General features: G+C 31.4%; 4 protein-coding genes and 1 pseudogene across 9 annotated transcripts; all 5 read left to right on the forward strand.

The window, feature by feature from the left end:
• Positions 1 to 1,575: 1,575 nt before the first annotated feature.
• LOC142624521 (TMV resistance protein N-like) lies at positions 1,576 to 14,773 on the forward strand. 5 transcript variants are annotated; one of them, XM_075798111.1, is made up of 13 exons: positions 1,577 to 1,887; positions 2,903 to 3,293; positions 4,400 to 5,516; positions 5,693 to 5,965; positions 6,057 to 7,049; positions 7,161 to 7,909; positions 8,887 to 8,926; positions 9,059 to 9,164; positions 10,153 to 10,256; positions 10,359 to 10,404; positions 10,529 to 10,604; positions 12,030 to 12,085; positions 14,272 to 14,772. In XM_075798111.1, exons 1-6 carry the CDS (start codon positions 1,731 to 1,733, stop codon positions 7,833 to 7,835), a joined length of 3,606 nt encoding a protein of 1,201 aa, XP_075654226.1. In that variant the 5' UTR covers positions 1,577 to 1,730; the 3' UTR covers positions 7,836 to 7,909; positions 8,887 to 8,926; positions 9,059 to 9,164; positions 10,153 to 10,256; positions 10,359 to 10,404; positions 10,529 to 10,604; positions 12,030 to 12,085; positions 14,272 to 14,772. The 5 variants fall into 5 exon arrangements, with proteins under 5 accessions (XP_075654229.1, XP_075654227.1, XP_075654228.1 ...); XM_075798114.1 differs by lacking the exon at positions 8,887 to 8,926 and having other exon boundaries at positions 1,576 to 1,887; positions 14,272 to 14,773; XM_075798112.1 differs by lacking the exons at positions 10,153 to 10,256; positions 10,359 to 10,404; positions 10,529 to 10,604; positions 12,030 to 12,085; positions 14,272 to 14,772 and having other exon boundaries at positions 1,576 to 1,887; positions 8,863 to 8,926; positions 9,059 to 9,577.
• Positions 14,774 to 17,259: 2,486 nt separating this feature from the next.
• On the forward strand, positions 17,260 to 22,851 carry LOC142625536 (protein STRICTOSIDINE SYNTHASE-LIKE 7-like; annotated as a pseudogene).
• Positions 22,852 to 24,771: 1,920 nt separating this feature from the next.
• Positions 24,772 to 31,109, forward strand: LOC142624520 (TMV resistance protein N-like). Of its 2 annotated transcripts, none has more exons than XM_075798108.1 (5): positions 24,772 to 25,877; positions 27,006 to 28,122; positions 28,299 to 28,571; positions 28,701 to 30,308; positions 30,417 to 31,109. In XM_075798108.1, exons 2-5 carry the CDS (start codon positions 27,076 to 27,078, stop codon positions 31,107 to 31,109), a joined length of 3,621 nt encoding a protein of 1,206 aa, XP_075654223.1. In that variant the 5' UTR covers positions 24,772 to 25,877; positions 27,006 to 27,075. The 2 variants fall into 2 exon arrangements, with proteins under 2 accessions (XP_075654223.1, XP_075654224.1); XM_075798109.1 differs by having other exon boundaries at positions 24,837 to 25,877; positions 28,032 to 28,122.
• A 13,850-nt stretch (positions 31,110 to 44,959) lies between these two features.
• LOC142623483 (protein STRICTOSIDINE SYNTHASE-LIKE 5-like) lies at positions 44,960 to 50,766 on the forward strand. The gene is made up of 4 exons (XM_075796910.1): positions 44,960 to 45,574; positions 47,553 to 47,860; positions 48,227 to 48,359; positions 50,118 to 50,766. Exons 1-4 carry the CDS (start codon positions 45,116 to 45,118, stop codon positions 50,394 to 50,396), a joined length of 1,179 nt encoding a protein of 392 aa, XP_075653025.1. The 5' UTR covers positions 44,960 to 45,115; the 3' UTR covers positions 50,397 to 50,766.
• A 7,035-nt stretch (positions 50,767 to 57,801) lies between these two features.
• LOC142625537 (protein STRICTOSIDINE SYNTHASE-LIKE 5-like) lies at positions 57,802 to 61,717 on the forward strand. Its single transcript, XM_075799173.1, has 3 exons — positions 57,802 to 58,353; positions 60,463 to 60,470; positions 61,232 to 61,717. Exons 1-3 carry the CDS (start codon positions 57,827 to 57,829, stop codon positions 61,531 to 61,533), a joined length of 837 nt encoding a protein of 278 aa, XP_075655288.1. The 5' UTR covers positions 57,802 to 57,826; the 3' UTR covers positions 61,534 to 61,717.
• The last annotated feature ends 346 nt before the right edge of the window (positions 61,718 to 62,063 follow it).

The following is a 62,063-nucleotide window of genomic DNA, read 5'->3' on the forward strand; positions in this document are numbered from 1 at the left end:
AGAAATAAATTTAGGATTAAATCTTTTGTAAAAAATTCAATTCTCTATTAGTAGATTTGTTTTATCTTAAGGAAAGCTAGATCAAATCCTTTCTAGGTTTTTACCTTGAAACTGTTGGTTTTATTGGTTTTTCTGAGTCATCATATCGTTGCGTTTTTTACTTTTTTACTACTTTGCATGATATGATATATTATTGTTTAACTTAGATATGAATAATTAATCTAAGTAATTACTTAGCTAATGTATTTGGAGCAAAAACAATATATTCGTCTCTATATTTTCATGCGATTCCCACTTTGATCCCTATCTTTTATTTTCACCGCTTTTAGTTAGTGACTTAATGACAAAGTCCTACGTGGCAGATAGAACTATTAAAATAATAATAGTAAATTTTTTTTTTGGTATTAAAAAATGCCACTCCAATATCGAAATTTAAAAAATTAATTTATTAATTTTAATTATATAAAAAATTAAAAACAGAATTAAAAACTAAAAATCACATTAATTAAGATCTAGGTGTGTCTTAAACAAGAACAACAAGAACACAAGCTCAAAACGAAGAACAAAAAACCAGAAATTAATATAAAAAAAATTAAAAAAATTAAAAAGCTCAAAATCACCATTTTCTCAAACCCAGCAAAATAATCAAATCCTAAAACTCTAAAGTACCAAATCAATATAAAAATATACCACAACCAATCCAAACCAAAAAAACAAAAAAAAAATCACAAACTCAAAAAAAAACCTTCTCAAGAAAGTTGAACCCAGGCAAACCACCTCAAGCAAGTTGGATTTCAATTAAACAGAGCCTCACATCAAACCCACTTCGCTCAACTTCACTCGCATCCTCCACAGCCACTCCAAGCAAGACCTCAAATCCTACACTATCCACCCCCGCCACGAAAGCGCCGTCAAAGATCACGGCCTATCCATAGTCGAAGACATCATGGCCTTCGATTGGGTCGCCACCGATCTTCATCTGGCGGTCACACCCAAACCCAAACCCAAACCCGGGTCCACAATTCGAGTCAGCTTCTTCAAACTAAAGGAAGAAGAAGAGGGCAAAGATGTAAAAAAAATCAGAGATACTTGGGGTTTTACAAGAAACGAAGGATGGTTTGTTGTTGGGGCAGCAAAAACAAATTAGAAAGTTGAGAGAACACAGAAACACACGCTCAGAGAGAGAGAGAGAGAGAGGTCCTCGTGGTACCTCGGAGCCTTCACAGCGATTGAGGTTGGTGTTATTTTGCTACAACTCTAAAAACCCATTTTCAATTTCTTCTTAATTCTTCAATTTGTTTCCATTTCCGCCTTGATTTCCATGTTTTCAATCATAAAGCTTCAATCTTGGAATTCAAAGAGTTGAATTATTGGGTTTTTATTATCTCTTAATATTTTGAGGATTTCTTTTTTACTTTTGATATCTGGGTCTTGTTGGGGGCGTTAAGCCATGATATTAAGCGAGTTTGAGCTAGAAATTTTGTATAAATAAATTGGATTTGTTTTAATTATAGAATTGAAGTTGTCAAATTGAATGGTAAACTCAAAGGGTTCAGGTGATCTCTCAGGCAATGGTCTTAGCATTTGGTCCAAGCGGCTACTTAGAGCATCCACTGGTTCATGTAAAAGCTACAGTTTCCATTAAAACCAATGGCACCCACCCAATCATGAACCTTGGTGCTTGATATTTAATTATTTATCATCATTAACGTGTCGGAAAGAAGCACAAGATGGCACGCGCATTTTCAGAAAAGGAAGGAAATCGATGGATTCCCACTTTCTTGTCTTTATGGAAAATAAAAAACGTGTGGGACATCGTTGGAGAATTTGCATCGCAGAAACTTCGTGGAAAAGGGACGGACCTCTACTTTATTGATTTTAGCAAAGGTAAGTCATGACTCATGAGTGTGGTAGCACTTTTGACTCTATGACTCATGACTGCACCATTGTTCGGTGCTACTTTTGATATCTTAAATGACTATTTTAGAGCAGCAGTTATTTAAAATTTTATATTGTTTAGACAATAAATAATAATATTTTATTTTTACTTATTTATTTTTTAAAATACTCTTTTTAATAAATTTTTTATATTTTTATTTTATTTAAATATTTTTTATTTTATTTATTCTTTATTTTTTTAATATTTTTTCATTCATAACATTTTAATAAAATGTATTACGTTTTAAATATTTTAAAATATTTTCACAATAAATTATATGCAATAAGTTATTATTGATTTTAATTTGAACGAATCACTTAAATATTTTTTCTCATTAATATTAATTAGTAACAACTCAGATTTGTTGTAAAAATATTGTAGTAATATTACTCAATTTTAATTTCTTATTCTTTATTTTATTTTATTTTATTTTTTCTTTTTCATCCACGCATTTATTTTGTATTTTTCCCTCTTTTTTTTTTTCCTCCACACCTTTCCCTGGTCTCTATCTTCACTTTTCCTTTCTAGCACTTCGTCTGAGCTCTATCCTCACTTTTCTTTTTTCTTTTCTTCTCTATCACTTCGACTACTCCAAAGCATTCAAGAAGCTCTCCCTCTATCTCACACGATCAATTCCAAATTTCTAGTTCAATTCTATTCCAGCACACTTTCTTGAAAATCATCATTCTGTTAACCATTTCTCAATCACTTTCAAAACCTTTCAAATTGCACCGAATTCACTCATCTCTTATATATAATTCCCATTTCATTCCATCTTAATTTGATATTTCTTTCCTTCTTCTACTCCTCTTGTTAGATCTTTTTCAATCTTCAGTTAACAGATCATACTGATGGCTTTCCCAACTGAAGAAGAATTAACCTCCTCTTCTTCTTCCACTCGCCGATGGAGCTATGATATCTTTTTGAGTTTTCGAGGTGAAGACACGCGTTATGGTTTTACAGGCTATTTATACAACGCTTTGCGTGACAGAGGCTTGAACACCTTCATTGATAACAATCTTGAGAGGGGAGAAGAGATTTCAAAGGAACTTCTTAAAACCATCGAAATGTCAATGATTTCAATCGTTGTATTTTCTGAAAATTATGCATCTTCTACTTGGTGTTTGGATGAACTTGTCAAGATTTTTGAGTGTAAAACTACCGGACGGATCCGGATGGTTTATCCAATTTTCTACAAAGTGACTCCATCGGAAGTTGGAAAAAATGATGGAAAGTTTGGGATAGCACTAGATGACCATGAGAAAAAATTCAAAAACGACATGGAGAAGGTTAAGAGGTGGAGGGAGACTTTAACTAAAGTAGCCAACTTGTCTGGACATGAATACAAGAATGGGTATGTATTATTTAATTAATACCTACTCTTGTGTGGAGGGAGACTTTAACTTTTAAAGGTTTTGATATATTCTTTTGGGTAATCTTACTTCTCTTCTTCTGCATTTTTATTCTAAATTTATTAGTTATTTTCTTATCAATTATAGTTAAATTTTTTGTAAAGAAATTGTTATAAAAATTTAGCCTATTTCATTACTAATATAAATATAAACAAAAAGGAAGAGTGGTAATTTCTATAAACGTTAAGTGAAGGAGTCTTTTTTCCCTTCAGGTTTGGGATGAAGTCATTTCCCCAAATTTCAAGAGATGGAAGTGAAATTATCCCTATTATTTTTAGGACAAAGTTTGGTTATAAACTTGGTTGTAGCATAAGGCTACAAGTTTCATTAAAAAAATTAATATTATTATATATTTTGAAAATCTAATCGTTTTAGGTTGCACGTTTTTTATGCCTTAACATACCTATCAAATTTTGTGTCAATTGGTTGTTATTTACCATATGATTCATAAACTTATTTTTTATTACTAAAACTTGTAATTTAAACAATTGATTGATGACATAACCTTTCATGTTTAATTTTCTGAAAATTTTGCAAACATAAATGATGTAAAATGAAAATATAATCAAATGGGGAAGTTGTAGCTTTAAGCTGCAATCAAGTTTATAGCCAAACTTTATCCTTATTTTTATCTTCTTCTTTTTTTATTATTAAATGAAAGAAATAGAAGAATTTAATCGGATAATGTTAACAATTAAGAGTTTCTCCCATTTAATTCTTAGCAATTTTTTCCAAAATTTCTTAATCTCATTTTGTTAATTTATTGTAAGTGAGTTTCCAATAAGTTGGTTTCCTAACCTAATGGGAGTTTCTGTGCAATTTTTTGCTAAAAGCCTAATTCTAATTTCCTAACAAAAAAGAATAATAAACGTGTTAAAGTTGATGATAGTTATCAATCAGTCCTTTAAATTATATGCCATTTACTCCAATTAAAAGTATGTCAATTTTAATGCACAAAATAGAATATATTTAACTTAGTTGATCTGCATATTTATATTTATTGTGACTAAAACTCATTATTTGTTTTTAATGCTTTGTGATTTTGCAGTTGCAATGAATATGAATTTGAATTTATCCAAAGAATTGTTAAAGAGATATCAAGTATAAAATCAAATCACATGCAATTATCTGTTGCTAAATTTCTAGTTGGGGTAGATTCTCGAGCGAAAGCCATAGAATCTCTTTTAGATATGGAGTCCAATGGTGTTTGCATGGTAGGAATTCATGGTCTTGGTGGAGTGGGTAAGACTACAATCTCAATGGTTGTTTATAATAGAATTTTTGATCATTTTGAAGGAAGCTTCTTTCTAGAAGGTGTTAGAGAAAAATCAGAGACAATTGTTGGCATTACCCAATTACAAGAGACACTTCTTTCTAAGTTCTTACGAGGTAGAAATGATAGGGTGAATAGTGTACGCGAAGGAATCACTATGATAAAAGAAATCCTCCGCAATAAGAAAGTTCTTTTAATTCTTGATGATGTGGATCAATCAAAAGAGATAGAAAATTTGCTTGGAGATTGTAATTGGTTTGCTTCAGGAAGTAGAGTCATTATAACAACAAGAGACAAAAAAGTGCTAGACAATCTTGGAAAAGATCATCAAATAAGCATTTATAAGGTAGAAGAATTGAATTCATCTGAAGCTCGTGATCTTTTCAATATGCACGCCTTCCGAAAAAATGAACCTGAGCAAGAATATTCAAATCTTGCAGAGCAAATTATATCTTACGCCGATGGCCTTCCATTAGCTCTAGAAATAATGGGCTCTGATTTGTACAACAAAAGTAAAGATCAATGGACATGTGCATCTGAAAAGTATAAAAAGATTCCACATGGAAAAATTATAGATAAACTTAAGATAAGTTATGATGGATTGGAAAAAAGAGAAATGGATACTTTTCTTGATATAGCATGTTTTTTTAAGGGATTTGAAATGGACGAAGTTGTGAATATATTAGATGCTTGCAAATTATTTCCAAGATTGGATGTTAGTAGACTCATTGAAAAGTGTCTCATAACTGTTGACGAATGGGGCAAATTGCATATGCATGACTTGCTACAACAAATGGGTAGAGAAATCGTTGAACGAGAATCTGAAGATCTTGAAAATCGTAGCAGGATATGGTGTTATGAAGATGCTTATAAATTGCTTACTGAAAACATGGTATAAGTTCTTTTGCTCCACCTTTTTTTTCCCAAATATTTTTTATTGATTTTTTTTCCTGTTCAATATTGCAAAAAATATAATTTTACCTACATATGTTTCCTTTAAAGTTTTAAAAACATTATACTTTTGTCAAATTCTATTATGAAGTGAAACTAATTCTTTCTTCTATCTAGGGGTCGAATAAAATTCGAGGCATAATGTGGCATTCATCAAAACCAAGAACAGTGAACTTGAAAGCAAATACTTTCAAAAATATGAGAAATCTCAAATTTCTCTTAGTTGAGAATATACGAATTACTAAAGGGCTTAAATATCTCCCCAATGAGTTAAGATTGCTTCAGTGGCCAGAATATGATTTTCTCTTGCCGTTAAAATTTTACCCTCACAATCTTGTTGTGCTGAATATGCCGAATACTCAGAATAGATTGGGGAAACTATTAAAACAGGTATGAGTATTAGTATATATGAATTTTGATTTTTTTTTTCTTTTTGAAATGATGAATTTTGATTTCTTTTAATGTTTCTTTTTTCCTGTAGGACCGCGCGTTTGAAAATTTGAAAAATATCAAGCTCAGTCAGTGTAAATTCACTACAAAATTACCGTCCTTATTATGTGCCCCAAACTTAAAGAATTTGGACATGAGTGGCTGTGACAATTTAATAGAGGTTGATGAGTCGGTTGGATATCTTGATAAGCTTGAAACGTGGAACCTCGACAAATGCAGAAACCTTGAGATTCTTCCAAGCCTCCCCAAGCTGAAGTCCCTTAAAAGTTTTGTTCTACGGCACTGCGAAAGGCTTGAGAAGTTTCCTGCTATATGCGCCCCAAACTTAGTGTCATTGGACATTGCTTTTTGTGAAAACTTAATAGAGGTTCATAAGTCAGTTGGAGATCTTCATAAGCTTGAAAGGTGGAACCTCAAAAGCTGCAGAAAACTTGAGATTCTTCCAAGCTGCCTCCAGCTGAGATCCCTTATTCGCTTATATCTAAATCAATGCGAAAGGCTTGAGAAGTTTCCTGATATTCACCCAGAAATGAAATGTTTGCAGTATTTAGAATTGACTAATAGTGGTATTAGAGAATGGCCTTCATCATTAACGCATCTCAGCAAAGAGCTTATGTGGCTTACTTTATCTAACCCTAAAAACCTGGGGAATTTTCTGCATAAATTTAGCTCCAATAAATTGCAACTGCTTGAGGAAATAGATATTCCCACTGCCAATTCCTTTGATGGCTTTTCGGGATATGGGTTTCTGAGCCTGACACGACTGGAACTCAAATATTATGATGGAGATATAGCTGAATTAGATTGTCATTACTTCCCCCTATTGCGCAGTCTTGATATACATCATTGCAATATTATTAGTATTGGCCAAAGCATTAGCGGAATAGCTAGATTAGAAACTATTCATATACATAATTGTAAGCAGCTTCGGGAAATTCCAACTCTTCCAGTATCTGTAAGAGATGTGGAGGTATTCAAATGCCCGTCGTTGGATCTACAATCATCAAGCAGATTATTGATTCAGGTGAGGTCTCTCTCCCTCTCCCTTTATGTTTAGGTAATAAATAATCACTTTTTTTTTTTTTAATATTACTTTTCTAAACTTCAATTTCCTGTATTTGCTTAATGTAAACAGTTTGGAGAAATTCTAGGGATTTTACCGAATAGAGTCCATGAAGGTGCAAGAAGCCACATATCAATGGATGCCTTTCTTAAACTACCAGCAACAGAGATTCCAAAGTGCTTGAAATTCAACCATCAGAGTTTTGGAAATTCTGTATCCTTCTGGGTTGGTGAAAAAATTTCAAAATTAGTCATCTGTATTGCTTTTCAATCGGTGGAGGCACATACATGCCAACATTGTGACGTTCACATTTTCATCAATGGTTGTGAACTATATACAAAAAATCCCTATATTGAGGAGGGAGCTTCAGAGGAACTGTGCTTATTTTCTGTACCCCTTTGGCAATTGAATAAACTAGAACTATCTGAGCAGTATCACATTGAAGTTAAGGTTATACGTATAATCGGAGACACCCATAAAGTTTCTTGTGATATCGTAAAATGGATCGGGGTCAATGTAGAATGCACCTGCTATCCTCAGAATTCAGATGTTATTTGCTTGCCGCTTCCATGTGCTATGAATGGTTGTGGGTCTTCCTCGATTCCGAATGACACTGAGCTCCGACCTTTTCTACCTGTTTCCTCCACTTCTTCTACTTCAGATTCAGATCACAGGGTTCTTAACAATGGAAGAAATTACATACTTGCTGGAACAGGACTCCAAAAGCGAAGAAGAATTTGTCTCTGACAGCAAAGCCCAGCAGAGAGCGGAGCTCTAAACCTTCAATGTTTTGAAACAGCTCAAGACCTCTGTTGTTGACAGTAAGGCCTGATTTCTCACTTTTTTGATTTCATGTTATTCAATTTCGCTTTTGTTTTTTCATGTCCATTTTTTGTTGCTTTGGTGAATGCAATGCTTAAAATTTAAATGTACTGGATTCTATGATGGTTTTTATAATATGCATTTGCTATGTATGCTGAATCCGTATATTGTTACTTTTTGACCGAAAACCGAAATACTTGAGTTCAACTTGAATGAAGATACAAGATAATATTTTTTTTTTTTGATAAGTAACGAAAATTTTATTAAAAAATGAAGAACAGCCAACCCGAGTACATTGGGAATGTACTATGGGGGCATAAATCAATAACCAAGATTACAACGATCAAGTAAAACGGGAAGGGAAGAATAAGAAAAATGACAAAAAACCACACTCCAATCGAGGAGAGTGTGTAGGAAAAAAGACTTAATCTCTAGTAAAAAAGACTTAATTTCTAACGTTTTTTTACTCCTCTAATTTGGTGGTCGTTGGTGTTTTGCCTATTTGGAATTCATTGGGTTATGCCTCAGAAGGTTATTGAGTTGTTTGAGTCTTGGCAGGGTAAGTTTGGAAGACATAGAAATATTGAGTTGTGGAGAATTGTGCCTCATTACAAGATAATATTGAGCTTATATATAGAAGTTGGGTGAGCTCTAAGTCAACTTGAAGGTACAGACTTAATAAGATCTCTTACTATTTATCCAATCTTTATGTTTTGATATATGAATGTGGAGCGATGGTATAGAGAGTATCACTATATTATGATGCAAAGAAAGCTATCCTGATTTCATTTTTGGTATGGAGTTGTTTAATTTCCTTCAATGTTTGATTTAATTTAAGGTGCAGTTGCATTTTTCCTTCTAATTAAAGAATAATAGATAATGCTTTGAGCATGTTGTGAGTAGCACGTAGTGAGATTAAATCATATTTAGAAGAAATTGCTAAACTTTGTAGTTCTGTTCATCTGCTGTAAATCAGATTGGGAGTAAATATGGACCAAATTTCCTGAAGTGAAGAGGTAGAAACTGATCTGGAATTCATTTATTATTGCTAACTTTCCATTATTATTTTGTTGTCTTGCTTAGAGAACTAGATATTCCACATGAGGCTGTTAAAATGATGAAGGTGACATGTTATGCGTCTTCCGCAGGATCTACCTTGTGAGTAGGAATCATCACTTGTTTGTTGAGTTTGAGTATCCTTTCTCAAAGAGGCTTTGGGAGTAAGTTAAGTCATGGTGTCTAATAATATACCAGGTATATATTAGCATACATTAAGTGGTTTTGTAGGATACAGATAAGTTGAAGGTTCAAAATTTTATATGCATCATATGCAAACTTGCTTGGTCTATATTGGTTTATTATGTTTGGCTTCAAAGAAACGTCCTGTATTCAATGGCATTGTCAAATCTAATGAGATTATCCTCCTTATGCGAAGAGTCAAAATTTTCTTACTGAATAGTCTTATGTTAATTGGGAATTTCTGTATTTTTTATGATGGCCATAATTGTGGGCTTCTTGTCTGATTATTTGCAAGTTTAGATGCAGTTACTATTTCATTTGCTGCTGGCTCTATTTGTGTTGTTAGGTGTTGTAGCTTTTAGCTGCTAGTGTTGTGCTATTTGTATGGTTTGTTACTTAAATATAGTAATTCATTTGTAAAAAAGTAATCCTCATCTATAATTCTCCTTAAGTTTTTTTGCGTACTTATTTTCTATATCGCCAAACAAACTACAACAAATGTGTGCATTCAAACCTGAATTCACTTGTTTCCAAACCTGAATCTTCTAACTAAAGTACTTTTTTTTCTAATTAATTCTTTGCTCCTATGATGACTATTCTTCTCCATTTGCTTTTTTTTCTAATGTGGTTTTACCATTGAGAACATGTAGATTTGGATAGAAAGAGTAAGAAAATGTAAATTTTAAGAAATCTCCTGCAACAATTAAGAATCATATCCTTTATTAGTTAAAAGCCAGACGTAGATTGAGATTTCTATGTTCTGTGTAATTATATATTTTTTTTTCAAGTTATATATATATATATATATATATTTTTATGTATTCTGTTATAATGATTTTAAATTTAATGTTAAGTAGATTAGGTATTTCAGGTTCAACCCTTAGACACTAAAATGCTTTAGGTCTATGAAGGCAAGCTGAATCATGTAATGCTTATCGTAATAAAATCTTGAAAGGCCCTATTAGTCTAAAGGATTATTTCTGTTGCTTTTTTTTGGTTCAAGAGAGTTCCAAACCTCTGAGGAATCACTGTACAGAGGTTGTTTTGCTGATCCCGTGCTTTACTGTTGTTCTGGTGAATATTCAAGAATGGGAGGATCAGCTCAAAGTACATACTCTACTTTGAAAATCTCTTTAATTAATTTTTCCTTCCGTTTGATTGCATTTGATAGCTACAAAAATCCATTCTTTTTCCCTTTCTGTTGCCTAGGTCAACTTCATCACTTAAGGAGACATGTTGGATTGTACTGTGAAAAGTAAGCTCCTCTGCTATGGCATGAACTAAAATTTTATTATTCAGTCAATTATGATTTGGAAATTTAATTCCATTTGCAATAATTAATTGTTTCAAATCTTTATTTATTTATATGTTTGACTAAGAATGTGGAGCAACTGTTACAATGGACTATACCTATGTTCCGGTCATCAAGATAATTACACTTCTACGGCTATAAAGGTAGGTAACTTATTAATGTTATGTTCAGGATGGCATCTTTGGAAGTTCTTCTAGCTTTTGAAGTACTAAGAATATTTTCATGTTTTATAATTCAAATATTGAGACAATAATTTGATTCTTTTAGTCCAAAATGATATTTGGTCTGCTTGACTAGTGTCAACCAATCTTGTTAAGTTAAGATATTTTTCGATGTTCCATTATATTGGACAAGATAAATGAAATTCTTGAAACTTGTGAACCCTGCCTAATGAGCAAAATAGATTTAAAACATAAGGTAAGTGATATGCCTTGTACGTGTTATTTATCTTAATTTTCTTTGCCAAAAAAATTGAGATTGGTTTTTGTTGAGATTTTGGCTCTTCTAGTGATATTTCATTATTTTTGACATAATAAATCCATGCTAGGTCTTACTAGAAAAGAACGGACATAACAGATTTCATCATAAGACTACTCAATTGTTGGAAACTTGGGAGAGGTAGCCAAGGGAAGGTGATTTTCAGTTGAAAAGTATTGGGATTACTAAGTTTGTTCATAAGACTGAATGCATGGGATCTATTCTCATAGAAGCTTAATGGCTAGTGGGAATTGGGAACTCTATTCCTATCATCTTTTCCCTCACTCTTTGGCCTATTGGATCCATAGAAACAAAGTGGTGCTTGAAGCAATAAGTGTTAACGCTAGTAAAGTCCCAAGTCCCACTATTTAGTTGTTTGCTATTTCAAGGGATGCAGCAAACACATGGGAAGTGGGCACCTATTAAATTTCAACAATTTTATAATTTGTTATAATTGACAAGCACTAATTAAGATTGAAGTAATAGCAATTGAAATCAATTGAGAAGTGCTGCATTTCTTGTAGAGATAAAATTGGGAGACCTATTTTTTGAATTTTTTTGTCTCAATAATTTTATTATACCTGTAATGCACTCTACAACGCCACGGTTGTTTGTTTGGTAAGTGAAGCACTACTTTTATATATATATATAAAAGAGTGACGGGTGTGGTTGTCAATTTAAGATTATAGGTACATGTGCAATCATTATCTTTTTAAAAAATAAGAAATAAAAAATTATGTGGCACTTTCATTTGGTTGTATCTATTATAAGACCAAGTGCACATGTAAATTACTAATAAAGAAAATTATCTACAGATGTATTAGTTGAATTTTCACCAAATAGTTTTTTTTTTCTTATGAACCTATCAATAATGGGAATGCTTCAAATGCTGACACTTTCATTTTGGTGTATCTATTGCCTATATAAGTATAAGGTTGTGTTGATAATTAGTGCCAGTACATGTCATATTTTAGTGTAAGTTGTAAATATTGTTATTGGTATCCCTCTTCTTTATCCTCACTATTCTTTTTTTGGACTAGTTGCTATTAATCACTATACCAAGTTTTTTAATATATGTCTTTGTCTTGTAGCATTTTCCCACAACTTAAAGTTTCTTGGCAGTATAGCACATGAACATAAATTGAAGGTGTGAATCTCTCTCTCTCTCTCATAATATGTCTATACAATGATGTGAGACCTGTAGAGAATTCAGTAAATGTTATTATTGTTGGTGCTTCAAATGGTTGTGTATTACACGTGGTGTGAATGCTAACAGTAATTAAATCCATGAGATATTTTTTTTACTGACAACTCATGATTGGGGCATTTTCTTGAGTCAATATTTTTGGGGGAACAAGGTCAGTTTCTTGAGATTGTTTAAGAGCATTGGTCAAACGGTTGCATTTCCCTCATTGTTCAATTTGTTGCCACCACTTTGTGGTTGTTTTTTATTTAAAAAAAATTAATGTCAAAAGACTACATTTTATTGCAAACCTCTATATTTTAACTTTTATAAATATATATTTGATAGAGTAGGTGGAAGTTGAGATAGGGGCTTAACACCTAGGAGATGCATGTGTAACTTACCTAGCAAAATAATATATATTTATATGTTGCAATATTTTCTTTGTATTATGAGCAACCATCAACTCTGAATTTCTTTAATGCAACAACGGGATTTTGATTATTATTTTTAGTCTTTTGAATGAATGACATAACTTTAAATAAAGAAGGTACACAAATTCTACATAAAGAAACAGAGAGATAACCTGAACCGAATGAGGAACATGGCCAAACCAGAAAACACTTTGAACTACTTAACTCAATCAAACACAGAGGAAAGGGCCATGCCTCAAACTACACAAACATCTAATTGGAATAGCATTCATGATGATTTTATGCAAAAAAAAAAACCATTATATATCCAGCCTCATGCCTAAAAGATTGAGATTTAATTGATTTATTGTGAGGTTCTGGAAAAAAGTCTAACAAGTCAAGCTACTGTGGTAACCATGATAGTGTTAAGATGGACTAGGAAATTAGTGATCCAAATATTAACAAAGGTACACCTTGTCTTTTAAGGAATTTTATGTGAAAAAATATCTCACATCCTTCATATTTTGAGAAAACCCTTAATCATTTTCACTGAAGATTATTTCATTGGAATGCTTTTAAACCAATTCATTTGAAGATATGTATAAAACTATTTATTTACCATAGTTTGACAAAATAATAATTTCTTTTTTTTATAAGTGACAAAATAATAATTTCTTGAATAATCTTGTTCTAATCACATTTTAGTGGGCAACTTGGCAATGGATGGGGCTGTAGTTTAAAGCTTCATGTACCCCTTGTATTCTTTTGGCTGTAGAAAAAGCTCAATTAATCCCCAAATGAGTGTTTGTTTGCTTGCCACTTGTTAATTCAACATAACTGGCTTAGGTGTTATGACATAGGACAAAACTAAATCTTAAAGCCACGAAAATTGGAATAATGGGAACAATAAAAATCACCTAGGAGTTAACACCTAGGGTTGTTTGGAGTCGATAACAAGCAAGATAGAAGACCTAGGAGTAAGCAACTATCGGCGGGAGTCAATAGTAGACCGTTAAGAATTTTCCAAGAGAAATTTTTATTAATCAAAAGCAAAATTGTAAAATTGTCTCCAAAGGAGTACAATATAGATTACTGTCACTTATCAAAAAAAAAAAAAAAAAATTATTGATTACTATGTGAAAGTCATAATTCTATTTGACTTATGAAATTCTAATTCTAATTGACTTGTGAAATCCCATTGTTTGATTTATAAAAATCACCTTCTGAAACAATCTAATTAACTTTTAAGACTTAAAATGAAGTACAATTGATTGTCAAAATTAAATAAAACTAAATTAAAATTAATATTTCTTTGTGCTTTCTACACAATGATCTTACCTTGAGATATGGAACAAATTATTGCTACTAGTACATATGCATTAATGACAAGTACATTCATTCACTAGGAATAAACATTTGACTTTGCAATAGAATCTGTAACCAACGCATGGTTTATAATTTGGATTCTGCTTATTGTGTTTTTCATTGCATCTGAAACAACTCCGCTTTGGTCCTCGTAAATGATCAATTTTTTCATCAATTTTTTCATATAATCAATCTAATTTTTCTTTTCAAATGTTATTACTATGGATCGTTTATCACCTTTTGATCCTTTGTTTATTAACCGTTTTGAGGGAATATCACATATCAATATATATTAATGGGATTAAAATGGCACTGTTTAATTAGAGGGGGGAATCTATGTGTGTATTTGATTTTGATGTTTGAATCTTTCAGGTATCAAGAGAAAAAGTGCAACTAAAGGAATCGATTTTAGTAGAGTTCAAAGAGTTTCTTTGCTGATTTGTAGATGTATGTGGATTGGTGGTTTAGATCTTTTAGTTTCATCTCAATTCTAATATAAAAAATTTCACTTCAGATTTCTTTGGTAATCCTATCCATGACCTTCATTTGGCATCCTGATGACAAGTGTAATGTTTACATGGTGGTGTTGGTTGATCTATTTTGAGAGGATTATAATGTTTTTTTTTTTTTTCCTTCTTCAATTTTTGGACTTTTCCCTTCCACTAGTATGAAAGGAAGTAAGTTGAAGGCTCTTTGCTCAAATTATGATATAATACCAAATTATGCAAAATTTGAATTGTTTATCCTTATATTTCAAAAGTACAGTATATATCATTATGGGGTCTAGTTCCGCTTGTGTGATGTATGACTTATATAGACACTTGGAGAGATGTGTAATGATTTTTTTTTCCTCACTTTTTAAGAGTAGAAATAAATTATGGGCTTTCTATGTATGATTGGTCACCTATGTCTAGTTCATTTTGTTTCCAAATTAATTGAGGTTTTCCTTAAGCATTCTTAAGCTAAAAGGAAGGAAATGATACAAACTAAAGACATGAACTCAGATATTCAGTTACATGTGAAAAAGGGATTATGCATAGGGATAGAGCCAAGATCTTATATCTGGGGGGACAAAAATATGGGGAAAAAAATCAGTGTGGTGTATGTATAAAAAAATTGTAACCTTTTCCCAATGAAGTAAATTTACCATGATTAGAGAAGTTTTACAATGAAGGGAAATCATTTGCTTGGACTCTGTTGACCTATAGACAACTTAAAGAAAAAAAAAAATTCATTGCACTAGAACATTTGGACTTTTTAACATATGAATTGCTCCCATAGATGAGGCACTTGTGACCACGACTTGAACTTTCGACATGACCTCCAAGAATCTCTTGAAGGTTTTCTTCACAAAAACAAGTCTATGGTAGATAATGGTTCAACTTCTTCACCAGCTAATCTTCAGGTCTACTTTAATAGCTTGGGTATGGTGAAATTGAGATAATGTTGGTTACAAAATCCTAGACTCATAAACATAGCTTTCTCTCCTCTCAAAAAAAAAAAAAAAAACTCTTATGCCAACTTATATACAATGATCTTTTTATATCCCAACAAGTTGTGCTTGAATTGGGCTGAAACAAATATTGGGCCTTTTAGGAATCTAGTTCCATGAACCTTGATAGGTTGAGGCTAGAGTCGAGGTTCATATTGAGACTCGATAGATCGAGGTTGGACTTTGGAGTCGAAGTCACAAAAGATTTGATTTTTAAAGCTGATCTTAAGTCTTTGTTTTGATTTTAAATTACAATTCCAAAACACAACAACACTCATAATTCGTCACAATGCCAACACTGATACATATAGAGTCCAGTGTGAATTAACTCACTTGGCACAAAAATTTAAAAGTTTAGATTAAATGGTACACGTGGTACAAAATTAGACTCAATTTAAAATATATATATATATATATATATATCTTTAAACAATGTTTAAAATAGTGCATAAAAGATAAATTTATAGATCGAATGATAAATTACATCTGATTGACATGAAAATTGGCGTGTTTGTTGAGAACATATAGTTCAACAGTTGAATTTTCAAAATATAAATTTAATAAAATTATTGAGTGGTGTAACATTATTTAAAGTTACACAATGTGTGTATATATATATATATATATATATATATGTACACACACAAGTCTTCCTCATTAACAGTACACTTTTTTCAAATGTTTGTCAAAAAAAATTAATAGTACCCTTTTTTTTTAATGAAGAAATTAAAAGCACAGTTGGTTGCTCGCTTGTATTGTTGTGCAACAGATTAGATTAGAGAAACTTTTTTTTTTTTTGATTAAGTAATTAGTGAAACTTTTATTCAAAATTAAGATGAAAACTCTGATGATGTGACATGAATCATATGATAAATATAAAGTTTTTTTTTTTAATGTACCTTTTGGCTGGAACGGATATTCTACAAACAAAACAAATATCATCAATATTTAAACATAAGCAGGGAAAAAAAAATGAACACAAGTTAATACTGTAGTTAATTCATAGGGTGGAGCCCTAGATGTACTCGAAAGGTTGCCAATAAATGTTACTTTGGATGAAGCCAACCATGTTACTCCAAAGCCAAGTTTATGATTTTTAAATGGGGTTGAGGACTGACAGCAACGCCAAATATGTAAGCACAAAGCCGAGTTTATGATTTGATATTGTTTTCTTTATTTGTTGATTTGATATGGGTAGGTCCCAAGGGGTTCCACCTAAAATTTTTGTTAGTAACTAATTTGACGTTGGGAGTTGGGACTATCTAAAAAAAACTAATTTGACGTTATTTTTCATGTTTTTATTTTAACCATCCAAAAGGATTATCATTAGGTTAAGATAATAGATGAGTTTGAATTATAAATATATTTGTTCAATAACAAGATATTTACCAGTTTTATTTTCATTTTTTAGACATGATAGTATTACAAACATATGATTACTTGTTTGATCACAACAAACCTTACCGATTGAAGTAATATTTTCTAAATTTTACTGATTAAACTTACCAATCTATCGTATTAGAGCACTAGTATCCAATGATAAAAAAAAACTCTATTTTATATTTTAAAATATTACTTTATTTATTTTACTATTTTATTTTACAACTTACCTAATATTTTAATTTTAATTTTAATTTTTATATATAATTTATTAAAATAATATAAACCATCCCATCAAATAATAATATAATAATATAAATATAAAGTGAGTTAGGAAAGGGGGGAGAAAAGCAGAAAATTTGAATAATGGATATTATTTCAATTTACAAACTCATGAATAGTAAATTTTAAATATAATAACTTAATATTCACAGCTTGCAAGAAAATTTAGGTGTACATCCCTGAATGGAGCTCTTATTTTTAGATGAAACAGAACAAAGTCAATCACCGAGTTCCACAAACTATGGTACGGGTCGAAAAACTCCAACTCAGCTTCCCTACCCAGACCCTCTAAAGACACTTTTACCAAACAAAAAAGCTCATGGCCCTTCACTTTCTTAGTCACAGTATTGGTCCCCATTGTAGCGGCGTCATTACTCTACCAACTCGACTCGTTCGACCTGGCTCCTCTGCCACCTGACGAGTTGACTCGGCACGTCATAACCGTGCCAGCACGTAACGACCACATGCTCCAGAAGATGTAGCTTATGATGCCAAGTCCGGAGTCATCTACACGGGCTGTGCTGATGGGTGGATCAGCCGAGTCACTGTTAACGACTCGGCGGCTGACTCGGTTGTGGAGAAATGGGTCAACATCGGTGGGAGACCCTTGGGAATCGCTTTTGGTCACAACAATGAACTTATCGTTGCTGATCCTCAAAAGGTCAGTGATCACTTATTCTTAGACTAAGTATATAATGTTTTATTTTAAATTTTGAATTTGAATGATTAATATTTCTTTAGAAGAAAAAAAAATTTGAATAATAAATCTACCATAACCATAGATATAAGATACGTGTGTTAATTTTTCTCTCTGGATCAAAGTATGCTGTTAATTTTATTTTTATAGATTACAATTTAGTTTTTTTTTTTGTTTTCAAAAGGAAGTGAATCAATTATTGTATTTGATGTTGTTTTATTTTAGAAAATATATATTCAATTAAAAAATTTTAATCAACAAAGAAATGAAAATATATATTCAACTACCAAGAAATGCTGAAAAAAATTAAGATTCAGTTTATGCATACAATGAATGATTACTATCAATGTGTATTTATTTTTATTTTTTAACAAGGAATGGTATGTAGATATGATTTTTCATACTAGTCGAGTTAACAAGTTTTAACTGCCTCTTATATGTAGTGGTAACTCTAAGAATTATTTTTAGGTGGGTTATTAAGGAATTTAAATTAAAAAAATGTAATAAAAAAAACTTGAATATATTGAGTCATAAAAAAATGCAAATATATGAAATTTTACAATTTCTATGAGTTTTTATATTTTAAAATCGTTACATGGTAGTTTATTATTAGTTCTTATTATTTATTGTCAATGTTGCTAAGTATGACTATTTTATTTTGTTAAGTTTGTATACAAACTTAAATGTCATACGTATGACATTTATTTATTTATTTTAGTTAATGTATTTATTTATTTTTATGGAGTTTTCATTAATTTTATAAAAATGTTTTAAACTAAAATGACAAAATGCATCCTACTTAGACTATATATTTAAGTTTTGTACCTGATTTCAATCTGGCCAAACTCTCTTCTTCTTTATTTTGATAAAGACCATTCACGTTCTCTTGTAGGTGATGAGGTTGTTCACGTTTTTTTTGTTTTTTTTTGGTAGAAAAGGTTGTTCACGTTGCTAGAAATTTTTTTTTTGGGTTAAAACGTTGCTAGAAACTATTAACAGTCCTTGTTTCTCCGAGTACTGTATTACTATTTGAGAAATGATATGTCCACAACATTTTTACAATATTTTTACAACAAATCCTAAGTGGCAGGATGTTACTGGTTGTTATTGTTGGGGCAAAAAAGTAATCTTAGTGTTAGGTTCAAATTTGAACCAATAACAACTAACCACCTATGATTTGTTGTAAAAATGTTGTGGACGTATCACCTCTCTTACTATTTAAAGAAACTAATAAAAGCGTATACGTGGCTGTAGAAGATCGAGTCCACATCACATGCTATTTATTTTCTCTGAGTAATGACAATGCTTGTTGTGCCGGGTGACAATTGGAGTCCATATGTGCTATTTTTCTAAAATTCAAATATCACGTGTGTAAAATAATAAGGAGAGTTACACTATTTTTTAGGTAATATTTTAGTGAGTGTTAGAGTTGTATTTTTACTAGATTGTTTTTTAGTTTTGTCTCTATTTAAACATAAGAATGTAGAGACATTTTTGTACAAAAAAAATTAGAATTCAAATAAGGAAAGCCCCTTAAATAACAGTATAGATATATAAGAAATAAGAGATTTATGTTTTAATTCTTACTTATACTAAAAATCGATTGGTGTTTTGATCAAATAATAAAAAGTTATCATCAAAAGTAAACACCATAGGTTGAAGAGAAGTGATATGTCTATAACATTTTTATAACATTTTTAAATCCTAAGTGGCAAGTTATCACTGGTTGTTATCGCTAGGTTAAAAAAGTAATCTCAGTACTAAATTCAAATTTGAACCAATAACAATTAACAATTTATGATTTGTTGTAAAAATATTGTAGACGTAGCAGTTCTTTAAGTTGAAACTATCTCAAAAAAAAAAAAAAAACAATATCCCATGTGTAAGTATATAATAAATATAAGGAATATGATAAAATACAAAACTACCGTAAGGTTTGGATTACTTTTAATGCCAGGTATTACATATTTTTATAATAATTTTTTTTTTCATAAGCATAAATGTAACTTAACACCAATTGAAAATTTCCTTGTTCCTCCTACTTTTTTTTCCATCTCTAGTTACAATTTATCGGTTACCCAAACACTCCATTGCGTATAATTTCCATGAGGCAGTCATTACGAGGTGGTGCAATTAATACAAGGTGTCAAGAGGGAAATAAGAGACTTGTAGGGTTTTAAGTATTGTTTGTACTTAGGAAATAAATTGGATATTTTATAAAAGTCTTGGCACTGCCTTATTTTAATCAAAATCTCATAGATGGTTTTTAGATTTTACCCAAATCCCAAAACAGTACGAAATATATCATAGTGTTTTTTTAAAAAGAATAAAATAAAATAAGGCATCACCTTTCTCATATTGTTTAATGTTCCTACAAAAATTAAAATTTTTTGTTCAAATATAAATTCTTTAGGTCCATATAACTTTGGGTAAATTGCAAATTACATGTCTAACATTTAGGGATGTTTGGATTTTACATTCTGAAATTTTAGAATTTGAATTTTACTCTCTAAAGTTTGAGAGTGTTTGGATTTTACTCCTTAAAATTTAGAAGTGTTTGGATTTTACACATTGAAATTTTACAATTTGTATTTTACACTCTATATTTTAAAGGTGTTTGGATTTTACTTTTTAAAGTTTGGAGTTATTTGAGTTTTACACCCTGAAGCTTTAGAATTTAGGGGTGTAAAATTGAAACACCCCCAAATTTTAGGAGTTAAAATCCAAATTTTGAAACGTTAGGGTGTAAATCCAAACTCCCCCAAATTTCAAGGGGTAAAATCCAAATTCTGAATTTTAGGGTGTAAAATCCAAACACCCTCAAACTATAGGAGTGTAATCTGCAATTTACCCTATAACTTATTAGGACGAAGTTGGAGTGTTATTAATACCATAGTACTCCAAAAAAGCCAAGCCCAGTAATAGTTAAATAACAACTCAATAATTTGTGATCAAGAATCTACTAGTTCAATGGTATTGCCTAATCTTTTTTATAAGAAGAACTTGGGTTTAATTCCTCCCCCCCTTGTTTGTAACAATTGATTATAAAAAATTATTAAAAAATGTAATATCTATAACAGTACTCAACAAATTAATGTAATTAATCTCTGTTTTATAATTTTAGCACAAGTTACAGAAAAACTGCCATGCTTGTTAAGTGCTCCTTAGTCCTCAGGAACCAATGATTATTAGGTGTTTTATATTAATGAAAAGTAATGTTTAACAGGGCCTCCTAAATGTGACAGAAGACGGTGTGGTGGAGCTGCTGATAGATGAAGCTGATGGACAAAAATTCAAATTGACAGACGCTGTAAATGTAGCACACAATGGCATAATTTATTTCACAGATGCTTCATATAAATATAGTTTAAGTAAGTCCAATTGGGAAATTTTGGAAGGTAAGCCCAATGGTGGACTTTTGAGTTATGATCCAGCAACCAAAACTACCAAGGTACTAGTCCACAACCTCTACTTTGCCAATGGTATAGTAGTCTCACCTGATCAGAATTATGTGATCTTCTGCGAAACCCCAATGTATGTTTGCCAATTCTCAGTCTTGAAGAACTTGTTTTATTAGACCCCTCATGTTTGCTTCTGATAAATTATCACTACTTCTAAAATATTTTGTCTATTAGATAAATTGGAGATAGACTGATAGAGTCTGAACTCAATAGACTATAATAAGTTGCCACCACGACTGTCGTTAAAGCCTTCCTTTTTCATGATTTGCAAAATGTTGCAGACTATTGAAGCTTAGATTGTTTGTTTTGATACTATGATAAATCATTATTAGTCCCAAAAGCTTAAAGCCATTAGAAAACAATGAATTATAGTTGTTATTCTAACAACTTCTATTGTTGGAAGACTAAAATTAATGACAATTGAAATTTTTGTTTCGCACAGAGAAAGTTTTGATTATTCCAAATGGGTTACTAATGCAGGAGAAGGTGTGGAAAATATCACATACAAGGCAAGGAAAAAGGAAGAGTAGAAAAATTTATTAATCATCTGCCAGGCTTGCTTGATAACATTCGATATGACGGAGAAGGTCAATATTGGATTGCACTAACAATGGTAAATCAATTCTTAGTTCATACTTTCCATGGAAGAATTGGCTATATTTTTTTAACTAGTAGTAAGCTTGTGCAAAGCATAATTTAATTAAGACTCATATGTAAATTAAAGAAAAAACCTTCACTAATATCAATGAAAATTAAACAATAAGATAGATAATGGAAAAAAAAATACCTTCAAGTTATTTGACAGTAGCATACTGTATAAGACTGAAATTTTATCAAACCCAAAAATTATGATAGGTAATTCAAATAACTTAAAATAAAACATGGAAACTTTTGGTAATAAAATTCTAATCAAAGCAGTGTTTTAAAAATTTGAAATTTTCTAAATAGAATTTCATTTCAATTAAATTATCTTAATCATTTTAATGTATTTATTATAGTAACCCACTTGGGTAATCATTTTAATGTATTTAAAATTTGGTATTTCAAATTTTAAATAAAATTAAATCTAGCCATTTGCAAAACACTTACCAAGAAAAATGATGGTAATAAAGAGGTTTGTACATGCATTTCGCGTTGTCAAGACGTGTGGGGACACTTTAGTTTGGAAGATTTTAATTGTATTGCAGAAGCTTCATGGAAAAAGGGATCTCTAGTTGCATTGAATTAAGTTTTATATTCCTATTTATATTTTACATTATAGACTAAATATTAAATGTGCACAACATTGTATATTTATACAATTGTGTAGACTTTACATGAACGATAATTACAAACATATTATATATATATATATATATATATATATATATATATATAAAATGTGATTATAAACATATAATTGTCTTGAGGTTATTTTTTACCCACTATTCTTGTCTATTGTCAGTATCGACGATAAGAAGTGAGTCTGGTGGCCCTTACTTGCTTAAACCATACAGGCGAAGAGGCCAGTTTTGATATAATCATTTGTTCTTCTTTCATATTTGTTCAATGAGGATCATCTCCCTTTTTCTTAGGTACGGAACCCGGATTTAAACCTTGGGGTCAAAGCTTAAAACAAATTTTTTTTTTATGAAAATAAAAATTAATATTTATTTTATATTTAACAAATTACTACATATAAAATAAGTGTTTCTTAAACATTTGATATTATAAAAATATTGACAAAATATAACATACAAAATAAGTGTTTCTTAAACATTTTAACACATTTATCACAAACAAACAAGCACAAGTTTATATATATTACTAATATTAGCTACATCTTACAAAGTAACAAAAATAAAGTTCACAAATTCATATATATTACTAATATTAATCACATCACACAAAATGACAAAATCATAAAAAAAAAGTTTTTGATAAAACCAAAACCCTCGGATCAAAGATTTTGGTCTCACAAAAACGTCACTTACCAATGACTAGTCCCACAAATTCACAATTACAATATTCACAAAACAGTCATTACTCACTGCCAAACACTACTCTCACAATCACAATTCATTACTAACGTCCTAGTCCTATAGTTTCTCAAAAAAAAAAACGTCCAAGTCCTACTGTCCTAGTGTAATGGTCCCACTTTATGTCTTTATTAGAGATAAAACCAAAACCCAAAAAAAAAAAAAAGGGTTATAAACACAAACGCTAACACAAGCAACCGGTTCACACAAAAAGGCAAAAAGCAACCATTAGTTAATTACACAGTAGTCAATCCACAAACTATCCTACAATCCAAACAACAAACCAGTACATAAATAGCCACAACTCACAAACACAACACACACCACAGTTCATTAAAAAAAAAAAAAAAAAGAAAAAAAAAAAGAACGCAAAGGGCAGAGGGCTAAGGCAGAACAATCAGCAATATGGCAAAGACAAAAAACAAAAATATGAACTTGAGAGAGAGGAGAAAATTTTCTTAATGTGATTAAGGATCTGAGGAGCAGCTGAGCAGCAGTAGCAGCAACACGCCAACACCAGATCAGCGGATCTGATCAGAGGAAAAGAACAGGCACAGTAGCGGCAGCAGTGATGGAGTCGTTGATGAGGTTGAGTGGAAGAAGAGTGAGGTTAGGGTAAAAATTTGAAAATTATAATTGTAGGTTCAGTCTATATTTATTTATTTTGGAACCGCTCATATTTATTTTTTATTTTGTAGTTTTTAATTTATCAGTTTTTTTGTTTTTTCAGATTGCATTTGTATACTTATTTTTTATTTTTAATTGAGGACTATTAAGATAAAAATTTAAAATTTCAACACTCACACCCCCCACCCCCCCCCCCCCCCCCCCCCCACACATATATATATATATATATATATATATATATATATATATATATATTAGCTTCTTTTTTTTTTGGGGCAATGGCCCACCTGCCCTAGTATGTCCGTTCCTGCTTTTTCTCAAGAATACTTTTATCTTAAAATTTTGGTTTGTTATATTGCTTATTCTTACGACTATATTAGTATACAAATAATACGAGTAATGTTATCTTGTGAAGAGTTTTTTTTTTTGAGGGAAATCTTGTGAAGAGTTGATTAGGGAAAAATAAATTTTTTTTTTTCAGTTTCCATTAAAACCAATGCCACCCACCGAATCATGAACCTTGGTGCTTGATATTTAATTATTTGTCATCATTATCGTGTGGGAAAGAAGCACAAGGTGGCACGCGCCTTTTCAGAAAAGGAAGGAAAATCGATTCCCACTTTCTTGTCTTTATGGAAAATCGAAAACGTACGGGGACAGCCTCATTGGGGAATTTGCATCGCAGAAACTTCGTGGAAGAGGGACGGCCCTCTAATTTTTTGATTATAGCAACAGTAAGTCATGACTCATGTGTGGTAGCAGTTTATTGACTTGACTGCACCAATGTTCAGTGCTACTTTCATATCAGTTCGGCTACACTAATTTTTTTTATTTTTTTTATTTTAATTTAAAATCTTTTTTTTATTTATTTTTTTAACTCTCTTCTCAAAACCCTCCCATCATATCGTTTATTCTACCATTTATTTTATTTAAATAATCAATTTTTTTAATTTATTTTTATTTCTCTCAAGTACCCATACGTGCTCTCTCTCTCCCCAATTTTTTCTGATTTGTTGCTCTCTCTCTACCCATTTCTGAACACAGATCAACTCTTCCTCTTGGTCTAATCCACACCCTCTCGGTCAGATCTCCATAGACAGCTTCACCGCCAGCTCAAACCCCTCACCAGCAAGACCCATACTCACTGCTCAAACAAGACCCAATCTCCACTCCCTTTCGGTCAAAGCACCGATCAAGCAAGACCCACGAGCTCCGATCAAGCACCGATCAGTATCTATGAAGGATCCACTGTCGCCATCTTTTTCTCTGTGAGGACCAAACTCTCTATCAATTCCAAATTTCCAGTTCGATTCTATTCCAGCACACTTTCTTGAAAATCATCATTCTTTTAACCATTTCTCAATCACATTCAAAACCTTTCAAATTGCACGGAATTCACTCATCTCTTATATATAATTCCCATTTCACTCCATCTTAATTGGATATTTCTTTCCTTCTTCTACTCCTCTTTTTAGTTCCTTTTCAATCTTCAGGTAACAGATCATACTGATGGCTGTCCCAACTAAAGAAGAATTAACCTCCTCTTCTTCTTCCACTCACCGATGGAGCTATGATATCTTTTTGAGTTTTCAAGGTGAAGACACACGTTATGGTTTTACAGGCCATTTATACAACGCTTTGCATGACAGTGGCTTAATCACCTTCTTTGATAACAATCTTGAGAGGGGAGAAATGATTTCAAAGGAATTTCTTAAAACCATTGAAATGTCAATGATTTCAATCGTTGTATTGTCTGAAAATTATGCATCTTCCCCTTGGTGTTTGGATGAACTTGTCAAGATTCTTGAGTGTAAAAATGCCAGACGGATCCGGAAGGTTTATCCAATTTTCTACAAAGTGACTCCATCCGAAGTTAGAAATAATGATAGAAAGGATGGAAAGTATGGGATAGCACTGGATAACCATGAGAAAAAATTCGAAGACGACATGGAGAAGGTTAAGAGGTGGAGGGAAGCTTTAACTGAAGTAGCTAACTTGTCTGGACTTGAATACAAGAATGGGTATGTATTATTTAATTAATACCTACTCTTGTGTGATTTTATGAGTTGCAAACTTTTAAAGGTTTTGATATATTCTTTTGGGTAATCATACTTGCCTTCTTCTGCGTTTTTATTCTAAATTTATTAGTTATTTTCTTATCAATTGTAAATAAATTTTTGTAAAGAAATTATTATAAGAACTTAGACTATTGCATTACTAATATAAATATAAACAAAAAGGAAGAGTGTTAATTCTTTTTTTGATGCAAGTGTTAACATCAAGTGAGAGGAGTCTTTTTTCCTTCAGGTTTGGGATGAAGTCATTTTCCTAAATCTCAAGAGTAGGAAGTGTAATTATCCCTATTATTTTTAGGACAAAATTTGATTATAAACTTGGTTATAACATAAGCCTACAAGTTCTATTAAAAAATTAACATCATTACATATTTTAAAAATCTAATCGTTAGATTGCATGTTATTTATGCTCTTAACATACATGTCAAATTGGTTGTTATTTATCATATGATTCATGAACTTATTATTTATGCATAATTTTATATTACCCAAGCTTGCAATTTAAACAATTGATTGATGACATAACCATTCATGTTTAATTTTCTGAAAATTTTGTGAACATAAATGATATAAAATGAAAATATAATCAAATGGTGAAGTTGTAGCTTTAAGCTACAATCAAGTTTGTAGCCAAACTTTATTCTTATTTTTATCTTCTTCTTTTTTTACTATTAAATGAAAGAAATAGAAAAATTTAATCGGATAATGTTAACAATTAAGAGTTTATCCCATTTAATTCTTAGAAATTTTTTAAAAATTTCTTAGTCTCATTTTGTTAATTTATCGTAAGTGAGTTTCCAATAAGTTGGTTTCCTAACCTAATGGGAGTTTCTGTGCAATTTTTTGCTAAAAGACTAACTCTAATTTCCTAACAACAAAGAATAATGAATGTGTTAAAGTTGATGATAGTTATCAATCAGTCCTTTAAATTATATGCCATTTACTCCAATTAAAAGTATGTCAATTTTAATGCACAAAATAAAATATATTTAACTTAGTTGATCTCCATATTTATATTTATATTTATTGTGACTAAAACTCATTATTTGTTTTTAATGCTTTGTGATTTTGCAGTTGTAATGAATATGAATTTGAATTTATCCAAAGAATTATTAAAGAGATATCAAGTATAAGATAAAATCATATGCAATTATCTGTTGCTAAATGTCTAGTTGGGGTAGATTCTCGAGCGAAAGCCATAGAATTTCTTTTAGATATGGAGTCCAATGGTGTTTGCATGGTAGGAATTCATGGTCTTGGTGGAGTGGGTAAGACTACGATCTCAATAGCTGTTTATAATAGAATTTTTGATCGTTTTGAAGGAAGCTTCTTTCTAGAAGGTGTTAGAGAAAAATCAAAGACAAATGTTGGCATTACCCAATTACAAGAGACCCTTCTTTCTAAGATCTTACGAGGTAGAAATGATAGGGTGAATAGTGTACACGAAGGCATCACTATGATAAAAGAAAGCCTCTGCAATATGAAAGTTCTTTTAATTCTTGATGATGTGGATCAATCAAAAGAGATAGAAAATTTGCTTGGAGATTGTAATTGGTTTGCTTCAGGAAGTAGAATCATTATAACAACAAGAGACAAAAAAGTGTTAGACAATCTTGGAAAAGACCATCAAATAAGAATTTATGAGGTAGAAGAATTGACTTCATTTGAAGCTCGTGATCTTTTCAATATGCACGCCTTCCGAAAAAATGAACCTGAGCAAGAATATTCAAATCTTGCAGAGCAAATTATATCTTACGCCGATGGCCTTCCATTAGCTCTAGAAATAATGGGTTCTGATTTGTACGGCAAAAGTAAAGATCAATGGACATGTGCATCCGAAAAGTATAAACAAATTCCACATGGAAAAATTATAGATAAACTTAAGATAATTTATGATGGATTGGAAAAAAGAGAAATGGATACTTTTCTTGATATTGCATGTTTTTTTAAGGGATTTGAAAAGGACGAAGTTGTGAATATATTAGATGCTTGCAAATTATTTCCAAGTTTTGATGTTAGTAGACTCATTGAAAAGTGTCTCATAACTGTTGACGTACGGGGCAAATTGTGGATGCATGACTTGCTACAACAAATGGGTAGAGAAATTGTTGAACAAGAATCTGAAGAGCTTGAAAATCGTAGCAGGATATGGTGTTATGAGGATGCTTATAAATTGCTTATTGAAAACATGGTATAAGTTCTTTTGCCCCACCTTTTTTTTCCCAAATATTTTTCATTGATTTTTTTTCCTATTCAATATTGTAGAAAATATAATTTTATCTATATATGTTTCCTTTAAAGTTTTAAAATCGTTATACTTTTGTCAAATTCTATTATGAAGTGAAACTAATTCTTTGTTCTATCTAGGGGTCGAAAAAAATTCGAGGCATAATGTGGCACTCACCTAAACCAAGAACCGTGAACTTGCAAGCAGATACTTTCAAAAATATGAGAAATCTCAAATTTCTCTTAGTTGAGAATATACGAATTTCTAAAGGGCTTAAATATTTCCCCAACGAGTTAAGATTGCTTCAGTGGCCAGAATATGATTTTCTCTTGCCATTAAAATTTTACCCTCACAATCTTGTTGTGCTGAATATGCGAAATAGTCAGATTAGATTGGAGAAACTATTAAAACAGGTATGAGTATTAGTATATATGATTTTTGATTTTTTTTTTATTATTATTTTTTTTTTGTAATGATGAATTTTGATTTCTTTAAATGTTATTTTTAAAATTTGTAGAAATAAATTTTTTTTTTTCCTGTAGGACCGCAAGTTTGAAAAATTGAAAAATATCAATCTCATTGGGTGTAAATGCACTACACAATTACCTTCCTTATTATGCGCCCCAAACTTAAAGAATTTGGACATGAGTGGCTGTGAAAATTTAATAGAGGTTGATGAGTCAATTGGATATCTTGATAAGCTTGAAATGTGGAACCTCGACTACTGCAGAAACCTTGAGATTCTTCCAAGCCTCCCCAAGCTGAAGTCCCTTAAAAGTTTTGGTCTACGTCACTGCAATAGGCTTGAGAAGTTTCCTGCTATTTGCGCCCCAAACTTAGGGTTATTGGACATTTATTTTTGTGAAAACTTAATAGAGGTTCATAAGTCGGTTGGATATCTTGATAAGCTTGAAACGTGGAACCTTGACAACTGCAGAAACCTTGAGATTCTTCCAAGCCTTCCCATGCTGAAGTCCCTTAAACGTTTTGGTCTATGTCACTGCGAAAGGCTTGAGAAGTTTCCTGCTATTCATGCCCCAAACTTAGTGTCATTGGACATTTCTTTTTGTGAAAACTTAATAGAGGTTCATAAGTCAGTTGGAGATCTTCATCAGCTTGAAATGTGGAACCTCAATAGCTGCAGAAAACTTGAGATTCTTCCAAACCTCCTCCTGCTGAAGTCCCTTAAAAGAATTGATCTATGTCACTGCGAAAGGCTTGAGAAGTTTCCTGCTATTTGCTCCCCAAATTTAGAGTTTTTGGACATTTCTTTTTGTGAAAATTTAATAGAGGTTCCTGAGTCAGTTGGATATCTTGATAAGCTTAAAGACTGGGACCTCACATACTGCAGAAACCTTGAGAATCTTCCAAGCCTCCCCATGCTGAAGTCCCTTGTACGTTTTGATCTATGTCACTGCGAAAGGCTTGAGAAGTTTCCTGCTATTTGCGCCCCAAACTTAGTGTCATTGGACATTTCTTTTTGTGAAAACTTAATAGAGGTTCATAAGTCAGTTGGAGATCTTCATAAGCTTAGAGACTGGAACCTCGAAAGCTGCAGAAAACTTGAGATTCTTCCAAGCCGCCTCCTGCTGAGATCCCTTAATTACTTGAATCTAAATCACTGCGAAAGGCTTGAGAAGTTTCCTGATATTCACCCAGAAGTGAAATGTTTGCCGTATTTAAAATTGACTAATAGTGGTATTAGAGAATGGCCTTCATCGTTAATGCATCTCACCAAAGAGCTTAGGTATTTAGCTTTATCTAACCCTAAAAACCTTGGGAATTTTCTGCATAGCTCCAATAAATTGCAACTGCTTGAGGAAATAGATATTCCCACTGCCAATTCCTTTGATGGCTTTTCGGGATATGGGTTTCTAAGCCTGACACGACTGGATCTCAACTATTGTGATGGAGATATAACTGAATTAGATTTTCAATACTTCCCCCTATTGCGCTATCTTCATATATATGATTGCAATATTATTAGTATTCCCCAAAGCATTAGCGGATTAGCTAGATTGGAAACTATTCGAATAGAATATTGTAAGCAGCTACGGGAAATTCCAACTCTTCCACAATCTGTAAGAAATGTGGAGGTAAACAAATGCCCGTCTTTGGATCTACAATCATCAAGCAGATTATTGATTCGGGTGAGGTCTCTCTCTCTCTCCCTTTATGTTTAGGTAATAAATAATCACTTAAAAAAAAAAAAAAACTTTTCTAAATTTCAATTTCCTGTATTTGCTTGATGTAAACAGTTTGGAGAAATTCTAGGGATTTTACCGAATAGAGCCCATGAAGGTGCAAGAAGCCACATATCAATGGATCCCTTTCATGACTCTGAATCTGAATCTGAATATGAAATTCAGTGCTTTCTTCAACTACCAGCAATAGAGATTCAAAAGTGCTTGAAATTCAACCATCAGAGTTTTGGAAATTCTGTATCCTTCTGGGTTGGTGAAATTTTTTCAAAATTAGCCGTCTGTATTGCTTTTCGACAATGCCAGGTTTTTGACGTTCTCATTTTCATCAATGGCTGTGAACTACGGCCAAATTTCAATATTGATAAGGGAGTTTCAGAGGAACTGTGGTTATTTTCTGTATCCCGTGGGCAATTGAATAAACGAAAACTATCTGAACAGAATCACATTGAAGTTAAGGTTCTATGTAGAACGCCCTTTAAAGTTCCTCCTGATATCATAAAATGGATCGGGGTCAATGTAGAATGCACCTGCTATCCTCAGAATTCAAATGTTACTTGCTTGCCGCTTCCGTGTGCTATGAATGGTTGTGGGTCTTCCTCGATTCCCAATGACACTGAGCTCCCGCCTTTTCTACCTGTTTCCTCCACTTCTTCTGCTTCAGATTCAGATCACAGGGTTTTTAACAATGGAAGAAATTACATACTTGCTGGTACAGGACTCCAAAAGCGAAGAAGAATTTGTCTCTGACAGCAAAGCCCAGCAGAGAGCGGAGCTCTAAACCTTGGAGATGGAGCTCTTCTCTTACCATTTGCTATCTTCATCATCCTTATTCAATCTCTTCTTCTTTTTCCAAACAACACATAATTATGATGTTAGAGAATCTCCTCAAAGACACAGTGGACCATTCTCAATCAAGGTATGCGTCCTCAGTAGGTTACATCTTTGGGTGCCTCTCTCTCTCTTCATTTATTGGGAAATCATGAATTTAATTGTAATTATGATCTATAAAATAAATATTTGATTTTTTTTTTAATTTATTTATTGTAATGCAGTTGTTTGGCCTCGTTGGACCATAATCATGTGCCAAGTAAGCTTACCTTCAATGTTTTGAAACAGCTCAAGACCTCTGTTGTTGACAGTAAGGCCTGATTTCTCACTTTCTTGATTTCATGTTATTCAATTTGGCTTTTGTTTTTTCATGTCCATTTTTTGTTGCTTTGGTGAATGCAATGCTTAATATTGAAATGTAATGGATTCTATGATGGTTTTTATAATATGCATTTGCTATGTATGCTAAATCTATATATTGTTACTTTTTGACCGAAAACCTAAATTCTTGAGTTCAACTTGAATGAAGATTCAAGATAATATTGAGGTTATGGTGCGGTTTGGATGCAGCGTCCACGTTTTGCGTCCAAGTTTTGCCTCTTTTTTTTTTTTTTTTTTTGCTGCTGCAGGAGACAAGCGTGCAGTGCGCGCACTGTGCATGTACTTTTTTAGCAATTTTTTATTAAAAATGGGTCCCGCAGCACTATTTACACATTTAAAAATTATTTTGCTACAGTGTTTTCAGTTTTCAGCAATAAGTTCTATCCAAACGGACCCTATATATAGAAGTTGGGTGAGCTGTAAGTCAACTTGAAGGTATAGACTTAATAAGATCTCTTACTATTTATCCAATGAGGAAATTTGCAGGATAGCATTACTGAGGGAAAGGATATAATAAGTTGACATGCGTGAGAAACAATACTAGAAACTAGCATCTCGAGTTTTAGAAACTCGATTTCAATCTAAATATCAAGTTTCAAATACTCAAATTTAACTTGTTGATCTGTGTATATAATGCCACATAGATCTCGAGTCTTATAGACTCGAGTTTGTAAAAAGTAAATCCGAGTCTACAACACTCGATTTCTATAGTGAAATGAACCAAAACAAATCAGATCGGGCAGGAACAGAGAAACAGAGAACAGAGGGACAGAGGAACAAAGAACGGAGGAACAGATCAGGAAGGAAGAAGAAGAAGAAGAAGAAGAAGAACCAAATCGGGAATAGAGGACCAGATCGGGCAGGATGAAGAAGACTTAGATTTGAAAGGAAGACTCAGATGTGGAAGGAAGAAGAAAAGAACTGAGGAAGAGGAAGACTCAGATGTGGAAGAAGAACAGGAACTCGAGTTTTAAATACATGATTTCCATGTGGATTTTTTTCCACCTCAGCCTGCCATCACATGCAATTCGAGCCTTAGAAACTCGAGTTCAAATTTGAATTGGAGTTTTAGAGTCTTAAGATACTAGTTTGCTATATAGTTTTGCAAACCTGACAACTAACTAAAATATTTTTAAAATAAAGTTAAAAGAAAAAAAAAATTCTTTATCCAATCTTTATGTTTTGATATATGAATATGAAGTGATGGTATAGAGAGTATCACTATATTATGATGCAAAGAAAGCTATCCTCATTTCAGTTTTGGTATGGAGTTGTTTAATTTCCTTTAGTGTTTGATTTCATTTAAGGTGCAGTTGCATTTTTCCTTCTAATTAAAGAATAATAGATAATGCTTTGAGCATGTTGTGAGTAGCACGTAGTGAGATTAAATCATATTTAGAAGAAATTTCTAAACTTTGTAGCTCTGTTCATCTGCTGTAAATCAGATTGGGAGTAAATATGGACCAAATTTCCTAAAGTGCAGCGGTAGAAACGGATCTGGATTCATATATTATTCCTAACATTCCATTATTATTTTGTTGTCTTGCTTAGAGAACTAGATGTTCCACATGAGGCTGTTAAAATGATGAAGGTGACATGTTATGCGTCTTCTGCAGTATCTCCCTTGTGAGTAGGAATCATCACTTGTTTGTTGAGTTCGAGTATCCTTTCTCAAAGAGGCTTTGGGAGTAAGTTAAGTCATGGTGTCTAATAATATACCAGGTATATATTAGCATGCATTAAGTGGTTTTCTGGGATACAGATAAGTTGAAGGTTCAAAATTTTATATGCATCATATGCAAACTTGCTTGGTCTATAATGGTTTATTATGTTTGTCTTCAAAGAAACGCTCCTGTATTGTCAAATCTAATGAGATTATCCTCGTTATGCGAAGAGTCAAAATTTTCTTACTGAATAGTCTTATGTTAATTGGGAATTTCTGTATTTTTTATGATGGCCATAATTGTGGACTTCTTGTCTGATTATTTGCTAGTTTAGATGCAGTTGCTATTTCGTCTGCTGCTGGCACTATTTGTGTTGTTAGGTGTTGTAGCTTTTAGCTGCTAGTGTTGTGCTATTTGCATGGTTTGTTACTTAAATAAAGTAATTCATTTGTAAAAAAGTAATGCTCATCTATAATTCTCCTTAAGTTTTTTTGCATACTTATTTTCTATATCGCCAAACAAACTACAACAAATATGTGCATTCAAACCTGAATTCACTTGCTGCCAAACCTGAATCTTCTAACTAAAGTACTTTTTTTTCTAATTAATTCTTTGCTCCTATGATGACTATTCTTCTCCATTTGCTATCTTTTCTAATGTGGTTTTACCATTGAGAACATGTAGATTTGGATAGAAAGAGTAAGAAAATGTAAATTTTAAGAAATCTCCTGCAACAATTAAGAATCATATCCTTTATTAGTTAAAAGCCAGACGTAGATTGAGATTTCTATGTACTGTGCAATTATATATATTTTTTCAAGTTATATTGTTGTTTTTTTTTTTTTTTAAAATTTTTATGTATTCTGTTATAATGATTTTAAATTTAATGTTAAGTAGATTAGATATTTCAGGTTCAACTCTTAGACACTAAAATGCTTTAGATCTATAAAGGCAAGCTGAATCATGTAATGCTTATTGTAATAAAATCTTGAGAGGCCCTATTAGTCTAAAGGATTATTTCTGTTGCTTCTTTTTTGGTTCAAGGGAGTTTCAAACCTCTGAGGAATCACTGTAGAGAGGTTGTTTTGCGGATCCCCTGCATTACTGTTGTTCTGGTGAATATTCAATAATGGGAGGATCAGCTCAAAGTACATACTCTACTTTGAAGATCTCTTTAATTAATTTTTCCTTCCATTTGATTGCATCTGATAGCTACAAAAATCCATTCTTTTTCCCTTTCTGTTGCCTAGGTCAACTTCATCACTTAAGAAGGAGACATGTTGGATTGTTCTGTGAAAAGTAAGCTCCTCTGCTATGGCATGAACTAAAATTTTATTATTCAGTCAATTATGATTTAGAATTTTAATTCCATTTGTAATAATTAATTGTTTCAAATCTTTATTTATTTATATGTTTGACTAAGAATGTGGAGCACCTGTTACAATGGACTATACCTATGTTCCGGTCATCAAGATATTACACTTCCACGGCTATAAAGGTATGTAACTTATTAATGTTATGTTCAGGATGGCATCTTTGGAAGTGCTTCTAGCTTTTGAAGTACAAAGAATAATTTCATGTTTTCTAATTCAAATATTGAGACAATAATTTGATTCTTTTAATTCAAAAAGATATTTGGTCTGCTTGACTAGTGTCAACCAATCTTGTTAAGTTAAGATATTTTTCGATGTTCCATTATATTGGACAAGATAAATGAAATTCTTGAAACTTATGAACCCTGCCTAATGAGCAAAAGAGATTAAAACATAAGGTAAGTGATATGCCTTGTAGGTGTTATTTATCTTAATTTTCTTTGCCAAAAAAATTGAGTTTGGTTTTTGTTGAGATTTTGGTTCTTCTGGTGATATTTCATTATTTTTGACATAATAAATTCATGCTGGGTCTTACTAGAAAAGAATGGACATAACAGATTTCATCATAAGACTACTCAATTGTTGGAAACTTGGGAGAGGTAGCCAATGGAAGGTGATTTTCAGTTGAAAAGTATTGGGATTACTAAGTTTGTTCATAAGACTGAATGCATAAAATCTATTCTCATAGAAGCTAAATGGCTAGTGGGAATTGGGAACTCTATTCCTATCATCTTTTCCCACATTCTTTGGCCTATTGGATCCATAGAAACAAAGTGGTGCTTGAAGCAATAAGTGTTAACGCTAGTAAAGTCTCGAGTCCCACCATTTACTTGTTTGCTATTTCAAGGGATGCAGCAAACACATGGGAAGTGGGCTCCTATTAAATTTCAACAATTTTTTATAAGTAATAGCAATTGAAATCAATTGAGAATTGCTGCATTTCTTGTAGAGATAAAATTGGTTGGGAGACCTATTTTTTGGATTTTTTTTTTCTCTATAATTTTATCATACCTGTAATGCACTATACAACGCCATGATTGTTTGTTTGGTGAGTGAAGCACTACTTTTATAAAAGAAAAGTGACTGGTGAGGTTGTCAATTTAAGATTATAGGTACATGTGCAATCACTATCTTTCTTAAAAATAAAAATAAAAAATTATGTGACACTTTCATTTGGTTGCACCTATCACCTATATAAGTAGGGTGTATCTATTATAAGACCAAGTGCACATGTAAATTTCTAATAAAGAAAATTATCTACAGATGTATTAGTTGAATTTTCACCGAATAATTTTTTTTTCTTATGAACCTATCCATAATGGGAATGCTTCAAATGCTGACACTTTCATTTTGGTGTATCTATTGCCTATATAAGTATAAAGTTGTGTTGATAATTAGTACCAGTACGTGTCATATTTTTAGTGTAAGTTGTAAATATTGTTATTGGTATCCCTCTTCTTTATCCTCACTATTCTTTTTCTGGACTAGTAGCTATTAACCACTATACCAAGTTTTCTAATATATGTCTTTGTCTTGTAGCATTTTCCCACAACTTAAAGTTTCTTGGCAGTATAGCACGTGAACATACGTTGAAGGTGTGAATCTCTCTCTCTCTCTCTCTCTCACTCATAATATGTCTATACAATGATGTGAGACCTGTAGAGAATTCAGTAAATATTATTATTGTTGGTGCTTCAAATGGTTGTGTATTACACGTGGTGTGAATGCTAACAGTAATTAAATCCATGAGATATTTTTTTTTTCTGACAACTCATGATTGGGGCATTTTCTTGAGTCAATATTTTTGGGGGAACAAGGTCAGTTTCTTGAGATTATTTAAGAGCATTGGTCAAACGGTTGTATTTCCCTCATTGTTCAATTTGTTGCCATCACTGTGTAGTTTTTTATTTTCAAAAAATTAATGTCAAAAGACTACATTTTATTGCAAACCTCTATATTTTAACTTGTATAAATGTATATTTGATAGAGTAGGTGGAAGTTGAGATAGGGGCTTAACACCTAGCAGATGCATGTGTAACTTACCAAGCAAAATAATATATATTTAAATGTTGCAATATTTTCTTTGTATTATGAGCAACCATCAACTCTGAATTTCTTTAATGCAACAACGGGATTTTGATTATTATTTTTAGTCTTTTGAATGAATGACATAACTTTAACTAAACAAGGTACACAAATTCTACTTAAAGAAACAGAGAGATAACCTGGACCGAACGAGGAACATGGCCAAACCATAAAACACTTTGAACTATTTAACTCAATCAAACACAGAGGAAAGGGCCATGCCTCAAACTACGCAAACATCTAATTGGAATAGCATTCATGATGATTTTATGCAAAAAAAACCATTATATATCCAGCCTCATGCCTAAAAGATTGAGATTTAATTGATTTATTGTGAGGTTCTGGAAAAAAGTCTAACAAGTCAAGCTACTGTGGTAACCATGATAGTTTAAAGATGGACGAGGAAATTAGTGATCCAAATATTAACAAAGGTATGCCTTGTCTTTTAAGGAATTTTATGTGAAAAAATATCTCACATCCTTTATCTTTTGAGAAAACTCTTAATCATTTTCACCAAAGATTATTTCATTGGAATGCTTTTAAACCAATTCATTTGAAGATATGTTTAAAACTATTTATTTACCATAGTTTGACAAAATAATAATTTCTTTTTTTTATAAGTGACAAAATGATAATTTCTTGAATAATCTTGTTCTAATCACATTTTAGTGGGCAACTTGGCAATGGGTGGAGCTGTAGTTTAAAGCTTCATGTACCCTTGTATTCTTTTGGCTGTATAAAAAGATCAATTAATCCCCAAACGAGGGTTTGTTTGCTTGCCACTTGTTAATTCAACATAACTGGCTTAGGTGTTATAACATAGGACAAAACTAAAACTTGAAGCCATGAAAATTGGAAAAATGGAAACAATAAAAATCAACTAGGAGTTAACACCTAGGGTTGTTTGGAGTCGATAACAAGCAAGATAGAAGGCCTAGGGGTAAGCAACTAGCATCGGTGGGAGTCGATAGTAGACCGTTGAAAATTTTCCAAGAGAAATCTTTAATAATCAAAACCAAAATTGTAAAATTGTCTCCAAAGGAGTACAATATAGATTACTATGTCACTTATCAAAAAAAAAAAAAAAAATATATATATATATTTTGATTACTATGTGAAAGTCATAATTCTATTTTACTTATGAAATTCTAATTCTGATTGACTTGCGAAATCCCAATGTCTGATTTATAAAAATCACCTTCTGAAACAACCTAATTAACTTCTAAGACTTAAAATAAAGTTCAAATGATTGTCAGAATTAAATAAAACTAAATTAATATTAATATTTCTTTGTGCTTTCTACACCATGATCTTACCTTGAGATATGGAACAAATTATCGCTACTAGTACATATGCATTTTTGACGGATTTGAAAGCCAATGACAAGTACATTCATTCACTAGGAATAAGCATTTGACTTTGCAATAGAATCTATAACCAACACATGGTTTATAATTTGGATTCTGCTTATTGTGTTTTTCATTGCATCTGAAACAACTCCACTTTTTCTTATAAGCTTGTTTAGATGATGGACACTGTAATTGATCCTTGTAAATGACCAATTTTATCATCGATTTTTTCATATAATCAATCTAATTTTTCTTTTTAGATGTTATTACTATGGATCGTTTATTCCCTTTTGATCCTTTGTTTATTAACCGTTTTGAGGGAATATCACATATCAATATATTAATGGGATCAAGATGGCACTGTTTAATTAGAGGGGGGCATCTATGTGTGTATTTGATTTTGATGTTTGAATCTTTCAAGTATCAAGAGAAAAAGTGCAACTAAAGGAATCGATTTTAGTGGAGTTCAAAGAGTTTCTTTGCTGATTTGTAGATGTATGGTGGATTGGTGGTTTAAATCTTTAGTTTCATCTCAATTCTAATACAAAAAATATCACTTCAGATTTCTTTGGTAATACTATCCATGATCTTCATTTAGCATCCTAATGACAAGATTAATGTTTACATGGTGGTGTTGGTTGATCTATTTTGAGAGGATTATAATGTTTTTTTTTTCTTCTTCAATTTTTGGACTTTTCCCTCCCACTTGTATGAAAGGAAGTAAGTTGAAGGCTCTTTGCTCAAATTATGAGATAATACCAAATTATGCAAAATTTGAATTGTTTATTCTTATATTTTAAAAGTAAAGTATATATCATTATGGGGTCTAGTTCCCGTGTGTGATGTATGACTTATGTAGACACTTGGAGAGACGTGTAGTGAGATTTTTTTTTTTTTTTTTTTTAACTTTTTAAGAGTAAAAATAAATCATGGGCTTTCTAAGTATGATTGGTCACCTATGTCTAGTTCATTTTGTTTCCTAATTAATTGAGGTATTCCTTAAGCATTCTTAAGCTAAAAGGAAGGAAATGATACAAACTAAAGACATGAACTCAGATATTCAGTTATGTGTGAAAAAGAGATTATGTGTAGGGATAGAGCCAAGATCTTAAATCTGGGGGGACAAAAATATGGGGAAAAAAATCATAGCGTGGTGTGTGTAACAAAATCGTAACATTTTCCCAATGAAGTAAATTTACTATGATTAGAGAAGTTTTACAATGAAGGGAAATCATTTGCTTGGACTCTGTTGACTTGTAGAGAACTTAAAGAAAAAACATTTTTCATTGCACTAGAACATTTGTACTTTTCAACATATGAATTGCTTCCATAGGTGACGCACTTGTGAGCACGACTAGAACTTCTGACATGACCTCCAATAGTCTCTTGAAGGTTTTCTTCGCAACAAGAAGTTTATGGTAGATAATGGTTCAACTTTTTCACCAGCTAATCTTCAGGTCTACTTTAATATCTTCGGTATGGTGAAATTGAGTTAATCTTTGTTAAAAAATCCTAGACTCATAAACATAGCTTTCTCTCCTTTCAAATAAATTTAAAAAAAAAAAAAAAACTCTTATGCGAACTTATATATAATGATCTTTTTATATCCCAACAAGTTGTGCTTGAATTGGGCTGAAACAAATATTGGGCCTTTTAGGAATTTAGTTCCATGAACCTTGATAGGTTGAGGCTAGAGTCGAGGTTCATATTGAGACTCGATAGATCAAGATTGGACTTTGGAGTCAAAGTCACAAAAGATTTGCTTTTTAAAGCTAATCTTGGGTCTTTGTTTTGATTTTAAATTACAATTCAAAAACACAACAACACTTATAATTCGTCACAATGCGAACACTAATATGCCAACACTAATACATATGGAGTCCAGTGTGAAGCCAGTGTATAGAGAAGAGCTCCTACCATTGGAACTGCGAAATGCAACTCATGCATTGCTGGGACATTAAGGGCTAGGGCTGTAAACTACATAAACAAATCTAGAGTTTCAACCATGAAGTAGGCATATAAATTATTGTATCCTAGGGGATTCAATGGCAAAATTCCATTATTTCTTGCTTTATTACTAATAGTCTTTGATCATATCTGTTTTCTTTTCGTTTCTTAAAAAACTACAAATCTTTTTCTTTGTCGTTTCATCAATTTATCAATAACAAAAATTGCCATATATTCTGACCAGTTGTTAAAAGTTACAAAAAGAGTTTAATATCACAAAAGAAAGCACAATTTTAGTCATAGCTATTGACTTGATTGATTGTAATTGACAAAGAACAAAATGAAGTGTATTCATTTGAAAGTGACAAAGTAAGTCACAGACTACCAATCTGTCGTATAAAACAATTATGACAAAAATTGTGAGTTTATTTATAATACTAAATGAAAAGATCTCTAAAAGTTAAATAAAACCATATTGACGTGGTTTTCAATGTTTCTAATCCTTTAACTATTTTAATAGTGTTTGGAAATTTAATTATTTTAATTGATACCTTTTTTCACTGAATCATTTTAATTGATACATAAGATTGAATCAATCAGATTATTATTTCTTACATTAACAGTATTATATTATTTTTATTTGCACAGAGAATTTAAATAACCACCTTGACATTGACAAATTGGAAAACGATATACATTTACAGTTGAATAGTCCATTCCTCCTTGTGGCATTGAAATTTCGAAATTTTTATGGACAAGTCCAAAAAACACCGACTCAGCTTCCCTACCCGAACCCACTAAAAGCCACTATTAGCAAACGAAAAAGCTCATGGGCCATGGCTGCAACTAGGGTCAAGTTGACTCGGAATTTAATCAATTTATACAAATGTATAAGTTAGCTTCCTTGCCAATACAAAAAATAAAAAATAAAGAATCATTTGATGGTGTTATATTTATATAAGTGATAGCTTTTTATTAGTTATGAGCACCGCTTCAGCTTTCTTTCGATAAACCTAATAATTTCTATTATGAATTCCACATCGGTTAGGAGTGATCTTTTTAATGTGTTTATAAGCCACTTTGACCCTTTTTTATATCTCAAAATACGGGGCCTATTGTGAGCGTAAGTCTTATTTATATTACACATGCGTTTCACCTAGTCTTTTATGGGTCCAAATAAGTATTAATTATCTTAGGTTTTTTTTTTTCCAATTATTTTCCAAACTTTTGAGCTTTTATAACTGTTTGTGTCTGAATTAGACCATTGGAGATTAGCTTTATTTGTAGGGAAAAGTTAATAAATGGTCTAAGGGCATTAGTTTATAAACTATTTTTTAAAAAAATTTTATGAAAAAAGAAAAAAAATAATGCTCTATTTGTTTCGACGTTAATATTTTTTATAAATTGAATCATTTTTCAAAAAGTATTTTCTTGAAAATTATCTTATTTTTCTATGTTTAGTAATAATCTTAAAATGAGTTAGAAAACTATTTCTTAACTTTCCTTATTTAGCTTTATATGAGATATAATTTTTTTTTAGTTTCACGTTGGATTGTGTTTTTTTCCAAAAAAAATTTAGTGAAAAACAATTTTATCACATGCCAAGTTATAAGGGAAGTTTGAGAGATAATTTTCCTTTAACCAATTTTTTCTGATGCTACCAAATTTAAGAAAATGCATAAAACTATTTTCGCAAAAGGCTTTCCATAAAAATAAACAACTTTTTATACTTCCATGAAAGTATTATATATATATATATAGGGTCATGCTAATGAGTGCCCTTAGGACATTGGTTAATAAGCTATTTTAGGAAAGTTTTGACACTACTTTTATGGGAAATGAAAAAAGCTGTCAAAACATTAGTTTTTTTTTTTTTCCATAAATTTTTTTAAAAAATGGATTATTAAACAATGCCCTAAAGGCATTCGTTAGCATTTCTCATATATATATACTACCTAGTTAGTAATGAACTCTTCATTTTCTACGTTGAATTAACTTACTTGGCACAAAAATTAAAAAAACTTAAATTAGATGGAACACATGGCGCAAAATTAAACTTTAATTGAAATCAAATTTTTACACTGAATTAACTCGCTTGGCACAAAAATTTAAAAGTTTAGATTAGATGGGACATGTGACATAAAATTAGACATATATATATATATATATATATATATATATATATATATATTATACTTTAAGTAATGTTTAAAATAGTGCATAAAAGATGAGTTTATGGATCGAATGGTAAATTACATCCGATTGACTTGAAAATTGGCATGTATATTAAGAACATATAGAACATGTAATTCAACGGTTAGATTTTCAAAATATAAATTTAATGAAGTTATTGAGTGATGTAACATTACTTATAATTACACAAAGTGTAATTTTGTGTATATATATATATATATATATATATATATATATATATATATAAAGTCTTAATTAATAGTACCATTTTTTTCAAATGTTTGACAAAAAAGTTAACAGTACACTTTTTTTTTTTTTTTAATGAAGAAATTAATAGCACAGTTGGTTGCTAGCTTGTATTGTTGTGTAACAGATTTAATTAGAGAAACTTTTATTCAAATGATGATATGACATGAATCATATGATAAACTTTAATTGAAATCAAGTTTTTATACTGAATTAACTCGCTTGACACAAAAATTTAAAAGTTTAGATTAGATGGGACACGTGGCATAAAATTAGACTTATATATATATTATCCTTTAAGTAATGTTTAAAATAGTGTATAAAAGATGAGTTTATAAATCGAATGGTAAATTACATCCGATTGACATAAAAATTGATATGTATATTAAGAACATATAGAACATGTAATTCAACGGTTAGATTTTCAAAATATAAATTTAATAAAGTTATTGAGTGATGTAACATTACTTATAGTTGTAAGTGCACAATTGCGCCTGGACCCAAAAACAATCACGGGCTCCGGCCCAATGAGCCTTAAATAATAAAATTTGTAGAGCGTGGGCCTAAACCCTAGATTAGAAGTACTGGGAGCTTAATAACAGGCTTTTATAAGTAAATACAGGTAAATAACGAATGATAGTTGCAAATGGATCTCCTCGGACTCGAGCCGAGGACTACTTCTTTATTATTTCTCTTTCTTCCTTAAAGATTACAATTTCTTAATTTCTTTCTTCGTCCCCCCTCCTTTCTCTTTGGCCTTTACCCCCCTTTTATACTTCCTTCCCTGATACTTTTTGAACAGTAACTAGAAGTTTCCACCTCACCGTTCAGGGGTCACTTCCCCATTAATGCGGCCAGGGAGGTAGGTGCAAAGCCTTTAACGCGGATGTGACAGCCTTTACTCTTGATATTTTCTTTAATACTAGTGCATCTAGAAGCTTCAGGATGTCCCCTTTTAACCACTAGTCTTTCCAGAGTTGTGCCTTGACCTTTATAATGAAATCTTGAGTTCTCTTGGATTCGTCTGAAACTCTCCTCATCCGTATCCTCGACCTTCTACGGGCCAACTCATAGCTTAATCCCTGAGCAGGCGGCTTCTCCAAGCATATAAAGGTTCATATTTATTTGGGGCCTTGTACTCCCCCTAATAGTTACACAAGGTTTATATATATATATATATATATATATATATATATATATATATATATATATATATATATAAGTTTTAATTAATAGTACCCTTTTTTCAAATGTTTGCAGTACACTTTTTTTTTTAATGAAGAAATTAATAGCACAGTTGGTTGCCCGCTTGTATTGTTGTGTAACAGATTTAATTAGAGAAACTTTTATTCAAAATTAAGATGAAAACTCTGATGATATGACATGAGTCATATGATAAATATAAAGCTTTTTTTATGTAACTTTTGGCTGGAACGGATATTCTACAAACAAAACAAATATCATCAATATTTAAACATAAGCGGCAAAAAATAAAAATGAATATAAGTAGATATTGTAGTCAATTCATAGGGTGGACCCCTAGATGTACTCGAAAGCTTGGCAATAATAAATGTTACTTTGGATGAAGCCAACCATATTACTCCAAAGCCAAGTTTATGATTTTTAAATGGGGATGAGGACTGACAGCGACGCCAAATATGTAAGCACAAAGCTGAGTTTATGATTTGATATTGTTTTATTTATTTGTTGATTTGATATGGGTGAGTCCCAAAGGGTTCTATCTATAATTTATTGTTAATAACTAATTTGACGTTGGGCTATCTAAAAAAAAATACTAATTTGGCGTTATTTTTCATGTATTTATTGGAAGAATGATTATTTCTTATCTTTAATACAGTGGTCATTTTACAAGTATAAGTATTTGTAAGGTGTAAAAGGTAAGAGTCAAAATTCAATCTCTAGAAAGGAAATTCACACACACACACACATATATATATATATATACACATTTAATTTAAATTAGAGTAAAAATTTTATTTTATATAAAAATAAATAAAAAAGATAATAGGTGAGTTTGAATTATAAATATATTTGTCCAATAACAAGATATTTACCGGTTTATATTTATTTTTAGAGACTGTAGTATTACAAGTAATATATCACAATAAACCTTACTAATTGAAGTAATATTTTCTAAAATTTTACTGATTAAACTAACCAATTTATCATCTTAGAGCACTAGCATCTCAAGATGCAAAAAGAAAAGAAAAAAACTTTATTTTACATATTCAATCACCACTTTATCTATTTTACCATTTCATTTTATAATTCACTCAAATCTCAATTTTATTTTTATATTTAACTCATTAAAATAATATAAACCTTCCCATCAAATAATATTATAAATATAAAGTGAGGGAATAAAAGTAAGAGAGAAGGAAAAAAATTGAATAATATATATTATTTTAGTTTACAAACTCATAAATAGTAAATTTTAAATAAAAAGAACTTACTATTCACCGGTTGTAAAAAAATTTAGGTATACATCCGTGAATGGAGCTGTTTTTTTAGTAGATGTTGGGCCGCTATTTTAGCAACTTGGAGGCTCTTACAAGTATAGATCTCCAAGGTCAGTAGCTCTCCTCCAAAAACTCTCTCACACTAATGAAGAATACTACTACTATCTTCTGAAACAGAACAAAGTCAATCACCGAGTTCCACAAACTATGGACGGGTCGAAAAACTCCGACTCAGCTTCCCTACCCAGACCCTCTAAAGCCACTTTTACCAAACAGAAAAGCTCATGGCCCTTCACTTTCTTAGTCACAGTATTGGTCCCCGTTGTGGCGGCGACTTTGCTCTACCAACTCGACTCGTTCGACCCGGCTCCTCTGCCACCTGACGAGTTGACTCGGCACGTCATAACCGTGCCAGCAAGTAACGACCACATGCTCAGAGTGTCTGAGTTTGTGGGTGTTGGGAATTTGAAAGCTCCAGAAGATGTCGCTTATGATGCCAAGTCAGGAGTCATCTACACGGGCTGTGCTGACGGGTGGATCAGCCGAGTCACTGTAAACGACTCGGCGGCTGACTCGGTTGTGGAGAAATGGGTCAACACCGGTGGGAGACCCTTGGGAATCGCTTTTGGTCACAACAATGAACTTATCGTTGCTGATTCTGAAAAGGTGAGTGATCATTTATTCTTAGACTAAAAGTATATAATGTTTTATTTTAAATTTGAATGATTAATATTTCTTTAGAAAAAAATTGAATAATAAATCTACCATAACCATAGATATAAGATCGTGTGTTAATTTTTCTCTCAGGATGAAAGTATGTTGTTAATTTTATTTTTATAGATTACAATTTATTTATTTATTTATTTTTTTTTAAAAAGGAAGTGAATAAATTATTATATTTGATGTTGTTTTATTTTAGTAAATATATATTCAATTAAAAAAATTTAATCAACAAAGAAATGAAAATATATATTCAACTACCAAGAAATGCTGAAAAAAAAATTAAGATTCAGTTTATGCATACAATAAATGATTACTAACAATGTGTATTTATTTATTTCTTTTAACGAGGAACGGTATCTAGACATGATTTTTTATACTAGTTGAGTTAACAAGTTTTAACTCGCTCTCATATGTAGCGGTGACTCTAAGAATTCTTGTTAGGTGTGTCATTAAGAAATTTAAATTAAATAAAAGTTAATAAAATTTTTTTTGAATATGTTGAGTCATTAAAAAATGCAAATATATGAAATTTTACAACTTTTACGAGTTTTTATATTTTAAAATCCTTCTATGGTAGTTCATTATTAGTTTTTATTATTTATTGTCAATGTTGCTAAGTGTAACTAATTTATTTTGTTAAGTTTGTATGACATTTATTTATTTTTATAGAGTTGTCATTATTTTTATAAAAACATTTTAAACTAAAATGACAAAATGCAACCAACTTACACTATATATTTAAGTATTGTACCTGATCTCCTGACCCGTCTCTCTTCTTTTTTTCTTTTTTTTTATAAAGACCATTCACATTCTCTGGTTGGTGATGAGGTTGTTCACGTTGCTAGAAACTATTAACAGTCTTTGTTTCTCCGAGTACTGTACTACTATTTAAAGAAACTAATAAAAGGATCACATACGTGGCTGTAGAAGATCGAGTTCACATCACATGCTATTTATTTTCTGTGAGTAATGACAATGCTTATTGTACCGGGTGACAATTGGAGTTCATATGTGCTATTTTCTAAAATTCAAATATAACGTGTTTAAAATAATATATATAACAAATAAGAAATTTAGGTTTTAATTATCGTTTATACTAAAAATTGATTAATGTTTTGGTCTGATAATAAAGAGCTATCATAAAAAAGGATACCATATATTGAAATTCTCTATAAAAAAAAAAAAACAATATAACGTGTGTAAGTAAATAATATATATATATATATATGTATGTATGTATGTATGTATGTATAAAAGGAATAAGATAAAATACAAAACTACTATAAGGTTTGGATTAATTTAATGCCAAGTATTACATATTTTTATAATAATTTTTTTTTCCTAAGCATAAATGTCACTTAACACCATTTGAAAATTTCGGGGTAAAATTCAAATTTTAAATTTTAGGGTGTAAAATTCAAACACTTCCAAACTAAAGGGGTGTAATTTACAATTTACCTTATAACTTATAAGGACTAAGTTAGAGGGTTATTAATACCAACGTACTCCAAAGGGTTATTAATACCAAGTAACAGTTAAAGGGTTATTAATACCAAGTTAGAGGGTTATTAATACCAATTTACCTTATACCAAGGGTTATTAATACCAAGTAACAGTTAAATAACAACTCAATAAGTAGTGATCAGGAGTGTAGTACTACAGTGGCATTGTCTAATCTTTTTTATAAGAAGAACTTGGGTTTAAATCCTCCCCTCCCCCCTTGTTTGTAACAATTGATTATAAAAAATTACTAAAAAATGTTATATCTATAACAGTACTCAACAAATTAATGTAATTAATCTCTGTTTTATAATTTTAGCACAAGTTACAGAAAAACTGCCATGCTTGTTAAGTGCTCCTTGGTCCTCAGAAACCAATGGTTATTAGGTGTTTTATATTAATGAAATGTGATATATAACAGGGCCTCCTAAATGTGACAGCAGACGGTGTGGTGGAGTTGCTGACAGATGAGGCTGATGGGCAAAAATTCAAATTGACAGACGCTGTAGATGTCGCACACAATGGCATAATTTATTTCACAGATGCTTCATTTAAATATAGTTTAAGTAAGTCCAATTGGGACATTTTGGAAGGTAGGCCCAATGGTAGACTTTTGAGTTATGATCCAGCAACCAAAACTACCAAGGTACTGGTCCATAACCTCTACTTTGCCAATGGTGTAGTAGTCTCACCTGATCAGAATTATGTGATCTTTTGCGAAACCCCAATGTATGTTTGCTGATTCTCAGTCTTGAAGAAAATGTTTTATTAGATCCCTCATGTTTGCTTCTGATAAATTATCATTGTTTCTAAAATATTTTGTCTATTAGATAAGTTGGAGATAGAGTCTAAACTCAATAGACTATAATAAGTTGCCACCACGACTATCGTTAAAGCCTTTATTCTTCATGATCTGCATAATGTTGCAAGCTATTGAAGCTTAGATTACTTGTTTTGATACTATGATAAATCATTAATTATTATTCCAAAAAGCTTAAAGCTGTTAGAAAACAATGAATTTAGTAATTAATGACAGTTGAATTTTTGTTTCGCACAGTGGAAGTTTTGATTATTCCAAATGGGTTACTAATGCAGGAGGAGGTGTGGAAAATATCACATACAAGGCAAGGAAAAAGGAAGAGTAGAAAAATTTATTGATCATCTGCCAGGCTTGCCTGATAACATTCGATATGATGGAGAAGATCAATATTGGATTGCACTGGCAATGGTAAGTCAATTCTTACTTTATACTTTCCTTGGAAAAATTGGCTATATTTTTTAACTAGTAGTGAGCTTGTGAAAAGCATAATTTAATTAAGATTCATATGTAAATTAAAGAAAAACTTCACTTATATCAATGAAATTAAACAATAAGATAGATAATGGGAAAAAAATACCTTCAAGTTATTTGACTGCAGTAGCAAATTGTATAAGACTGAAATTTTATCAAAGCCAAAAATTATGATAGAAAATTAAAATAACTTAAAATAAAACGAGGAAACTTTTGGTAATAGAATTCTAATCAAAGCAGTGTTTTAAACATTTGTAATTTGCTAATTAGAATTTCATTTCAAATAAATTATCTTAATCATTTTAATGTATTTATTATAGTAACCCACATTATGGAAGAACTTTGTACGATGAATAATTTTTATATTGCATCATATGGGTAAACTTAGTGTATAAGACTCAATTTTTAATTAATTGCTTGTGTTAATAATGCATAAGATACAAAACTTAAGTAGGATCCTTGTTTAATTTAGATTGATAATGCCAAGAGGATGAAAAAGGATATTTTGGTGTTTTAATTACTAGTATTCGAAGAAATTATACAATAGAGATATGAAATGTTTGTGGTTGATTCTAGGAAGGTTGGTTCAAAGGAATTCTATAAGCATGACTAATTATTAATCTAGGCACCTATCAGTTGGGCATGCAAAGATTAATTGGAGCAGCACCCTACTTCTCTAGTCTTGGGAGTAACACTTGAAGAGTTACTCCGCCAACGGGGGCTTGGCTGAGTGGGTAAGGCTTGGACGCTTCGTGCATCACACCTAGGTTTGAGTCCCGCTGCCCGCAGGTTTTCGTTGGTGGGCATCCTTAGTGGGGTTAAAACCCCCCACAGGTGTAATTATTCCACTAGTTGCCTAGCGCCCTGCCCGAGGGTGTAATATAACCATAAATCCCCCCATTTTTGTTCACCAAAAAAAGAAAAAGAAAAGAAGAGTTACTCCATTGCATGGCCATCAATGGGGATGTGACAATGTATAGCCCCCCATTGAGAGCAATTGCATGAGAGAAGAAAAAAAAAGTAAAAACAATTACCTTAAAAAAAAGTATCCCTGATCTCTATCTCTCTCTTAGTGAATAGGCGACACTAATAAGCGCAACTATAGGACAAATGGACCTATACCCGCATTTTAAAACCGCGGTTGTAGGCCAGTTTTTTTATAGTGACTATTAAAATCACGTGTATCACTTTTGCAGTGTTAAGTGTGAATCATCACTTAGAGAAATCAACTGAGACAAAGTTGGAGTCCCATGGTTCTTTGGAATATTGAAGTGAGAGGAGAATCACCATTGACAACGTAAAACAACCATGGTTTTGTGATATTTCAGAACAAGAGAGCTATGCATATAACTCCTAATCCTAACACTAATAAGAGTTTGGTTAATATGTACCCTCCATCCATTATTGGTAAAATTTTCTCGAAAATTAAAAAAACTGTCATTACTTTTTTAATTCTCAAGAAATTTTTTTCCAAAGATAATTAATTATTGTATGCACTTAAGGCACATATTAGCAAAATCTCACTAATAATAATGCAAAGGTTTTTTTTTTTATTTAATTTTTTTAATGTCTAATGAGCTTTATTCATTCTTCTTTTCCGAATCTAGTAATGCAAATATTAATTTTTTTTATAGATGAATTTAAATATTCCTAACATCTTTTTCATGAATACCTTTTTGTGTGCAATACTGGTAGGGACATACACTTGAATTGGATATAGCATTCAGATATCCTTTCATCCGGAAGATTCTAATAATCATGGAGAAGTACATAGGAAAGCCACATATGGAGAAGAATGGTGGGGTCCTAGCCATTGATTTGGCAGGAAATGCGATTGCCCATTACTATGATCCTGGATTGGCATTGGTTTCAAGTGGGATCAAGATAGGAAATCATTTGTACTGTGGTTCAGTCGTCCTTCCCTACATTGTTCGCCTCAACCTGAAACAATATCCTGCTCGGGCCACCACATGAGAATCTGAGAACAAGACCAAGTACCTGTTGCTGTAGCACCCCTTGATAGTACCTTAAGATAATTGGGATATACTGCCATGCATAAACTAAAACTCTATATGGTTCTTACTCCTGTTATCGAATAAGTGTCTCATGAGATCGTCTTATAGAACAATTCTCTCTCATATGGTGGATGAGACTCGAGAGGTTGGAGGCTTTGTATGATTGGCTTAATTGGCATTGTTGTAGGAAGTAGAGATTACGTGTACCTGTTTGATATTGTGTGTACCTGCTGTAGGAAATAGAGTTTTAACTATAAAAGCTTTTGTAACATAAAGTTTTAACTGAAAAACTCTATAACAATTTGAGGGCTTAGCGAATTAATAGCGAATAGTGTTTTAAAGTTATGAATTTATTAACGATGAATTATAAATTGAAGAGATTTTTTTTTCTAAAAGTCACAAATTTTAGTTTTAACCTTTAGACTATTTTAAACTTTAGAGACCCCTTTAAAACTCTTTAGTGACTAAGAGCATTCTCATCAAAGGTTCTAAAAAATTTAGCATTTAACATCTCAAAAACCAATTTTATAATATTTAACACATCACTTTACAATACAATCTACATCAAAATTTCTATTTTTTTTACTATTTCATTTAAATATTCTTTCTTTATTAGTTTTTATTCAATTTTTTTTATTTTTCCTCTCTCTCTCCTCTGTCTCTCTCTTTCTCAATCCAACTATTCTCAGAACCGTCGGCCACCACACTACCAACAGTCACCACAAAACCCACCACCCAACCACTGACCAAAAACCCACCATCCATACCACAACCACCACAAACCTACCACCCATGCCACAACTAACAAAAAAAAAAAGAAAAAAAATCACAACAGAGAAAAAAAAAAAAAAACCACCGCTGCCACCAGCAAACCCATCATGCTGAACCAAAACTAGATCAGTGAACCAAAACCCATCACACATTCACAATTCCAGTAGATCGGTGACCCACGTCGAACCAAAACAACAACCACAAACCACAGCAGAAAAAAAAAAAAACCTCCATCACCGCCACTAATAGATCGGTGAACCAAAACCCACAGGAAACGCAAATCGGATCAATGAATCAAAACCCATCACACACACGCAAACCTAGTAGATCAGTGACTCATGACCCACGCCGAACCTCCACCATGACCATTGGACTGTCAGACCCACGACCTATGTCCATTGGACTAAAATCGTTGACCATCAAACCATTGCCACCACCACCACCCACAACCATCAGACCACAACCCAAACCCATCAGATCATAACCCTGACCATCGAACCAAGCCGAACCACAGGACAAAGAAGAGAGAAGTGAGATAGGAAAGAGAGACAGAAATGAGAAATAGATCCGTTGGTGAATAAAAAAACCTTTTTTTTTTTTTTACAATCCAACTACAGTGAGCTATTATTTAGCATGTTTGATGGAAGTTGATTTTTATCATTTGAGGTGCTAAAACTGCTAAAAAATATCATTTAGCATTTTTAGCACCTTTAATAAGAATGCTTTATATAGAATTTTTTAGCATTTATCATAAAACAAATAATGAAAATTTACATTTCATGAAGATTAACATGCTACAACTACAAGCCTACAACACTTGCTATAATTTTTTTTCCCCAAGAAAGGCTGCCCATAGCCATTTCTTTTTCTCTCAAAATTAACTGTTGTGTCTTTCCTGTTGTTTTTCGCAAATCTTCAAAATGACAGTCCGAGAAACCATATAATGTGGTAAATGATCTTGACAAAACTTGATTATTTCTTGAGGATCAACATCATCATATCCCTCTTTTAACTTCACAAATGCTCAAGGCGTTTATCCCCCAGTGTCTTGCAAGATGACTAAACAAAATTGTTTCTAACTCAGCTGTGCTTATGTTTTTCCCACTAGAAATTATTACATCATTCAACCGGTAGTTTACTTCGATATAATTATTGCTCAAAATCAATATCAATGGAGACAATGATATAATAGTGAAGTGAAAAACTTAAAAGAAAACTAACCAAGAGAAAAACTACTGCGAGAAAACTTTTTTCCCAATGAAGTAAATTCACTATGATAAAAGAAGTTTTACAATCAAGAGAAATCATTTGCCTGGACTCTATTGACCCATAGACAACTTACAAGAAAAACATTTCATTGCACTAGAACATTTGGACTTTTCAACATATGAATTGCTTCCATGGATGACGCACTTGTGACCATGACTAGAACTTCGGACACGACTCCAAGGACTACTTGAAGGTTTTCTTTACATCAACAAGTCTATAATTGATAGCAGTTCAACTTCTTTACCAACTAATTTTCAAATCTACTTTGATATCTTCAGTACGGTGACATTAGAATAATCTTGGTTACAAAATCCTATACTCACAAACATAGCTTTCTCTCCTTTAAAAATAAAAACTCTTAGACCAACTTATATATAATGTTCTTTTTATATCCTATGTTTGAATTGGGCTGAAACAAATATTGGGCCTTGTACGTATCTAGTTCCATTAACCTTGATAGGTTGAGGCTAGAATCCAGGTTGATATCGAGACTCAATCCAAGTCACGAAAAATTTGCTTTTTTAAGCTGATCTTGTGTCATTGTTTTGATCTTGAATTACAATTCCAAAACACAACACTCATAATTCGCCACAATGCCAACACTAATACATATGCTATGGACCTAACAACTTGTATCAAAATTATCATATGTATAGAGAAGAGCTCCTATAACTAGAACTGCAAAATGTAGCTCATGCATTGCTGGGACATTAAGGGATAGGATTGCAACCTGCATAAACAAATGTAGAGTTTCAACCATGAAGTCGGCAATAAATTATTGTATCTTAGGGGGTTCAATAGCAAAATTCCATTATTTCTTGCTTTATCACTAATTGTCTTTTGATCATATCTCTTTCTTTGTCGTTTCTCACAAAACAAAACAAAAAAATCTCTTTCTTTGATCAAATCTCTTTTTTTTCGTCTATTCTGACTGGTTGTTAAAACTTAGAAGTTATAAAAAACTTAGAAGTCTTTGATCAAAACTCTTGTCTGACTGTGATTTTTTTTTTTTTTTGGTGAAACTTGGCAGACTGTGATTGATTGAGGAAAAGAGTTGTGGATTTATTTGAAATGTCAGTTAGTCGTAATCTACCGCATAAAAAGAATGGTGACAAAAATTGTGAATTTATTAAACTAAAATTGTATATATTGACGTAGAGTCTCTTTAGGAGCAACTTAATTATTTAAAATTGAATTTTTTTTTGTTTAAAATACTGTAAATGAAACTAAAAGGTAACTGGAATAATAAAGTGAAATTTATAAATAATAAATAATATTAAAAAATGTAATAAAACTCATAAATAATAATAAAAATAAATTAAATAGTAACAAAAATAAATTAAATAGTAAATAAAAACTGATTTTTTAAGTTAATGCCAAATAGAAGCTTCTCAATGTTTCTATTCTAATTATTTTAATATTTTATGAAAATTTAATTATTTTAATTAATACATAACATTCGAATCAATCATATTATTATTTCTTACATTAACAACATCATATTATATTTACTTGCACTGAGAATTTATTAAAATAAGACAGCTGACACTGACAAAGTTGAAAAAGTTTGACAAAGATCTTGAGCCAAAAAAAAGTTTGATAAGGTTCAAATTTCCACAACCACGGACGAGTCCAAAAAATGCTGACTCATCCTTTTTTTTTTTTTCAAAAATGATATGTCCGCAACATTTTTACAACAAATTTTAAGTGGCAGGATGTTACTGGTTGTTATTGTTGGGGCAAAAAAGTAATCTTAGTGTTAGGTTCAAATTTGAACTAATAACAACTAACCACCTATAATTTATTATAAAAGTGTTGTAAAAATGTTGTGGACGTAGCACATTTTTTTTTTTTATAAGTTTTATTTTTTATTTTGCATTGGTCCCCGTTATAGCGGCGACAAAGCTGTAACAAGTACCAACCTGACTTGTTCGACCCGGCTCCTCTGCCACTTGACGAGTTGAGTTGGATCATGTCTACGTATGATATATGTCACCATAAAAAAATAGATAAATAATCATTTGCATAAAGTGATAATATCGGATAATGTCAAAATAAATAATTATAATAAGTGATAGCGTTTCATAAGTCGGGAGAACTACTTTAGTATTCCTTCATTTTTAACCTAATAATTTCTGTTGTAAGTTCCACGTTGGTTTTGTAGTGAACTTTTTCTTGTATTTATAAGCCACTTTGAACCTTCTCTATGTCTCAAAATGAAGGCTCTAGTATGAGCTTAAGAGGGCGTTTGGATAAACTTATTCCTGCGTCTGCGTTTTAAGTTTTTTTTTTTTTCCTCCAGTCGCAAGTGTTGACTAAATCTTCTGTGAACAGTGCATTCGTACACTGTTTACGGACCTACAAATTTCACTTTTCAGCAACTTTTTCATTAAAAATGGGTCCCGCGGTACTATTCACACATTTTAAAATTATTTTGCTACAGTGTTTTCAGTTTTCAGTTTTCAGCAATAAGTTCTATCCAAACGGACCCTAAGTCTTAACTTTGTTACACGTGCATCCCACCTCGTCTTGTGCGGATCCAAATAAGTTTCAATTATCTTGGGTTTTTTGTTTTTGTTTTTTTTTTTCCTATTATTTTCCATACTTTAGAGCTTTTATAACTATTTTTGTTTGGATTAGACTGTTGTAGATTAGCTTTATTAGTTTATGGGTTGTGTTAACGGGCAACGTAAACTTTATTCGTTTATGGGTTGCGTTAACAGGCACCTTACGGTGCCCGTTAACAACCCACTTTGAGATAATTTTTTAGTAATTTTTTCAGCTTTTTGGTAGTTTTTCAGTTTTTGACAATTTTTTTTATCTCTTTTGACAATTTTTTTGACAATTTTTTTTCATTTTTTTGAGTGAAACACAAAAAAAGAAACGTTAACAAACGCTGTGCAGTGCTTGTTAACATTTCCCTTAGTTTATTTGTAGGAAAAAGTTAACGGATGTTCTAAGAATATTAGTTTAGAAATTATTTTTAGAAACTTTTTTATGGGAAAAAAAAGTGATGATCTATTTGTTTTGACAGTAACATTTTTTAGAAAAAAAAAATCATTTTTCAAAAAATATTTTCTTGAAAATTATCTCATTTTTTTATACTTGGTGACAACCTTAAAATGAGTTGGAAAACACAAAACTATCTCTTGACTTCCCTTATTTAGCTTCGCATGACATATAACTATTTTTTTTTCTTTAGTTTTGTTGAGATTGAGTTGTTTTCCAAAAAATTTTAATAAAAAAAAATTTTATCACATGTCAAGCTAAATAAGAGAAGTTTAAAAGATAGTTATCTTTTGACCAATTTTCTCTAATACTACAAAACATAGGAAAATGCAAAAAACTATCTTCATAGAAAGTTTCCATTTAAATAAAAAGCTTTTACACTTCCCATGAAAGTAGTATTAAAAATTTCCTAAACTTTTCTATTAACAAATGTTTTAAGGGAACTCGTTATCTATAAGCTAATTCATTATTTTATTGCTATATAATCAACTCAGTGGCTTATTTAATACATCATCAAAACACTTTCTCAGAAGTTCAACTAAGAATTAATTTCTCTCTATCTTGATCAGAACAATAACACTATTCTTTCGATCTCCTAAAAGTGTTCATCCTCTCCTACATATTTTTTTTCTTGTGCAAATGGTATTTGTGCTTATGTGATGGTAAGGGAAATGCATTATAGTTAAAAGATTGTTCTTGAACTTCTTTATGTGGAAGTGCTTCCAACACAAAGATTGATGATATGATCTAATCTTAGAGAGTTGTTCGACCTAAGTACTTGTTGCACAAGTTTTACTTTAGTTAGCACAAATCAACATTTTGAGGACAATACTCTTGTGTGAATCTATAGCACCAAGAGATTGTTCTTAAATTCATTTTTTATATTTTGTTCATGTTGATTATTTGGTATACACTCGTTCTGTCAATGCAAGTTCCATTATCTGGCAGTTCAGAAGACCATCAATATGTTAATCACATGACTCATGTGATTCAAGTGATAACCTAATGGTAATTATATCATTTATGGTTTTTCATCTCAATGGTTCAAACCTTGCCTCTCCTTCCCTCACTACTATTTACCTTTTAAAAAAACAAAAATATCACATGACTCATTAAATTATTCGAACAAGTCACAACTTTGTTAAATAAGTCATATAATTAATAATACACTTGGTTGGGTAATGGATTTAGGGAAACTTATCTTGGATTAATCCATTGAGAAGAAAAATCTTATGATATGATATAATTTATGATTAAAAAAGAACTTTTTATCTAGCTGTTCGAACGATGGATCAGAATTTACAAAGAAAAAAAAAAACACATCAATATTTAAACATAAGCAAGGAAGAATGAATACAGGTTATTAATGTCACTATAGTGGAGCCGTGGAGGGATCCTTTGGGCGCCAACCAATGTTACCACAAAGCTGAATTTACCGGTGAGAAATGAGTTATATAATTGTGCAACAATTTTCACAATAAATTTTACAATTATTAAGTTAACAAGATATTATTAATTCTCATATAAACTTATCTTTGACGCTTATTTATTATCTATTATTAATAATTTGCCACCTCAATCAGTTGTAAATTATGTTACGATGCTAGACTTATTACTTTAGTGAGAAATCTATTATGATATTTGGTGGGCTTTGAAGCTTGACTACATAATCTATTTTGATTTGATAGTTTTCTTTATTTGTTGATTTCTTAAATGGCTTTTGTTATTTTTTAAATATGATGAAATTTAAAATTAAACTTTTTTTTTTTTATAAATTAAACCTATAACATCTACGATTTGATAATTACCATGATTTTACTATCAGATTAATACATTAATTGGTTTTCGGTGTAATAGGCGGGAATATTCGAAACCTATATTTCTTATATATTTCAAACTACAATTATTATTAGGTCAATTGATTTAACCGAACCTTTATTTTATTAAATGACCAACTAGGAGCCGAAGATAGAACCGAGTGCATGCAGCATGCCATTGGGGCGTGGACAGTTCATGCTTGCCCATTTGGTCATTTGGGTACGAGATAGTTTCCACCTAAATCATCGTTAAACAACAAAGATTTGAACCAATAATCATATTTCTTATTTTCTTACATTAACAACATTGTATTTGCACAGAGTTTATCACCTTGACATTGACAATATCTCTTATCCGACAATGCGGAAAATAAGGTTTACGTTTTCAAAGGTCTGTAGCTCTCTCTGGGCTGTATTATCTATCCATAAAAAGCTCTCTTTCACACATTCACTCTAGTAATATATATATACGCACTATCTTCTGAGACACAACAGAATCAGTTGCGTACCGAGTTCCACAGCCATGGACGAGTCGAAAAAGCCCGACTCAGCTTCCCTACCCAGACCCTCTAACGCCGATGTTAACAAACAAAAAAGCTCATGGCCCTTTACTCTTTTTGTCACAGTATTGGTCCCCGTTGTAGCTGCGACAATGCTCTACCAACTCGACTCGTTCGACCCGGCTCCTCTGCCACCTTCAGAGTTGAATAGTCACGTCATAACCGTGCCAACACGTAGCGACCAACTGCTCCGAGTGTCTGAGTTTGTGGGTATGGGGAATTTGATAGGCCCAGAAGATATAGCGTATGATGCCAAGTCAGGAGTCATCTACACTGGCTGTCATGACGGGTGGATCAGCCGAGTCACTGTAAACGACTCAGCGGCTGACTCGGTTGTGGAGAAATGGGTCAACAGCGGTGGGAGACTCTTGGGAATCGCTTTTGGTCACAACAATGAACTTATCGTTGCTGACTCTGAAAAGGTGAGTATTCATTTATTCTCCATTTGTAATTTTGTACGAAGTTTGACTTGCTTCCCTATATATTTTCTGTTATTTTAAACGTAATTCAGCAATCTCCGCCCTATATTTATATTTAGTTAGGAGTAATATGACATATTTTTATTAAAAGAAAATTTCAATTAAAAAATAATAGAGGTAAACTAAATCCTTTTATATAAATAGTCGCAAAATGACTTTTTAGATTCGTGATTTTAGGCTCTCAAATTGCCTAACTAAACCACTATTCTTTAAAAAAAAAAAACTCTAAAATATAATTCAAGAGATCTATAGCTAAAATAATATTTATATATTTTTTTAGAATAAATATTTATATATTAATATAGTCAACCTCTTATTAGTTTTCATTTAGGCGTACTACTAGTATCACTTTTTTATTTATTAATAATCATTCATCATATCAGTAGTTTGTGAAATTTTTTATAAAATAATATGTATCTTTAACATTATTCTCTAAAAAATTAAGAAAATGATGGTGTCTTTGGTCGAATTAAATATGAATTTAAATTCCATCAGATAAGACCAAGGCTGTAAGAGTAGGGCATTTTTTTTTTTGAGTCAAAACTAATAGAAAAACTAAAAACAAGACGTTTTTGTTTTTTGTGGGTTCTATAGTTAACTCAACTGGTAAAATTTTTGATGGTTATTTAAGAGATATAGAGTTCAACTCTCACCTATACCAAAAACTAATTGATATATTGGTTTGATAATAAAGAGTTATCATTAAGAGCTGATGTCATAAGTTGAAATTCTCTTTATTAAAAAAAAAATCTTTGTTTTCCTAAAGTAATACCGCAATACTATATACTATTTAAAGAAACCGATTGGAAGGATCATGTATTCCTGTATAAGGATAGAGATCCCCACCGATTGCACACGATCCAAAAATCTGGCTGTAATAGATCGCGATGACATGCTATTTTCTCTGACTACTGACAATGGCTACAATTAGAGTCCATATCATATATGTGCTATCATATACGTGTTATTTTTTCTACGAGTCCATATCACCGTGTAAGTACAGCTAACATATTCAGATTTAAAAACAAAAAGAAATACCGCTAACATATAATAAGAATTAATGGGTAACCCGTGAAAAAAATTGTCATCCCATCTGGATCCTTGCTATAAAAATTGAATTATTTCATCCGACCCGGTTTGTTTATGCTATTTTATTTTGAGATGTCCTAAAATATTGTTCTGTTTTTAAAAATAAAAGTCATTAATTTACTAATATTCCTATTATATCTCTATTTTATTTTCAAAACTATTTTTTGATAAATTTATTCAAATGTAGTTTTAGAAACTTATACATTTTTATAAGGTAAACAAGACAATAAATAATATTCTCTTAAAAAGTTTGACTTTTTAAACAGAACAAACAAATTAGGACTGAGGTAATATTAAAAAAAAATAATTAGTAAGTTGTGAAAAATTATGAAAAAAGAGAACAAATTAATCAAATAATTTTCTCTTTAATAATTTTTGCACAAGTTACATAACAGCTGCCACGCTTGTAAAGTGCCCCCCCCCCCCCTTCTTCTCTCTCTCTCTCTCTCTCTCTCTCTCTCTCTCTCTCTCTCTCTCTCTCTCTCTCTTTTATAAGTAAAGTGCCCCTTAATTAGTCCTTACGTTCTCTTATTTTCAATGGATGAACTTATTTGAAGATAGTTTTTCTCATTTTTCTATATATTTTGTAGTATTAGAAAAAAAAAAGGGTCAAATAGAAATTATCTCTTAACTCTCTTTTATTTAGCTCGACATGAGATAATGTTGTTTTACGTTTAAAGTTTCTAGATAGAAACTTTATCTTATGCAAATCTAAATAAGAAAAACAACTATATCTCAAGTGAAAAACAACTACATTTCAAAATAATAGTGTATGACTCGTAACACTTACATTCAGTTATATAGGAAAAACACATTCTGCATGTAAGACCCAAATTTTATTTTTTTGAGGGATGACCCAAATTTTATTTAGTTGCCTGTTACTGTTTTTTTTTTTTGATAAGCAGTTGCCTGTTACTGTTAGCAATGCATAAAATACAAATTTTAATTAGGATCGTTGCTTAACTTAGTATTCAAGATATAATATGAATTTTTTGCAACTTGCAGTTAATGCCATGAATGTTCGCTGTAAGGAAATTCTGTAAGCATATTTAAAATAATAATTTTTTTTAATTGAGTGTTGTTAGGGATATTACTATTTACTAAATTTACTACCTAATGTACGCATCACCATTTAAAATAATAATAATAATAAATTCAAACATTCTTATATTATATATTAGAGTAACATTAATTATATTTATTATCACCACCAAATATAAGTTTGTTAAAGTAAAATTTATAATAATGGTAGTATTTTCCTTTTGACCTTTAGACATCTAGGATAGTTCTTATTGTTAATATTATTATTGATTACAAGGTATCCGTTAAGAAATAACTTTATGTCAATAAAGTAAATTTTTTGTTAGATCTTTTACCAATTTTATAAGATATAGAGTTAATGAAGCCAACCTTTTGAGTTTCACTTGTTACTTCAGCATTATTTTCAGTTATTTCATTAATTTATACAAATTTTTATTAAGGTAGCATTTGGATAGATTATATTTGGCAGCTTATTTTACTATTTAGCTTATTTTTGTTACTGTTCATGGGTTACATTGCAGTTTTTAGTATTATTCATGAATTTTACTGTACTATTTCAACTAACTTTTAACTTTATCTACAATAATTTCAGCAAAAAGTTTTCAATTTCAACTAAATAAATTGTTTCTAAATAGACCCTAAATGAACCCTACAATAAACATCTTTAACAGACACCTTACAATACCCATTAACATTTTCCTCACGAAAGAGGAGACTAATAAGCTTCATTTATGATTTTAAGTACTCCCAAGTCCTAAGATCTTTTTCATGTGTACCTTTTTGTGCAATACTGGCAATCACGTTTAGCTCTATGGGATATAGCATTCAGACACCCTTTCATACGAAAGTTTCTAATAATCATGGAGAAGTACAATAGAAGACCACGAATGGAGAAGGGTAGTGGGGTTATGGTCATTGATTTGGCAGGAAATCCCATTGCCCATTACTATGATCCTATATTGTCACTGATTTCAAGTGCGATGAAGATAAAAAAATTATTTGTACTGTGGTTCAGTTTATTATCCCTACATTCTTCGCCTCAACCTGAAGGAATATCCTGAACGAGGCACCGAATGAGCCTGATATCCATGAGAGAATAAGACCATGTAGTGTGCTTGTTGCGGCAACACTCTTGATGGTACCTCTAAAATAATTGGGATGCAGTGCCTTGGATAAACTAAAACTCTACATAGTTCTCGCTTTGTGTTACTGAGAATTTGTATATATGGGTGAGACTTGAGAGTCGTGTGAGTGTTTGGCATTTTTGTAAGAAATACTCGTGCGTCTCATTTCTGTTTGGTCTATATTTCATTTTGACATGTCCCAAAACTAAGTTATTTTTTATGAGTCAAACCTCATTCTTTTATTAACATTCCCATTATGCATGGGTATGGGTGAGAAAATAGAGAGATGGGAAACTCTGTGTGAATTTACATTTTTGTAAGAAGTGGGTTTGGTAATAAAACTTTTGCAATATTAGAACTTTAACTAAAAGGGAAAAAGAGTCTTTAATTGTTTGAGTATTTAACAAATTACAGTGAATAATACTTTTTGAAGTTTTGAATTTATAAAAAATGACTAGGGAATTGTA

The sequence above is a fragment of the Castanea sativa genome, chromosome 2 (genome assembly GCF_040712315.1).
Source record: "Castanea sativa cultivar Marrone di Chiusa Pesio chromosome 2, ASM4071231v1".
Lineage (NCBI taxonomy): Eukaryota > Viridiplantae > Streptophyta > Magnoliopsida > Fagales > Fagaceae > Castanea > Castanea sativa.

Bases quoted from the DNA above. Each gene is read 5' to 3' on its own strand.
- LOC142625537 (XM_075799173.1), top strand. From the start codon at position 57,827: ATGGACGAGTCGAAAAAGCCCGACTCAGCTTCCCTACCCAGACCCTCT.
- LOC142623483 (XM_075796910.1), top strand. From the start codon at position 45,116: ATGGACGGGTCGAAAAACTCCGACTCAGCTTCCCTACCCAGACCCTCT. The intron at 47,861-48,226 runs GTATGTTTGCTG...TTACTAATGCAG, and splicing joins ATCTTTTGCGAAACCCCAAT to GAGGAGGTGTGGAAAATATC. The intron at 48,360-50,117 runs GTAAGTCAATTC...CAATACTGGTAG, and splicing joins ATTGGATTGCACTGGCAATG to GGACATACACTTGAATTGGA.
- LOC142624521 (XM_075798114.1), top strand. From the start codon at position 1,731: ATGGCACGCGCATTTTCAGAAAAGGAAGGAAATCGATGGATTCCCACT. The intron at 3,294-4,399 runs GTATGTATTATT...GTGATTTTGCAG, and splicing joins GGACATGAATACAAGAATGG to TTGCAATGAATATGAATTTG. The intron at 5,517-5,692 runs GTATAAGTTCTT...TCTTCTATCTAG, and splicing joins AATTGCTTACTGAAAACATG to GGGTCGAATAAAATTCGAGG.
- LOC142624520 (XM_075798108.1), top strand. From the start codon at position 27,076: ATGCAATTATCTGTTGCTAAATGTCTAGTTGGGGTAGATTCTCGAGCG. The intron at 28,123-28,298 runs GTATAAGTTCTT...TGTTCTATCTAG, and splicing joins AATTGCTTATTGAAAACATG to GGGTCGAAAAAAATTCGAGG. The intron at 30,309-30,416 runs GTGAGGTCTCTC...TGATGTAAACAG, and splicing joins CAAGCAGATTATTGATTCGG to TTTGGAGAAATTCTAGGGAT.